We start from the raw sequence: 60,948 nt of genomic DNA, 5'->3' as shown, positions 1-60,948 counted from the left end.
TGAATAATAACATAATAGACTATACTTAGTTGTATCCTTTTTTTTTTATTTGTAATGTTAAATTCAGTTATTATTAATATTAAATTGGGTAGTTCAGGTGCACTAGTAAATAAATTATTATTATTTTAAAGATTTGAGTTTCAACATCAGTGAAAGTTAAACTCAATTTACTTTATTATTATATTTTTATTTAATTAACACCAAAATTCGGACATTCTAGGCTGTCGACCGTCCTTAGTTAAAATTGAATTCCAGAGCTAAAGATAATAGCATCTTGTTCTCCTCTAAATTTTTGGTATTTTGTTTGGTGAATTGTAGTCGTGGTCGTGGTCGACTTTTCTTCTCAAATAGAATCAGAATGTCTTACGCTTACCTCTTCAAGTACATAATAATCGGTGATACTGGTATATAGACTCAATATCTTCTTTCTCCTTTATTATCGATTATTGGTGATTTCGCCTTCCGATATGGCTTTGATAGTCTCTCATCTGATTTGATCTGATCTTTTAAGGAGTGGGGAAATCATGTCTTCTTCTTCAGTTCACCGACAAGCGATTTCAGCCGGTACACGATCTTACCATCGGTGTTGAATTTGGGGCCAGGATGATCACCATCGACAACAAACCCATTAAGCTACAAATCTGGGACACCGTAATTTTCTCCCTTTTTCTCTCTCTTTTCTTTTTTCTTTTACGATTTTTTTGCTTATCTGATTTCTTATATATATTAAACATGGACAGGCAGGTCAAGAATCCTTCAGATCCATTACCAGGTCCTACTATAGAGGAGCTGCTGGTGCCCTGCTTGTTTACGATATTACGAGGTAACTCTTATAATATTCATGTTATTATCGGTGTTTCTGGACATCTCCAATCAATCTTTTTAAGTCTAAATTGTTAATTGACTTGATTCTACACAGGAGGGAAACTTTTAATCACTTGGCTAGCTGGTTGGAGGATGCCAGGCAGCATGCTAATGCTAACATGACCATTATGCTCATCGGCAATAAGTCTGACCTTGCGCATAGGAGGGTTGTAACCACTGAGGAAGGCTAGCAATTCGCCAAGGAGCATGGTTTGATCTTCATGGAGGCCTCTGCCAAAACTGCTCAGAATGTTGAGGAGGTCTCCTCTACTCTCCATTATACTCCACAACTTTCTTTTGACTCCTATTCTATGCTTTACTATTACCAACTATTTTACCTCGTTCTCTGGTATTATGCAGGCATTTATAAAAACTGCTGCAACCATATACACAAAGATTCAGGATGGAGTTTTTGATGTGTCCAATGAGGTTACCTCTTAGCAACTTTTGCATCTTCTTGCATTAATTTCTTTTATGTTTCCATATGGTATATGATTATTCATGCCGACTGAGTATTCAAAAGAGCTTAATTGATCAGGTTATGAACTTCTAGAGTAGCTTGAAATACAGAAAGGGTGAAACATGTTGCCTCTTCATTATCATTAATATTTTCCCTGTTAATGAATTTTCTGGTAAAGCTCTACTAGCCAATATAATTCTTTTAAAAACAATCCAAAAATTGATTTTCTCTTCTATTTGTATAATTCTTCATCATGTTTGAAAGTAACTTTTCAAGTATAAGTTGTTACTAAGATTTTTGTTTGTCATACTTCTTTCTATATGTACCTTTTCAAGCACATAGTCAGCAGTGATACTGTTGTATATAGCCAATGTGCATATTGACTGTGGCCGAATTATAATTCCAAGTAAAAAATTACAAATCTGGTTTGATAGCTATAAGTTGAGGTGTGGGTAGGTCTGTTAAAGGAAGGTTGATGGGCTTCAAAGTATGCTGAATGAAGGGGTACAATCGGCTTATATTGGATTCAAGAAAAGTTACCTTACATTTAGCTGTCCTTGAATATTTGGCTAGCAATCCACAGTAACCTTATAAACAAGGCTTAATCTTACCTAGATCATGTCCCAGACTATTTCCATTCTTCAGCGGTGTTGTATCATCATCAGTATTATTCTTTCAGGAGGTTTTAAAGTTTGAATGCTTTGATGCGGACTATATAAAAAGTCACTATCTTTGAATATTGACAAAAGAAGAAAAAGAATTGTTTTGTTTCTCTTTCATTGACTCGGTGATGTGAATTCTGTGTTTGACATTCATTTTTTCTTATTGGTTTTAAGTCGTACGGCATAAAAGTTGGATATGGTGGAATTCCAGGGCCATTTGGAGGCCGAGATGGTTCTTCTTCTCAAGGTGGCAGCTGCTGTAATTGAAATTCCGAGTTCTCATTCTCGAAAATGGAATACAGCTTGTTCATGTAATTTCTTCATTTATTCTTTTAGTTCCTTGTTTAATTTGATAGTCCCTGAATACGGTGTAGAGTGTGATTCATATAATCCATTTAGATGTGTTCTCCATTTAAATTTGATCTCATTAGTGAGAACTATGACAAATGAGATGTGGACGAGGGAATCTGATAATAACGATGTAGCCTTCTAAAGCCAAGGGGGTTGAAATGCATGTTTTCCCGTGCATCATCCAAGATTCTTTTCTTATTGGAAAATGTAATCTTGGAACCCTATTCTATTTCTCATTATACGCTTCTAGTAATTGCGTACGAGGATATTTTTTCCTTAAAAAGACATAATTTGACTTGTTTTGTGGATTTTCACCGAGATGATTTCTTTAAAGGATGCATGTGAAGAACTAAGTCAATTGTGAGCTTGTCCTATGTCGGCTTTTAAAATTATAATTTTATGTATTTTTATATAGTTAATGTACATTAAATATATAAAAATGATTATAGATATGTGAATAAATTCTATATATACTAAACAATTATATTTATCAGAATAATGCTCATGAATAATATTTAATAATAAAACAATGAGATAAGAAAATGTGGAGCCATTATGAATATTATTACTAAGATAATAATCTATAGATACAGCAACCATATAAAAGCTAATTGAGTCAATTCTTATTCCATTAGCAATCTTAATTTCATACTACTTTTAGATCCTATTTCAAGTTCAACTAACCTATAAAATATTGCGCACTTCAACTTATTAGACCTTCTTTTTAAAACCATCTTTTTAAATTACATTGACATAGTTGATCTCAACACTTAATATTTTATTTGTAGCGATACATCTTGAAAATTATCTGATTGTAAATTGTAACTTACCATAAATTTAGCCATTTGAGTTATTATAAAATAAATACAAAATAATTACGATGCATGTGATGTATATATAGAGTGTTGGGCGCGGAGAATCTATACCCAATGGTCAAAACAAGCATTTGTGTTTTTTGTTGGAGTGTGTGACTCACAGGGTGCCAGCAACATGAGATGAGCAGTACAGCATTATCTCATACAGAAAGTAAAGTAAAAAGTAGTAACTGAATCCTCTCTCCTCCGTCTCTATCTGCTCTATTCTGTTCCCGTTGTTTGTTAGAAAGGAAGAAGAGGAAGATGAAGGTTAAGGTGAGGCATATAGTGTTGAGTTCGCTAGCGGCTTCTGTCATTGTTCCCATCTTTCTTTACACCGACACGGTCGGCACTTTCTTCGATTCCGGTTCTTGTAGGTTTATTTCTTCCACTCTTTAATCGTTCCATTTATATCCTATTATTTTTTTCTGTTTTTCTGCTTCCCTTCTTTTTAACTGTAGTTTCTGCCGCAAGGCTTGATTTTCTTGATGATGTTGCAGCATTTGTAAGTTTCTTTCTGAAATTATTTCTTCAGTATCATAATTTCGTGAACAACACCAGAATTTTTTAAATTTCCGTTGTATTTTTTTTTTGCACACTCTTTCCCGGGATACCAGGCATCTCCATGTTGTTCCCCTGGTAGTGTTGGAAAAATTAATAAATGACTGAATAAAATTGATGTGTTTTACGATAAATACGAATTTATCTTAAGGAAACTATTCATACATGTCTCAACAAAAATCATTTTTCGGTTTATCATATTCTACTCATCTGATTCCGTGTCTACATACGAGTAAACAAATCATGTTCCTCTATTTTAATTATTTATTTATTTTACTTCGTTCGATTATATAATAATATTTATTTATTATTATTATTTTATCTCGGATTAATAATTTTGTCTAACAATATTAAGATATTTGCAAGACAACAGCAAAACAAAGGATGTACGTAGGGGTGTTCGCGGTCGGTTTGGATCGGTTTTTGGCTAAATATTCATTCAATCCGAAAGTATAAATATTTGCGGTTTGGATCGGTTTGGATGTTTTTAAAAAAAATCCGATCCGATCCGATCCAATTAAGTGTGGTTTGATTCGGCTTAGATTTGTGCGGTTTTTGGATTCTAATTCCATAAATGCATATTTACTTCATAATGGCGAATCAAATGCAAATCGTAATGCTTGAAAGATATCTCAACACAAATACCCTTACAACAATTAAGAAAGGTTTTACACTTTTTACATAACTGGACTTGAGCCTTTCAGACTCAAACAAATCCATTTTTAACTGGAATTCCAGAAGCTAAACTCATTTGCATCAGTTCTGTTCCAGTGCAGATGTTAATGCAAATCCTGCCCTCACACATTTCTTCATTTACCCCCTTATCCTTACGCATTAACGTGCTGTTAAATATTTCTGTTTTTACAACTAGCTGCGTTAGCATTTGAGTTTACTTTTGTTATCATCTACTTGGGAAACCAAAACAAGAAAAGAGATGGTGCTTATGCAGATACACTAGGTGAGGTGGCCCCTTGGTTGGTACTCGATTGATCGAACAAGAATCGCACGACAACACAAGTTATGTTATACGCACTGCCCCTCTCGCATGCCTCTTGCATCAACCGCTTTGCCGCCTGCTCAGGATCCTGTATCGGCTTTATCATTGCAACAGCCTCCTGTGAAAAGAAAAAGCAGTAGTTAGGAAAAGGAAAAACTAGGGCCCAACCACGTTCGAACTAGTGACCTTTTGATCTGCAGTCAAATGCTCTACCACTAAGCTATAGACTGAGTTTGCATTGAGCTTGTAAATTTAATATTCTAATTAATCGGTTTGGTTCGGTTTGGATTGGTTCCGGATTTCTAAACCGAAACCGAACCGATCGGTTAGACCTTGTGAGGTCACTGTGAGGGTTCTTATCCCCAAGTTCATTCCTATGATAAAAACAGTGACTAAAATGTGGAAAATGTTAAGCAATGCTTTTAATAATCACTATGTGTTTCGGTGAGTCGAACAACATAAGTCACCTATGTAAGAGTGAAGTAGAGCCACTTCAAAGAGATTATTGGGGCATAGTTCTCTAAACTCTTGCAGAACCAGGAAATGTCCACGATTATATGGACATAACCATGAGAACCAAATTATTGTCAGTGAAATATTTGTGAGGTATTTGTGTGAGGTATGTCATTATTTACACCAACAGCAGGACGGTTCAAGGACATCATGTTTACTGGACAGCCAGTAAAGTAAACATATTTTCACAAAGAAATGTTCAAAGGGGAACGCCTACCTATCCTATGCAAATATTGAACGTAGAATCTATCATCATATCGAGTCAGTATTTGAAATCATTAATTTCATTCATGTGGGAGATTGTTGGAAAAATTAATAAATAATTGAATAAAATTAATATCTTTTAATAATAAGTTATGTCACTTGGTGAACAGACTTATTATTTGGTATAAAATTACATCAATTCAATTATACCTATTAATTTTTCAACAAATCTCTTCATCAAAATGTCATAATCTTTTGATTAGTTTCCTCTCCCCTATATATAGGTTAGTTGAGGCACAATCTTAGACACAACTTGACTCAACTTTGAGAGACAATTCATAAAGTTGAATTAGGAAATCACTTAGAAAATTCCTTTTAAATCTGTTCTTTCCGGTGATAGAGAAATGCAAGATTGTGTTCGATTAATCACTACAGTTGTGCTTATTTTTGTGATCGTTTGTTGTTGTATCCTAGGAGACTGACATGCCTCAACAAAAATCATTTTTCGATTTATCATATTTTACTCATCTGATTCTGTGTCTACATACGAGTAAACAAATCATGTTCATTTATTTTAATTAATTATTTATTTTATTTTGTTCGATTATATAATAATATTTATTTATTATTATTATTTTATCTCGGACAATTTTGTCTAACATGTATTATAATCATAGATTAGTTCCTTTGGTTTTCCGGGGCTGGCCTGGGTATATATGTTGATTTTGACGTTGATTTTGGTCAAAGGAAATTTCGACCTCCCTCAAAGAACCCTTGGGAATCCTGAATTCTGATCCCTCAACAAATTCCTTTCCCAACGGTAAATATTTAAAGAAGAAAATTATCCGCTTTTAGTTTAATTTTGTGCAATTGGGATGATGGTTTTATAATTCCCAAATGACAGAGACGACGGAGCATAAATCTACACGAGTGCTTTCTGTTGCGATTGAAGAACATCAACCCCGATTTAACAACTCCATTACACAGGCCAATGAATCTCAGCTCTTGGTAATTTCTTTCAATTTCGTTGCTATATCTACACCATGTTACTTAGCATCTCGCATTCTGCAGATTTTGATTTCTGAGGATTACTTTTTCTTTAGTCTTAGTGTCCTACTGTAATGCATTTCCATGGTTACTTTCTTCTCATATTGCAAGGATTTTGAATCTGTGTCTAAAATTTGATTGCTGCAATGGAAATGCCACTTCATTCTATTTTGTCTACTAATAATTGATTTGTGTCTCCGAATATTTGTTTCTATACAGCTAAACCTAGTTCCTGGTCTTAACACATTTACAGGTTTCAGTATGAACGGGAACTTTTAACTTTAATGTATATGTAGGTAAGAGTTAATTTCCCCTGTTTGCTCTATCAATAGGCTATAAACCTTGAGGAACAACAAACTCAGCTCTCCTAGCACGATGAATCAGAAAGAGCATTCGGCTAACGAATCTGACATAATGACTGAAGCAGCAGATGCTCAGGTGCGTCACCTCAAAGACCTGCTCATCCGTGCAAAAGTGTACATCTCCCTTCCAGCCATCAAAGCAACCCACGTGCTACAAGGGAGCTTCGAGGGCGGATTAAGGAAGTTTCATGTGCACTTGGTGATGCATCCAAGGATAGTGATCTGCCAAGAAAGTAACATATTTCTGAAATAAGGCTGTTGCTTGTATTTTATCATTACTATTTAAAATTTCTTTCAAGTCTTCAAAGGATTTTAAGTGTGGAACAAGGTTTCAAATCGCGGTCACGGTCGCGTTTTCGGTCATTTCGGGTTTCCTGTGACTGTGGCCATCGCGGGCGCTATTAGGTGCTATTGCGGGTGTAGCGGGCAACTCGGACGGCGGCGAAACCGTTATTTCGCGAACGAAATCACATTTTCGGACCGTGATTTGAAACCCTGGTGTGGAATGCGGCTTCCAAATTGCTCTAATCTGTTACCATGGATCTTATTTTTGCAGTGCCTTCGATAAGTTGAAAGCAATGGAGCAATCGCTAGAAAAATGTCAGCACATTCAAGATAAATGTGATGCTCTAGTAAAAAGACTTCGGGCTATGCTACACTCAACTGAAGAGCTACTCCGAGTGCACAGAAAAATGACCACGGTCTTGGCACAATTAACTGCAAAAACCCTTCCCAAGGGTCTTCATTGCCTGCCTTTGCGGCTAACTACCGAGTATTATACCTTGAATTCTTCACAACAGAAATTTTTAGATGAAGAGAAATTAGAAGACCCTCGACTGTATCATTACGCACTATTCTCTGATAATCTATTAGCAGCTGCTGTTGTTGTAAACTCAACTCTTTCCCATGCCAAGGTAAATGAACTCTCCTATTGAGGCTTAACTCGTACTTTCTTCAGCTGCCAGTGGAAAGGGAAATGGTTTTGCTTTTAATCTTAAGATTGCCATCATCATTTTGTTCTTGACATTCATCCTTCTTGGAAAGTGACTGTTTGAGCATGCAAGTGTTTGTGGGATCAAAACAAATTGATATGTACGTAATGACATTTTAACCACCTGATTTTGGTTGATATATTTATCTCATTATGCTTGCTTAATTCCTTGCAGCACCCTTCAAAACATGTTTTCCACATTGTTACGGATAGGCTTAATTATGCAGCAATGAGGATGTGGTTTCTACCTAATTCACTGGGGAAAGCCGCTATACAGGTTCAGAACATTGAAGAATTTTCATGGTTAAACTCAAGCTACAGTCCAGTCCTTAAGCAGCTAGGTTCTGCTTCAGTCTCCGATTATTACTTCAGGGCACAACGGGTTAATTCTTTATTCAAATCTGAAGTTCTGAAACCCAAAATACTTGTCCATCCTCAACCATCTTCGGTTTTATCAACTAGAGATATTCCCAAAACACAATAAAGTGTTGTTCCTAGACGATGATGTAGCAGTCCAGAAGGACCTTAGTGATCTGTGGTCCCTCAATTTGAGGGGCTATGTTAATGGTGCTGTTGAGACTTGTGGAGAAAGCTTCCATCGATTTGATCGGTATCTAAACTTCTCAAATCCTATAATCTCAAAGAACTTTGACCGACATGCTTGTGGTTGGGCATATGGAATGAATATTTTTGATTTAGCGGAGTGGAGGCGGCAGAACATAACAGGCCTATATCATAGGTGGCAGAAGCTGGTAAGTGATGTATAAATCCTAGCTAAACAGATTATAAGATAGACATTAAAGTTCCATAGAAATTGTATGCTTTTTAACATTTTCAAGGAAAATTTGTTTGTAGAACCATGACAGGCGATTGTGGAAGTTGGGTACCCTGCCTTCTGGTCCCGTAACATTTTGGAAACGCACTTATACCTTCCATAAATCTTGGCACGTGCTTGGGCTTGGCTACAATCCTAATGTCAACAAGAGGGAGATCGAACAAGCTGTTGTTATCCACTACAATGGCAATTTGAAACCATGGTTGGACATAGGCATGCCCAAGTATAAAAACTATTGGGCAAAGTATGTAGATTATGATCATATCTTTTTGCGAGATCTCAACATCAACCCGTAGAAAGCCTTCCTTGCAACGTGATTGTTTTTGAAGTTTTGTGGTGACCAGTGTTAGCTATACATCAGTTTGTAGGCTTTTCGAATTCATTCTTTCTTGTACACAGTCGATTGTAGTTTTGTTTTGTTTTCCTTTTGGTTTCTTGTCGCACTGATCGGTAATCAAGCCACCGTATTTGTGTGGGCGTTGCAAGCAGCACTGTATGACTATAATTAGCTACGTATGAATATGCTCTGTGGCTCTCAACTTTACATACTCACCCTCGTGGCTGAACGTCTTTCTCATTTGTATTTCTTCGGCTCGCTTACCAGCACACCATGCAAAAAGCCTTGTAACGGAATCTGCTTCTTCATCGTTTACGTGGGAGTGTGATATCATATGAGGATTAAAGAATTAGGTCGCCGTGGCAATGTCAAGAAGCAAAGAAACTGTTCGACGAAATGGCTCACTGTTTACAGGACGCTGCTTCTTATGCTTCCACGATCACTGTTTATTTGAAAAAAATAATCTTCCAAAAGCAGAGTCGCTGTATTACTCCTTGCCCTATAGAAACATTTTTTGCTGAATCTGCAATGATCCATGCTACGTGAAGGTCTGCGTCTAACTGAAGCTCGTCAGCTGTTCATGCGACGTGAAGGTCTGCATCTAACTGAAGCTCGTCAACTATTCGATGGCATGGTTGACAGAAATGGCTTCTCCTTGAAGAGAATGTTATGCTTTTTGTGCAAAGACCCAACTCTGTGAAAATGTGGTATCTTGGACAACTGTGGTTTTGAGTTATGCACGTAATGGTTTGATTCATGAAGCTCGCCACATATTTGACAGAATTCCCGAGAAAAACATCGTTGTTTGGACTGTTATGCTTAAGGCTTATGTTGACAATGACCGGATTGATGATGCGTTTAGATTCTTCTACCAAATGCCTCAAAGGTTCCTGTATTCTTGGAATATCATAATTTCAGCCTGTTTAAAGGTTAATAGTCTATGAAGCAATTCAGTTATCTGATTCTACGCCTAAAGAAAAAAAATGATATCTTGGACAAGTATGGTTTCACGTCTGGCAAGGAACGGGATGACAAAACAGGCTAGGGAATATTTTGATCAGATGCCAGTAAGCAAAGACATAGCAGCTTTGAATGCCATGATAACGGCATACATTGATGAAGGGGAAATGGCTAAAGCTAGTGAGCTATTTCATACAATGCCTACTAAGAACAGTGTCTTGTAATGCCATGATTGTTGGTCATTCAAAAAAAAAATGGGCTTAAAGGTGAAAGCTTTTAGTAACTTGATCCTCATGCTTCGTTCTGGATTCGTGCCTAATGAGATTGACATATTTTGATCAGATGCCAGTAAGCAAAGACATAGCAGCTTGAATGCCATGATAACGGCATACATTGATGAAGGGGAAATGGCTAAAGCTAGTGAGCTATTTCATACAATGCCTACTAAGAACAGTGTCTTGTAATGCCATGATTGTTGGTCATTCAAAAAAAAAATGGGCTTAAAGGTGAAAGCTTTTAGTAACTTGATCCTCATGCTTCGTTCTGGATTCGTGCCTAATGAGATTGACATCACTAGCATGTTGATCGCCTGCGATAGCGTTTCAGAGCTTGGGCAAATTTATGCTTTTGTTTTCCATTTAGCGTTTGAGTATGGCACTTCACTTACTAACACCCTTATTGCGGCATATTCAAGAACAGGGGATCTAGATTCGGCTAGGCTTGCTTTTTAATGTCTCAAGGCCAAGGACCTTGCATCGTGGAATGCCATGATATTAGCATATTCGCGCCATGCATATGGAAGTCACGCATTATATGTTTTTGCACGCATGCTAACCTCAGGTGCCAAACCCAGATGATATCACTTTTGGAGGAGTGTTATCAGCCTGCAGTCGGGCTGGTCTGTACAGAAAGGTCAAAGGCTATTTCATTCAACTCACACATATGGTTTACATTCCAGGGCTGTGGACATCCTAGGTCGAGCAAGACAACTGGACAAGACCATGTGTGTTGTCAAGCAAATGCCTCCATGCAGAAGAAACGGTGTGATTTTTGGAGCATTGCTTGCTGCATGCATATTGCATGGGTGATAAAATAGCATATCACATTGACAAACGGTTGATTGAGCTAGAGCCCACTGATTCTGGTGTCTACGTTCTCTTGGTTGATGTATTTGCCAGAGTAAAGAACATAACGAGGGAGAGGAAACTGAAGAAACTTGCTGATGTTAGTCAAGTAGAAGTAATCAGAGTCACGTATTCTTTGCAGGATACAATTCTCATCCTCAACTTGAAAGGATCTATGAAATGCTGTCTTATGTATTAACACCTCGCACAACCGAGGTGGGTTACATTCGACGAAATTCACCATCCAAATATACCTTAAATTAGCGTAGTTAATTTGTGAGAAACTGAAGGAAAATGGAGTTATTTCATATTGGTTTTGGTTCATGAAGCAATCTGGTTGGTATACATTGAAAGGCAATGAAGGTACAATAGAAAAATCTAAGAATATAGATAAGTCTTAAAATTCATCATCACTGTAGGCGTCGTATGATGATTGACGGTGTAAAACTAACGAAATATGATTGATTCATGGGATGGGGGAAAACAGAGGAACAAACCAAGTGAATATGGAGATCCTTACTTCCCCCGCTTAATTATCTGGCTTGATTCATGTGAGCATTGTCATGTTGCTGTTGCGAACACTATTCCAGCAAGCCAAACAACTATTGCAGATATCATAATTCAAAAGGTCAAAAATCTTAAATAACTCATTATTTAACTCGGCCTACGTGTCTAATGAAAAAAAACACTGTTTTGCTAGATTGTTAGAATTTGAGTGGAACTTTACTAGGAAAAAGAACACATAAATACTTGGACAACTGTTCAATCTAAATACTGCATTTATACATTTATCAAAGTAAAGCTTGGAAATCTGCATAATTTTGCTTCAAGTTTAAAATGACTTGAACACTTTGCACTGAAAACAATAGAAACAAGAGAGAAAATACAACAGTTTAATGTTACTGGGGCGACTCATGTGGAACGATTCCTCCGGTGATTAACTCGTCTCAAGATGCAAAGGCGTAGTCGTTTACTAAGGGCTTCTAGCTTTTCAAGCTTCTCGTGCTTGGGCTTTGGGGTTATTGAAGCTTTTTTCTTCTTATTCTTATTTTTCTTCTTTTCCTCTTTTGGTGGATCACACGATTTTTGAGCCATGCTTTTAAGCGGTGTTGCAAGCACGTTAAGAGTCGCCTAATGAGACAGGGCCCATTTTCAGTAAGAAAAAACCGTAAATAGGCAGGACCTACCCCATTCAAGTTAAAATAAAATATAAATCATGCAGCAAACAAAAGCTTGGAACTTATTCTCAAGATCTCTTATGTTAATATGTCCTGCATGCATTCTTCTTGATCGACTTAAAACAGTTTAAAATCTAACAGCCTGTTTTATGCATTATGCAGATGAAGGTAAGCCTTCATCATTCCATGGTGAAGATTACGATTGCCATAAGCAGGGTTAGAGGTAGAGACAGAGACATAGAGGAACCTCATTTCTATTATCAGCAGTTGTACAATCCGCTGAAGAGTCTTCATCACTGCCCCCTAGTGAAGAGCATCTTCCCCAACTTTCTCTGTTTGAGCTGGTATATGAACAACATTCGTCACTTTGGCCATTGGGCTTATCCTGTAAATCATAAGGCAAAATTCTCTAATGAAACAAAGTATGAACAGCAGAAAACAATAATTTCATAGATTAGTTCACACGCTTTGTTGCCGGTTCAGAAATCATATTCAGTAACATGCAATAGCCACACTGGAGGTGGAGTCATAAGTGCAGAGTGAATCTATCATTAAATATAAATCATGGCAGTTTCTCAGGGCTAATTGAAAGTACGTCAAGCAGGAACTGAATAAACTAAACTACCAAGTCTTACCCGTAAAAAGAATAAAACATGTGTATATGCAGACAGACACAGAGTTAATCACTAGAGAAGATGATCAGAGGAATTTCATGGATACCTGTAAATTTGATTGTTCGTCACTGTCAGGTCTATTGTTCCTAGCAACAATGGAATCCTGCAATTATAAGAAACAACAAATTATTAAAGTACATAAATAATTTGATTATTAGTCTTATAAGCAGACAAATACCAAACACAAAGTGGAATGGAATACTACCAATGTAGTTAGCGGTGCAACTTCTGAGATCAGTTCATTTACGGGCTTAGTCATCAAAACGCTAGGTGCAGCAGAAGATGAACTTGCAGCATTGGTTGGCTCAGTTTCAATGCCAGTGATTGTTTCATACAACAGAATCTAAAAAAAATTACATAAAATTCATGTTAAATATTTGGTAGGTATGTATCCCCATATTCCTGTTTCTACAAAAGCTTTTACACATGTATCACCAAATACCAGGGGGTCAGATCATCTTAACAAATAGATATATCACGGACGTGACACAAACACCAATCAAAAGGATACTCATCTTTTACTCTCAAACTACTTTCTTAAAAGCTGACATGAAAAGAAATTCACCTCATCCATGCCAGCACCAACTTTCATATCACCAAGGTCAAAGTATTTTTCAAGTTTACTTGAACAAGCAGAAGAGATCTGAGGAGGACGAAGCACGTTGAAGAAGAAAATGGAGACTGAATCATAATAAAACTGTGGCCTGGAGGAGTTATGATCACCGTCAAATTTTATAACGTTTTTATCCCCCTGCATAGAATATGCTTGATAAACACTTCCGGTATCAGCCAAAACAGGATATGTTTGGTTCATGGAATATAAGATTAAGGAATAAGATTACAATATTTGGTTAAGGGATGTAAGATTACCAAGGAGTGCATTTTACTAAATTGTCCTTGTTATAGAATTTGTTTTTTTTAATGAAATCAATTCTTTTAATATTTTGGCATATTTGAATTTATAAAAAAGTTGCCCATAATCTTAAATTTTGGCCTGCGCGTAACATTCCCAAACCAAACACCATAATCTTATATTGGAATCAAAGATTACGCCTTGGAATCTTAAATAACAAGAACCAAATGCCACAAGAAAATGTAAGAATTTTCAAATGGTAAAAGGGATGTAAGATTTACCAAGAAGAAAATATTGGAATCAAAGATTATGCCTTGGAATCTTAAATAACAAGAACCAAATGCCACAAGAAAATGTAAGAATTTTCAATTGGTAAATTACCACATATGAATTAAATACGAGGTCAGAGTGATTAGGTTGAATAAATTTGTCCTCACTGGCATGTCCAAATAATGCTGGAATGAATGTTTTGGGTGCTACCTGTTAATCAAAGTCTAGAATGTTAGTTAAAATAATTAGCAGTTGGAAAAGAAACAAACTCCGCATGAAATGAAAAAAAAATCTGTCAATATAAGTATATCAGATCTGGAAAGGTTTTAACGTTAGGAAGACGAAGTATGAAAAAAATTAATCAACTCGCTAACTTGTGTTCAACTTGTGAAAACCAACCAGATTATTAAAATGGACAAACCTTCAGACAATTTAGATCCATAATGTCAAACTTTGCCTTCTTCTGAATTACACGCCTCATGTACTGCACAGCCATCTTAACCTAATTGAAATAGAACGCAGGAAATACAATTTATTGCAATATTAAAAACATCTACACAAAGAAAATACAAACAGCAATGAACCCCATTGTGATTCACATATCATGACCAATAAAGTATTGATAATTACTGTTTAGTACCACCAAGACCAGCATCAATATACCCCGTTTTGGAAAAAGCAGCACATTGGCACTATTTATCACAACTCACATCTGGTATTGAGGTGCAGTGGCATTTTCTGACCATACCAACTGACTAAATTTGGACATTTCAACTGGACCACTCTTTCCACTTCCATTGGTGGCCATAATAGAGGAGGGGGATTAATATGAAATCATGCATCTCATGTTTAGCCCAATTATTTGCTTTTTTCAGAGCGTGCATTTCATCCTGTGCTTATTAGTTAATAAGCAACATGTGACATCTTCACAGGGTATATAATTGGTCTAACATGCCAGTTTGCTTTTAAAAGCTCACACTTAAGCTAACAGAGCTGCAAGAAAAGATTTGTACCGTGAATTTAGGAAGCCTGATTTTATACACATCAACAAGCTCCATCATAAGATCAAATAGGTTTGAGAAGGCACTGTCCAACACCATTCCTGCTATTGAAGGGTCTTCTGCTCCATAAAGAAGGCTGCATCAAATAACAAAGAGAGAAACCTAACACACTAGTAAGTATAGTTTTCCTAGGAAGAAACAAAATAAAAATCTGAGAAGCAACATCAAGAGAAAAAGCGTTCAAAACATCCAGAAACAAGGGCTTTCAAACACATCCTGTTTAAGAAAGCAAAGGGTGTCTGAAAATGCAATAAACTGAGAGGTGAAAGCATGAAGCACCTGGTGACAGCACCCATTGATCGTCCCCAGAGACCTATACGAGATATTTGTCTTTCACTTCTCAAATATGATACCACAATCTTGAGATCGTCTCTCTGTCAAAGAGTTTTAAAAATGGTAAAGAAAAATATAAAAAGACAAAAGAATACATCAATGGTCATCAAACTTGGATAACAGAGGCACTCAACTAGATCGAGCACATACCTCGTGCCACCCTAGGCTAACATAATCACCATCAGATAAGCCTGATCCCGAGAAATCAAGTGTGAATACAGTAATATTTGATGGGAGAAGAATTACAGCAGCTTCATTGGCATCCGCTCTACATCCACTGTGATATCATCCACAGGAGAAAAAAACAGAGTGTGAAAATTTACCTCTCTTTTTATGCTACGCAAATCTTTGGTAATGTTTCAAAACAATTCCTTGCTGAGGCGCAATACCATCTAAAAACTGTTTATAACTACAATGTAGATTTAAGCAGAATTTATGGAAAGAGTTCCATACCTGTTTCCATGGCAGTATATAACACAAGGGAGTGGAGTTTCTTCAGGAAATGATGAAGGCACGTAATGACTACAACGCAGCTTATGGCCCCTTGCATTTGTAAGCTGTATACATTTGAAATAGATAATCTAACATGTTCCAAGAAGCTAACATAAAGCGCAGAGGTGATAAATAGGAAAAAAAGAGATAAAAAGGGAGAAAGGTGGCTAATTAAAGTCCATACTTGCCTCCAAATCATGTCTTTTGTATTGCCTGCCAGCAAGAGTAAACTCCTTTTCCCAAAGATACTGATCTGGGTTATAATCAGCCCTGCATGTACACATGGCAAAAGTATAAAAGATATTAAACTTAAGGGAAGATCAACGTCCGGAGCAGCAGTGCAGCCATTACAGGTTACAAGTACTAAAAAATGCCAAATAATGAAAAAAGAGGAGTTGCAAATCAACAAATGAGATGAGGGCAGAAATAAGTGGCTAAGACAGCTCCTGCCTCCTGAACATGTATGCATCATTCTCATGCTATAGCTTTGTCTTTTCAAAACAGTCACGAAGCAAAATTGTAGTTTGGTTAGAAAAACTAATACTACTTTTCTTTGCACTGGAAAATTTAGGGTCACGAGCAGGGTCGATCCAGCTTTAAGAGATGAGAATGGAATTAGGGCGGAATATTGTAACAGAGAGATACCTTGGAGGTCGAATAACAAAATTGATGAATTGATCAATCATCTTGCTAGTAGTGAGCTTTTGAATGTGAATATACAGAAGAGTGTAATTACTCCAGCGCAATGTATCAACAGTTCCAAAATTCACTTTTTCAACATTTTTTGTTGGCTCCAATTCAACTATTTCTATCTACCTCTCTCTCGCTTTATGAAGGAGAGCACAGAAGAAGCTTCCTTCTTTTAGTGGAACAGATGGGGCAATAGAAACAGAGGCGTCTTTTAAAATCCGTACATCAAATTATAAATTTGAAGTACCACAGCGAGATATGGGCAGCAGAATGTTTCCTCAACATCGTCACGAAGCGTTCAACTTCCCGTGTCGAGAAAAAAATTTAAACATTGAGCTGAATGTGAGCTGTTTGGCAACTAAACAAATAATAACAATTAATACCAAAAAAGAACTGAAGAAACACAAAGCTCGTTCAAGAGCTTTCCTTTCCAGATCTACAGCGGCTACACTTTTGGACTGAACTTTTTACCTGCTTCTTTGGAAGAGTTATCAAGAAAAAAAAAGAAAAATGAAGTGGAAGAAATTTGATTCCAGATCCCAGAAAAAGGGAAACGAACTTTTCAAAAGAAGGTGGAAGAAAAAGTCAAACAGGAGGGAAATTTCTTCCGAAAAAGAGAGAAGAGGTCGAAGAGCTTACAGGTTTTGGTGTATTGTTGGCGGCCGATAACGGAGGGGGCGACCAGCAGGTGGTAAAGAACAAGCAAGCACAGCTCAGTGACAGACAGAGACAGAGACAGGCAGAGAGAGAGAGAGAGCTGTTTCACAAGTATTTGGGTAAACTACAGTCTTTTGTTTTGGGTTAACTATATAATTGATTACTTTGATTTATGTTATCTTTATTTTTCTTCACTAATTTAAAATTAATAATATATAATTATAGTTAACGTGGTTTAATTATCGTTACATTTTTATTGAAATATTGATATGTCATAACAAATATATAAAATTAAAAAAGGTAAATGATACAAATAATCACTAATATTTAAATAAATTTTTATTTTTCTATTGAAATTTTTAAAATAACACATTGATTGACACCATTTTGCGATATAAGTCTCCCTAAGCGGTTTCTTCATCCCTACTCCATACCACCCATTAATAGAAGAATCATAGGGAATTATTTGATTTTTAGTTACCAATTTATTATTTTTAAAATTTCAATATGGAAAAAAAATTCAAACATTAGTGATCATTTGTGTAGTTTACCGTTTTAAATTTTATATATTCATTGTGATCTATTAAAAAGACAGTTAATTATCGGTGACCACATCTTAATTAAATAAAAACGAGTGTGATCAAATATTATGTTTTTTTGAAATCAATAAGGAAAAGTGGATAAAACATAAACAAAAATATCAATCATCTAATTAATCCTATTTTTTATTATTTATTTTGAAAAAGTTACGTTATAGTCACCTTTGTTTTTAAAGCTCTTATTTTAGTCATTGGGCCATTAATTCTTGCTAAAATATTAATTTTATCCTTTAATTTTGATAAAATATTAATTTAACCCTTAAATTCAATTAAAGTATCTATTGTCAGTCGTTATTCATCATCGTTACCAGTCACAATCAATTATCATCATTAGTTGTTGTCTATGATCGTTGGATCCTAAAATTTTTAGTACATCCTAAAATTTTTAGTACACTTCCTTTTTACCTTATGAACCCGAATCTAATGTCAATTTCATTGAAAACAATTACTTTAAACTTCGAAAGCCGAGTCTAAAACTATTTAAATTCATTTAAAAATAAACTGCAATAATAAATATATCATTATACTCCTTTAAAAGTAAAAATAAGTTGGTCAAATTGATATTTTATCTAAATTTTATAAATTTAATTAATATTTTATCTAAATATTAAGAATAAATTAGTATTTTATTTAAAATTTAAGAGTCAAAATAAAATTTAATAAATTTTATAAACATATCACATCATCAAATAGAAAGAGTTAATTATGATGAGCAACAATCAACGATGAGATTTCATCAAATTAAAGAATCAAATTGATATTTCATTTAAAGTATACTAATTAAATTAATATTTTATTTAAAATTTAGAATTAACACGAGTCAAATTAAAATTTAACTATTTTATTAACGTATAATATCATCAAACAAACATAAATTAATAGTCAAATGACTAAAATATAGTGAACGCATAATGTAAATGAATAAAACTTAATTTTTTTCAAAATTGACAACCAAAGTAACATAGACGAAAAACAAAAGGGGTCTTCAAGATAATTTATCCTAAATATTTTAATATATGTAAATTTTTAAATTTAAAAGTTTTAATTGAATTGGTTTGATGACTAAAACTCTAACGTTAATCTACCCGAAATATATGACAAATATCATCTAATCGTTGAGGGTGGAGCCACAAAATATATATCTAATTGAAACAGTCAACAATCCTTACTTCTTATCTGTATAAAATAATAATAATAAAACATTATGAATCAATTTGATAAAATCTATCTGACTTGATTAAATATATACGAGTCAAACAAATCTTAAAACCACGTAGAAACTATAAATTATTAAACATTATCAAAAGACTATGAGTATTTAATACTTTGTAATCAATTTAACTTAATCAAAAAATAAATAAATAGTATTAGATAAAAAAGAACTTTTAAATCAAAGGATCAAATAAGAGTAAATTCCAAATAAGGTGCTATCTATTAAACTTAAATACCAAATTTAAATTATAAAATCTTAAATTTAAGAATTTGATATAAGTGAATTGTTTGATAAATATAGATTTTTAAAAGACAATACAATTAAAAAAATTAAAAAATAACCAACAACCAATTGGTCTAGTGGGATAAGACACTAGGTCCCTTAAGTAAGGTCAAGAGTTCGAATCCTAACGTTTGCGAATGGAGCAAACTGGGTTGGGAGGATCGTCCTTGCTTCTGCAGTACCCAATATAGATTAATCGATCAATAGATCAAATACCAATGATTAATTCAAAAAAATATGATAAAAATTCATCTCATATTATATCATTAAAGTAGGATAAGAGGGTGACAACGAGGCATCCTACTTGAAATATTCCTCAAAATCAAACAAATAGCAATTGTTACTATGCATCCACCAAATTGCCTCTTGCGAAGGCAAGGTGAAAGTAAACCCATAACACACGGCATATGGGACATAGCTGTTTCTACTTTTTGATTTCTTTCTACCTTTAGAGTTGAGTGGAGCCTAATTCTTATGAACAGTTTGCTGCCCAGATTGAAACTTCGCACTATTTTGGCTAACTTTAGGCTTGTAAATGAATTGAATGTTAAGCGAATTGTTCATGAAAAGTTGTGGCGGAAAGTTCGTTTTTGTTCGTTTATTTATTAAATGAACGAACATGAACAAATGGCTCGTTCGTTCATTTACGTTCGTGAACGTTCGATTACATATTCATTTATGTTCGGACAGAGGGCAAGTTGAATATGTTACAAAGATTATTAAAGTTGTTTGGATTTCAAGAAGATTATTTTGTTGAACAAATTAACTTTAAGACTTTATTATGTTCATATAGCTTATTTATGATTTATGTATGTTTTATCGTATTCGAACAAATTAACTCTAAAGTTGCAGGTTATATTAATGAATTTGTTATTCTTGTTGTTTAACTTTTTTTTTACATTCATTTTTTGTGTTCGAGTAAGTTTTTTTTTTTGTGTTTGTACTGTTCGTTTATGTTCGTTCGATCGTGTTCGTTTATGTTCGTTTATTATTTAAATGAACGAACATGAACAAGCTATATTCCTTAATGAACAAACATGAACAAAAAAAATTATTCATTTATGTTCGTATTCGTTTATTTATTAAATGAACGAACATGAACATACATATGTTCGTGTGCGTTCGATTCGTTTACAGGACTAGCTAACTTCCTATCCTATGTTTTCATGAAGTTTATCAGTTTTCCATATGGTCCAATTAAGGCAAAGAAAACCCAGGGTCATTTGGCTCGGAACAAACCGAACCTTAAAACAAGAAATGATCTAATGCGTAGAGTAATTGAATCCAACCCCTTCCGAGTAGAATTACCTTTATACACGGTCAAAACTCTTGTAACATTCCAGTAATTTGTTCACATAAGCGGTTTCATCACACTTTGGGTGTTCGTGAGTGGAACATAATGAAGCTACAAAAAAACCGTCTCCAAATAGCCACCCAAATATTCCACATACAACTGGAATTGCCATGTTTTGATCAAGGTAGATTTCAACAGCTGCTACCTGCAAAGTGAAAATAACAAAGATCTGTAGGGACTGGAACCTGGTTTACACCATATAGCAACTCTTTCTCTGGTTAATGTCTTCTTTCTATTTAGAGAGGGGAGGGGGGATTAGATTTGTTCAAAACTTTAGGAATGTCTATGCTCTACAGGTTACTACTGGGTGTCACTAAGCCTTGAAGCTTCCAACCACCATATCCTGCTACAGCAAATGCCTGAAAAGGTAAGACACTAGGTTCAGTAATGATTCACCCCTTCAAAAGTTATAACCCAAAACATCTACAATCTCAAATCTGAAAAAAAAATTATGGTGATTAAGCAGCACCGGTCAAGTTTTTGCATATTATCTCTGTACCTCTCCAAAAAGAGCATTAAGATTTAACCACAACTTTCAATACATTGAGTTTCTTTAATTAAAAAGAAATATCGGCAGGGGATCAGACATAATAAATACCATAAATCCGTTGTCATTGCTATAGAATTCAGCCACCAAATTCTCCTTTTACACGGCACCAATTCTATTAAGACATGCCATGTTAATACATCAGTTTTCATTTATGAATCTATCACAAGGGCATCAACATAGGTGCATAAAAAAACTCCAAAACAAAGGTGGTCTCAAATCTATGCACACCAGAAGCAAAAGCAACGGGCGTTGAACCTCATAAGCTTAATTATACTTGTTTAGAAGGATATCATTTAATCCAGTCCTAAACATGGTTGATCCACTTCTCCCATCTGTCTACTAATGGCTTATGATATTGTTCCCTAATTTCCAAGGTAGCATTGTTTATCCATCAAATAAATGTTTTCAAAAGTTTCACAATAGGTTTCACAGATGCTTATACAGTTATACTTCCAAGTGAATATACTTTGAAAGTGTATTGAATGTACACCCTGTAGGTCTCTACACGAACCCTTGAATAGTCTGATTTTATGTTGGTCACACATGCATACTCACGTTAGAATGTACATATCCTACATTCACAGAGTGCAAGCAACATAGGCCTTGATGTAAGGCTAACCAGACTTCTTCAATAATGGAGAAGATGGCAACCTTGTTATTTCCCGATCTAGGAGAGACACCAAATGCTAAACCTGAATTGAAAGTAATCTACACAAAAGAAGAATGATTGGTTAAGTAAATGAGTAATTAAGAAAGGAAATGGAAAGAATTGAAGTGGATAGAATAGTTATCAAAGAAGGGTTACGGAAGTGTTGTAGAATGATCCTTCAAGTGATGATGGATTCGGTCTCCAATGGTGGTGATGGACGAATGCCTTGTTGAGGATGAAGGATAATTCAAAGATGAAGAAATGGAAATTTAGAAGTTAGTGATAATATAGGCGTGATATGGTGATGGAATATGGTGATGATATAGGCGTGATAATGGTGATGGACTATGGTGATGATATAGGCATGATAATGGTGATGGAAATAGTAATGGAATGTTGATGGAGTTGGCGTGAAAGTGATGATGGAAGGTGGTAATGAATACATAGTATCTTATAAGACTAAGAAGGAACCAATGCTATAAAGGAGCAAAGACCCGTTTCTTATAAGTCGTTATAAGGGATGGTATAAGGACTTTGACCCTCTATCTATAGGAGATACAGAAGTATCAAGGTGAATGAATGACGCCACAAGCTTTAGAAAGGCTTGCTTAATCAATATAGTTCTAAAAAGAACTTGAAGAGAGAATAATCTCACAAAGGATTTTTTAATTATCAAAAAGGTTCTCTTTACAAATGAATGCCAAAGCCTATTTATAGATTTGTAAAGGCTTGGCCGAATAGATATATGCCTTTTCGGCAAAGTACATGTCTTAAAGCCTATTTATAGATTTGTAAAGGCTTGGCTGTTCATGAGGCACTCACATGGGTGGCATAGGGGCTTATGGTGTGGCTTCTTCTTGGCGTGAATTTGAGCAGCAACTTAGGCATGACTTGGCATCAAACTTGCATCTAGGTGACATGGCATCAATGGGGCAGCAACTATTTATGAAAGGTCACATTTGTGGAAGGCAACCTTTCATCATTTGAGCTACTTCCCATGTGTTTGAGCTGAAGATGAGCTGGCCATAGATGCAATACATGTCAATGAGTCTTAAGACAGTTCCTTATGAAAGGGCACTTCTCGGATTGGAAACTCTTCGCGAAAAGGTACGAATTCACAAAATTCGACCTAGACCATATTTGTAGTGCTCTATGTGGTGAAGATGATGGTGCAACTCTCCAGCTGAAAAGAAGTCTCTAGCTAGCTCAAAAGTCCAGCTCAAGTGAGCTATGAGCTCGGAGGTCAGCTGATAACTTTTCATCATTTGTTCTTCATGATCTCCCGAGTCATCTTATGGAAGTTTTCCTAGCTCATTGACTCCCATGCTAGCTTTAAATCAGCTCCCAACATGTGGCCGAACATGTACCTACAAAAGAAAGCTTTTATAAGCTAAGTAATATAAATATATAAATATGTGGTTCATAACAATAACTTCATACATTCATAATATCATCATCATAACTATAAATATAATGTATGTAAGCTATTGTCATACCTATGGTATAAAGAAAGATTAAGTTGAAGAAAATCCCCCTTTGATTATTGTGAAGGGTTGGAGATGCAAGTCCATTTTTGACGCTGAATCGGATCACATCATCCCCCATTCTTTAAAGCGATTTGTCCTCAAATCGAAGGGTGGTTTCTTTTCAACGTTCCTCCATTCCATAGTTGCTGTTTCGTCAGAAATTAGGATTCCTTCTTTAGGCTCTTGAATGAGATATGCCCATGTAATTTTGCTTTGAATGTTTAGGTCCCTTGATATCCCAAAAGTGGTGTCTCTTAATGCTCCAATAGGCATGATCATGGAATCCTCATAAGTCACGTCCATTGGTTCTTCTAAAGACACGTCCTTTGAATGAAAAATGGTGTTCTTTCGTTGCTCAATGGACATATCTTTTGTATTCCCAAAGGTCACTTCTCCTAAACATTCCTTTTGGCAAATGGTGTCTCTTGATACAACCTGCAAGTCAAAGAAACAATCTACATTTTCAAAGTTAGAATAATCATCTTTAACCTTGCATTTTGTCAATAGGCATTCTCGAATCAAGCACTTTGAGGAATAAGCACTTGTTCTTGGATCAATTTCATCCATGGTTGTTGCCTTTCCTTTCCTTATAGCCTCAACATTATGCTTCATTTTGGCTTGATCATTCTAGACTTGTTTAGGCGTTAAAGGAGTAAGGATAATCTTCTTCCCTTTATGGCTGAACGAGTATTGATTGGTAAAACAATCATGAATAGTCCTTTTGTCGTATTGCCATGGCCTCCCAAGAAGTAGATGGCTAACGTGCATAGGGACAACATCACACATAAACTCATCTTTGTATTTGCCAATGGAAAAAGGAATTATCACATGTTTGCTAACGTTGAGTTCTCCTCGTTCATTGAGCCACTGCAACTTATATGGATTCGGGTGCTTCATTATTTTCAAACCAAGTTTTTCCACCATTATTGTACTGGCCACATTAGTACAACTTCCACTATCTATAATAACAAAGCATACCTTCTCATTCATATGGCATCGGGTATGGAATATGTTTTCTCACTGTGCATTGTCTTCCGCAACTTGAAGATTCAAACTTCTTATAATTACCAAAGCTTCTCCTTGTTCAACGGGATCTGCAAGAGTGATTTCTTCATTGACTTCAATAGGTGCCTCTTGTTCTTCCTCTGATTCAGATTCTATTTCGCCATTTCCAAGTAAAAGCATAGTGTTCCGGTTAGGCATTGTGTAGATATGTGGCCCATCCCAAGACATTTAAAGCATCTAATGTCTCTTGAACATTCAGTAGTTTGCTTTCCTCGGTTGAAGTCTTTGTTTGCTTGCTGATTCTTTGAAGATTCGGCTTGTTCTTTGACAAGAGGAGGAGTTAGCTTTTTGATGTTGTTTAGACTCCATTTGGATGATGTAGGTGCAATATTGCGAGTTGTGTGTCTCCTCTTTAGTTGCCTTTCAATTTTCATTGCCATTTGCACCATCTCATCCATTTCGATGTAATGATACAATTCCAAGGTATTGGCAATTTCGGGATTAAGTCCGGCAAGGAATCTCGCCATAGTTGCTTCACGATCCTCCTCAATGTTGACTCGGATCATTGCCACTTCCATCTCTTTATAATAGTCCTCCTCACTCCTATGGCCTTGTTTCAGATTCCGTAACTTTTGAAACAAGTCACGATGATAGTGAACAGGAATGAATCATTTCCGCATAATACCTTTCATTTCAAGCCAAGTTAAGACCGGTCGTTCTCCATTCCTCCTTCGGTTCAAAGTAAGTTGATCCCACCATATTAAAGCATAGTCTATGAACTCCATGGTTGCCAATCTCACTTTCTTCATTTAGGAATAGTTGTGGCAACTAAAAACATGTTCCACTTTGATTTCCCATTCGAGATAAGCTTCAGGATCAGTTTCCCTTGAAATTGAGGAATTTTGATCTTGATATTACTCAGATTATCATCAACAATGGCACGTCTAGGGACTTGGAATGCTACTTGTTCTCCCTCGTCAAAATTTTCTTGAACTTCTTCTTCTGGAGGGGTTGTTGTCTTTTAGGAACTCTATTATTACGGCCTGGTGGTAGATCCTGGCCCTGATCTATCTTTTCATGAAGAGCATCAAACTCTTCACGAAACATTCTCATCATTTCGCCAATGAGTGCCTGTATTTGTAAGTTTGGTGTTCCTGCATTTTCTCTGGGGCTTTGAGACATGGTTAGTGCAAATAAAATGAATTGAAAACTATACCAGCACACTCACAAAACCTCATTTGATCACTCCAAAGAAAATTTCAGATTGCACTCCACTCACGTTTGTGTTTGCACTCGGGGATATGTTCCTTGGCTTTTTCTTGATCCCCCTTATGATCTCACCCTCTCGTTTGCCTTTTACCGCTCGATTCTCTCTTGTGGGTCCTTTTTACGAACTAACTCAAGATTAAGCAAGTTTCTTTAATTTGTGCGTCGGTTTAGAATGGTTAGGAATAGAAAATGGTTATGATAAGGGTAGTATAGAAAAAGGTTTAGAAAAAGATATTGTAATGAAATAAGAAAAGATGAAAGAATAAAGAAATGAAATGATAAAAAAAGAAGATAACTTACAACTCAAGTTGCAACACTTACTATCTTCCTTCACAAGAAACAACAAGGATACCACCGTCAAGTTTGTTGTTGGGGCAGATTGTAATATGCTTCTCTTTGAGTGTATTTGCAACTTTCTTTACTTTTTCTTTGCTTTTGATTTTCTTCTTTTCTTTTCTTTCTTTTGCACTCCAATTTTGTTGTAGGAGTCTTTTCTTTTTCTTTTCTTCTTTCTCGTTGCTTTTTTTTGTTGTAGCACTTTGAATGTCAATCCACCAAAGCTCTGATTACCGCTTGATGTAAGGCTAACCAGGCTTCTTCAATAATGGAGAAGATGGCAACCTTGTTATTTCCCGATCTAGGAGAGACACCAAATGCTACACCTTGAATTGAAAGTAATATGCACAAAAGAAGAATGATTGGTTAAGTAAATGAGTAATTAAGAAAGAAAATGGAAAGAATTGAAATGGATAGAATAGTTATCAAAGAAGGGCTGCGGAAGTGTTGTAGAATGATCCTTCAAGTGATGATGGATTCGGTCTCCAATGGTGGTGATGGACGAATGCCTTGTTGAGGATGAAGGATAATTCAAAGATGAAGAAATGGAAATTTAGAAGTTGGTGATAATATAGGCGTGATATGGTGATGGAATATGGTGATGATATAGGCGTGATAATGGTGATGGACTATGGTGATGATATAGGCGTGATAATGGTGATGGAAGATGGTGATGGAAATAGTAATGGAATATTGATAGAGTTGGCGTGAAAGTGATGATGGAAGGTGGTAATGAATAGATATTATCTTATAAGACTAAGAAGGAACCAATGCTATAAAGGAGCAAAGACCAGTTTCTTATAAGTCGTTATAAGGGATGGTATTAAGGACTTTGACCCTCTATCTATAGGAGATAGGAACCAGAAGTATCAAGATGATGGAATGACGCCACAAGCTTTAGAAAGGCTTGCTTAATCGATATAGTTCTAAAAAGAACTTGAAGAGAGAATAATCTCACAAAGGATTTTTTTAATTATCAAAAAGGTTCTCTTTACAAATGAATTCCAAAGCCTATTTATAGATTTGTAAAGGCTTGGCCGAATAGATATATGCCTTTTCGGCAAAGTACATGTCTTAAAACGAAAATAAATGATGCTTGGATGAGGGGAGATGTCTTTGGCCGAATGGTTCCCTTGTCTCTTTCATCTTGGCGCCAATTTGAAACAAGATGATGCTTTGGTCGAATGGTTAGAAGCCTCTTCATTTTGGCTCCCATTTCATCCACATGCATGGCACATGTGTGGGCTTTTCATGAGGCACTCACATGGGTGGCATAGGGGTTTATGGTGTGGCTTCTTCTTTGCGTGAATTTGAGCAGCAACTTAGGCATGACTTGGCATCAAACTTGCATCTAGGTGATATGGCATCAATGGGGAAACAACTATTTATGAAAGGTCACATTTGTGGAAGGCAACCTTTCATCATTTGAGCTACTTCCCATGTGTTTGAGCTGAAGATGAGCTGGCCATAGATGCAATACATGTCAATGAGTCTTAGGACAACTCCTTGTGAAAGGGCACTTCTCGGATTGGAAACTCTTCGCGAAAAGGTACGAATTCACAAAATTTGACCTAGACCATATTTATAGTGCTCTATGTAGTGAAGATGATGGTGCAACTCTCCAGCTGAAAAGAAGTCTCTAGCTAGCTCAAAAGTCCAGCTCAAGTGAGCTATGAGCTCGGAGGTCAGCTGACAACTTTTCATCTTTTGTTCTTCATGATCTCCCGAGTCATCTTATGGAAGTTTTCCTAGCTCATTGACTCCCATGCTAGCTTTAAATCAGCTCCCAACATGTGGCCGAACATGTACCTATAAAAGAAAGCTTTTATAAGCTAAGTAATATAAAATATAAATATATAAAATATATGGTTCATAACAATAACTTCATACATTCATAATATCATCATCATAACTATAAATATAATGTATGTAAGCTATTGCCATAACTATAGTATAAAGAAAGATTAAGTTGAAGAAAATCCCCCTTTGGTTATTGTGAAATGTTGGAGATGCAAGTCCATTTTTGACGCTGAATCGGATCACATCAGGCCTTATTTCATGCAATTAGGTAACAAGATCAGAAATGTCCAACTACATGTTTTTGTTGTTTAAAAAAGCATACGATAGAAAGCTTGCATGAGCCTCATCTATAACTTATCCTGTTCTCAAACAAGATTTCAATATACTATACCGTTAAATCTACAGATTCTATGAGAACACCTTGAAATATAAACTAGAATATGATTTATAGCTTATGAGAATAGTTCACAACTCCAACTTAGCACCACTCAGAAAGAACAGTTCTTGCAGATAAAAGTAAAACATATTGTAATGAAGTATCGGGGTGGTTGGATTTAGCATATGCTTAGCTTATAAAGATTATATTTTATACCTACTTCCATACAATATAAGGCAAAAATGGCACAGATACAACATGAAAATATTTTATGAAAGGAAATCGAACCTCTTCCCAAGATTTTCCAGGAGCTTCAAGCAAAGCATCATTGCAAGGCTTGAGCTCTATGGATGCACCGGCAAACATGGAGGCCGCCTCTTCCCATCCCCTATTATGCCCCATGCACCTGTATAACAAATTTAGTGTGAATTCGTGATAAATTACAAATAGAAATTTTCTCGGGAAACAAACACACAATCATACTAATCAGGTTTCAATTAGATAGTAGAAACCTAAAGCTTGAACCAGAATAACATATTGAAATAAAATAAAGACAGCAAAGGAATAATCAAAGTAGACAGCAAAGAGACACTGACATGATGGTAAGTATTTCATCACTTGAATACTGATAGATAGTTCGTTGGAGGTGTTCAGCAGTATGTCCATCCATGGTTGCAATGGAAAAAAAGCTAGGAATAAAATGGACCTCTGCTTCCAGAAAACCACGCACCTGCTCTTGCATGATTTTAAGTGTTTCTCAGGTCCGCACGGCATCGCTGGAGCAACATGAATTAACAGACTGAATTCTTTTTTTATCTTCAAAACATCGATATTAAGGTTTTCAAAATATGATACTAAGAGAAGAGAAGCTAGCTAACCTGAATAAAATAAGCTGAGGGATCCAACCCATTCTTTGGAGCTTTTGAGAAACCGCCACTGATTAGCTCACCCGAATTTATTGAGTGGACGATCGTGATCTGATGGGGTTGGGGTTTGCCAAATTGTGGCATTCACCAATTACGAAAATTAAGATAGCAAGATATGGTATAAATAAAAACAACAGGTCAGAATGTAAGCGGAAGAGATTCTTTGAAAAAAGAAGAAGCAAACCTCGTAAAGTCGGATGTTGCCAAGAACTCTTGGCATGAAGAATTAGAATGAGGCGACGATAGGTGGATTGGGCTTCCGACGCGGCTAGCTCAACCTCCGGCTCAATCATCAAACACCTCATCCTCCTCCCGCGCAAACAGATAGGGACTGGCCTTAAGCCAATGCTCAATGGCTTGGAGATTGAGAGGCAAGAGCCCACTGCTACTGTAGAACTATCATTCATTTATGATTTCAGTGAGTTTCTAGTATCTATAATCTGTTTCATATCGCTATTCCTAAATCTATTTTCTTGGAGAGAGGCTTGGTCGGGGTATTTTGTTTGGCTTGATTTTGGTCCAGTTATTCGTAAGGTAATTTAGAGATATCGAGTCGTGTCTAATCATATTTAGTTGAGGTTGAATTCAGTTACATAGCAAAAAATGAAGGGCACTATAACCATATTTAGTTGAGGTTGAATTCAGTTACATAGCGAAATATAAAGGGCACTGTATCATTGAAATCAATATTATTTCTATACTGATTGAGAAGTGGAGACCAAAGATACACACATTCCATCTTCTGTGCGGAGAGTGCACTATTACGCTGGAGGATGTTTCCATACATTCGAGACTTATGGTAGATGGAGTTGTTATTTCTGGTGTGGCAGATGCTAATTTGCATTCCTTGTGCGAGGAGTATCTTGGAAGTATCCCGTCTAATTTTAACGGTGGTCGAATATCGTTATCATGGTTAGCTACAAATTTTCAACATTTAAGTGAAGATTATTCCGAGAAACATGCTAAAATGTTTTTCCGAGCTTGCATATTACAACTTATAGGAGGGATCTTGATGTCCGATAAATCTCGTAACCAAATTCATTGTATGTGGTTGCGTCACCTCGATGATTTTCACGTTGCCGAAGGACTTAGTTGGGACTCTACAATTTTGGCATCTTTGTATAGAGATATGTGTCGAACAACTGATTATTGAAAAAAATACTATCGATGAATGTCTCATTCTTCTCTAATAGTGGGTGTGGTATCGCATGCCCTTTTTATATCCAGTCGTGAATAACTCGTTAGTCTTTCTGTTATTATTGAGGTAATTTCAATATTGAGTTCATATATAAATAAATTTTGAATATATAATGAATAATTTTTTAAAATTTAATAGATGATCATGTACAAGGAAAAATCATCGTGATATATCAGATCAATTAGAAGAAATTTGGCTACTCATTTATTAGAAGGCTGATACATATGTATGTATTTAAATTTTATTATTTACCTTTAATTATCTTTATATAATTAAAATATTATTTTGATAAGAATTATATATATTTGTTTTAGTTTGAATATGCTTCTTATTATACTCAAGAAATGAGGCTTTGTATCCCACCTCACTTTAGTGACTCATTAGATGTATGGACAGCAGTGGTCCCTGTGATATATTATGCTATTGTCGAGTGACATCCTATTGATGCCAATTTGGGTTCGTACAACACATTAATGAAGAACCTAAGAATCTCAACAATATGCATAATGTCGATAGACGAGGCAAAAAAGATGTCAACTGGCTGCTGAAGCATAGCGAGTGGATAATGATCTAGGAGGATCGAAGTGGACTCATTCCCCCTAATGAGCCGATTTATGTGGATCATTATTCGATTTTGGGTGACTATTATGAGTGGTTCAACAAGAACGGGAAGTCATTTATACTTTCCGAAGAAGCACGAGACGGGAGCATTCATCAACGTCGAGAAAAGTGTTCACCGTCTCAGCATCATCGTCCCCTGACTCATTGAAGGAAAACATACACTTTCGACTCATCCTCAGCTGTAACACCGAAACCATCACAACATCTACTATCTACACCGATTTACATTCTCAGCCCGCTACTATAAATGGGTACATCGTCTATTCTCATGGCAATGCAATTGTTTCAGATGGCACCGTAGTCGTTTTAGATGGCACTGTAGCCGGTTCAAATACCATCACAATTGGTTCAAATGCCACAATCGCAGGGTTTTATGACACCTCCTGACAGATATTATAGTAGCATGCTTATAGATCTAGCGTGGACTTCATACGTTGCTTATTTGGTGGGTGTTGATTCACCAGAGACACAAACACATCCAACTCAGTATAGATCGTAATCATCGATGTCAAAGTTTTCGTAGTTTTTACATTTTTCTATGAGCAGTGGGATGGTTAGTCATACACCTCCAGGGTTCTTATTCTATGGCGGTGCTACATCATCATCTTTCCTTTATCAACAAAATATAGTTGCTACTACTGTGATGATGTTGATGAGAGTGAAGAGGAAGAGCAAGTTATACGAAGAAACTCTCATCGAAATAGACAGTTGTCGCCCTATCGAACACATTCAAGACGCATACATTGATAGACTTGTTTAATTTGTAATGTTTTTATCTAATTTTCTTTGTTTATCAGCAAATGTATTGAATAATGGACTTCTTATTTATTTTGTTTTTTAAATGTTGTTATTATTTAATTGTTAAAATTTTAACGTTTGTATTTAATGTTTCTATTTAGCTATTTTAATTGTTTTTACTATTTAGTTTGTAATGTTTTTATTTAATTTTCACTTGAGTAGCCCATTACTTATCGATGCTCAAATGACATTAATTGAAAGTAAACAAAAATCAAATAACACAAACTGAGATTTCAAAAACTACAATTATATTGTGATGCTTAACGGTTACGTGATGATATTTTTTTCTATTGTGGCATAGGTTTTTATAATGCCCACATCTTTTGTTTTCTTTGGACGTCTCTCGAATATCAATATCATAATGAACTCGAGTGGATTTTGGACGACATGCCTCCCTCAGTAAGGGCAGATATGGTACAATCAAAAGCCAATTATGAACCTCATTTGAGTCTTTCTCATTACCTATCAGGGGAACTCAAATTCATATACCTTAAATACAGTTGTAAGTATACACAAAACGGTTATAATCTTGAAGGGTATAAGAGCAAGCTGCTATGACATGAGATCATGAATACTTCAGAGCTTGAAAAAGCTCACAGTCACACCACATGTCTTGTAGATTAACTTTGAACGAGTTAGCTTCAATCCCTTGAAGAGGGCGTGACATTTCTGTGACATGAAATAATTCATGTGTTCAAAAGAAGCTTGTTATAGACATTCTATTTGATGCAACGATCCTTTTTTGTAGATCTACAACTAATCTTGGATGATAAACATAGTCGTTTTGCATCCAAGTTTGAGTTTGTCCCCCAAGCTTAGCAAAAAGTGCTCCCAAACAAAAATACGTCATTTTAACCAAAATTGTTATTGGAAAATGGCGCCCCATTTTAAGGTCGAATTGATAGCCTCAGCCAAGTTGATTATCATATGTCCATATTATTTTTATTGTCCCCAAGTAGTGGGCCTCACGTGAGCTATTATTTTATTGTCATTAATAGACTCATCACGTCGAGGTGACATTCATTTAAAAATTAAGAAAGTAAAAATTATAGATTTAAAGAAAATGATAGACCTTGTCACCTCGAGGTTTAAAATTTCTAATCGTTTATAGTGGTTAAGGGTGAGGTTGTAATTAGGGGTTTAAGGTTTTGGTTTTTCACAAAATCCTGAATCAAAAAAATTGAAAATCAAATCATACGTTGTATAAAAATCTCAAAAATTGGCAACCCAAAATATATGTTGTGTAACACTCTAATCCAGTTTGACCCGAATATCAATGTATTACAATGTTACACGTGACTACCGAAGTAGTGACCCAAAATTTTTCTTTTAAAAAATGTTTGTAAATCACTGAAAAGTTAAATCATCCATAGCAATTTAAAATAAACGTGATAATAATATGGTTTAGAAATCGATGAGACTTCCCCAAAATATATCCAAAAGAAATATAGTAACAGTACAAATCAAAGACACAACCAATTATACAAAAAAGTCCATAAATAGTACATGCCCTCTAAAGAAGACTCGAGTATACTCTGATAGTCTCTGTTGATTTGGTCTGTTGCACTGGAAATTTTTTTGATGATAACTCCCTACGATCTACCCCTAGGAACTTGCGCACGAAAACACATTACGAACGCTAAGCTTACGAGCTAAGTGTCTCACTAATAACTGTGTTATGCTATATGTATCCATTTAAAGAGTTGACTATCGGTACAGGTTGATAACATGCAAAGACATAAGACAATGAAACCTAATATGCTAAGCTATGCCAGACATCATGGTGTGGCGGAATGATTTTGTCATCTTGGAGCTTACACCCCTCTAGCCCACCAGGTGGGAATCCACAATACTGTCATCGAAAACTTACACCCATCAACCACTCCGTTGAGTCTTGGGGTATCTGGCGCCCAGTCGACTGCTGAAGTGTCGTGAAACTGACTTGGATCCACTGACTGACGTATTCATTCTAGGAAAAACTCGGGTGTCCTGACTGTTTCCCGAGCGTCAAACAAGGCTTGTTTTATTTAACCCTAGTTGTTATTATTTTTGCTGTTCTAATATTAATTGTTGTCATCGCTTGAAGTCTTATTTATTGTTGTTCTGAGTATTTAGCGTACCTCGGTTCTGATCCCTTATCCCTTAAATTATTTATCAAAATCTATCGATACTAACCCTTCAGTAACGATACCAAACCATTGATATCGATACCCATCTATTGATATCGATACCCCCTGTCTGACGTGGTTGTTGGGTTAAGACAGTGTCGATACTCTGGGTTGAGTATCGATACTTAGGCGAGTATCGGTACCAATTTTAGGTTCGATATTTAAAAAATTCCCAGTATCGTTACCCCTATGGGGAATATTTATACTCTTGCCCTGGTATCGATATTCAATTAATGAGTATCGATACTCAATTAATGAGTATCAATACTATACTTATAAATCTGCCTAATTTATGCTTGACTTATGACCAATATCGATATTGTTCATGCAATATACAGTATTGATACCGTCGTTGTTGGATGCTTTGTTTTGAGCATGAAAATCATATATTTTTATTTCCAAACACCTCATTGAGGTCCCCAACTGATGAATAAGTGTTTTATTTGATTTTAAGGGTCAAAAAGAGATCCTTAACATAGTGAAAACACACAAGCGATACAAACTACAATGAACAAGCTTTAAGCTTATGCAACCTACCAAATTTCATATAAATGAGCTACACATGGTATAGGTGAGTTAGAGACAAGTTACATGTGTGCCTAAGTTGCAGAAGATGTCAAGGGCTTAACCCAAAGTGAATTTTTCTTTCCCTTAGCTTTGGAGCTTTCTCCAACCTCTTTTTCTAAACAAGACAAATGCAATGGTTACTTATAAAGGTATGAAAAAACTTATAAAGGTATAAATTTCTTAAAACTCGAATTGAAACCCAAAGGTTTCCTAAACCCTCCTTAAACCCATTTTCAAAAATTATGGCCAAACCTTGTATTTGGGAGCTTGAATTGAAGCTTAAGATAAGAGTAATTTGTTGCTTACCTTGGCTCGTTAAGAAGTGATGGGAGTAAACTAAAGTTCATTCTTTTAGCTTGGTTGCTCAAAAGAAAATGAAGAAGATGAATGAGAGAGTTTGGGAGAAGAATACAAGGAAAAGTTGAGAAAAAGAGAGGGAGACAACGTGAGATCACCACAATTAAGGGCTCTTAAGTTTTTCCTTTAAAATTTGGTCTAATTACCTTTTGATCCCTCCCTATACTTTTGGGATGCAACTAAAATACCCTTTTTACTCTTCATTGGGCTTGACACAAGCCCAAATCCATCTCAATTTGGATCAAAACTTCTTTTAAACTAAGGAATTAATTCAAGGCCCAACCCGGGATGGCCCAAAAGTCCTAACCCGAGATCTGAGGTGTTACATGTTGTGCTTGGATAACGTCCATGTTTCGTCGATCCAACGTAGGTCAGACGATGAATGAAATATTCATAAGCGGAGGATGACATATAAAGAGTTGCATAACGGATGCTGATATATCTGCAACAATCTGGTTTATTTTCGGTTATATTTTATATGTGGCTTCAAGTTGTATCTAATGTTGATTGAGGCTCTAATCAAACGTTAGAGGCCCGAGACACACATGTTCATTTCCCTGAGTAGTGAAGCGACGATTACTTTGGAATATGTCACTTACTAACTCAACGTTCCTGTGAATGAAGCCCATGTGGTGAGCCATAACATTTACGACCCTATTAAGTTATTATAAGAAGTTTTTGGAAAATGGCCACCATCCGACGTCATCGAGGGCTATAGGGTACATATAACATGGTTGGAATAAGAATTTCAATTAACGACCGAGTCTATCGAGGAGGAGGTTATTTTTGCGTCCCAAAAATTTCTTCTCCAAGTGATCAGATGGTATTATTACCAGACAAATTTGATAATTTGGTGCACATTAAGTGTCTGAAATATTTACAAGACTTCGGTGTGTGTCGTAATACCAGTTGGGGCTCGACTATTATAGCATTTATGTACTGGGAGCTTTGCAAGGCTGCAATTGTCCAGCCAGATTAAAAAGCCAATGTAGCAGGTTGTCTGATACTGTTACAATTGTGGGCTTGGTATCAATTCTCGTTTTTATGCTAATTACATCAGCCCCGATCGAGTTTCCGTTGGCTGCAAGGTAATTATTTAACCATTTTTTTAATTTCATAAATTTAATTATTTTTTATTTGTTTATAATATATTTTTTTTCAATATTTCAAATAGCGTCATAAAATATCCAAACGAAGTTAGCTGGTGCCACTACACGAGATATACGGATGAGGATCGACATTGCCGGTCAATATGTGGTATGACATATAGTTTTTTATTATTTGTTTGAATCTTTTTAACTTTATATATACTAACATTTATATTTAATATTTACAGTTAACTTGGCTTCCTTATGTTGACGATGGGATCAACCAGTTACTGCCAAAGTATTTTTTAGGGATCCTACTTATGATGTGTTGTGATGTTGTTATTACATTCGATTGTTGAGTGGCACGCCGCTGATAGAGTGATGCGACAATTTGCATCGCACCAGCTAATTCCTATGCAAATGGTTGATATAGATGCACTCCATACAATCGATACGCATGGGAAACATAACAAAAATTGGTAGGTGAGGCACGCTTACTATATCGACTTATGGAATCAATATGAATTATCACTCCCACGTGTCACGACATTACACCTTGGACTTAGATTTCGACTATTCTCCCTATCTCCAAAATTGCAAAGCAAATGTGAAACTATATATAACGACACCGAAAAAAGATGGGAGAATCGTAACATCATCAGGCCACATACGCCAAGTCTAAGAATAAAACATCATTGTCGTCTTCTTCCGCTTCAACATCTACAGCTGAAAAGTACTATTATGCATCTCAGACTAGTTTCAGTTTTTATCCTCTATTTTATACTTAGTCGAGACTCAACCGAATTGGTTTGGAGGTTAATGGGATGCACCGCATTACACTCAAGCGTCTTCGACAGAACATGCGGTTGCGGGTAGGATCATATACTTTATGGTTAACAAAGTAACAACCAATTCAAATTAGTTACGGCAATGATAGCGTCAAATACTATAAGTCCATCACCGTTTTTCGAAGGTATATCGCAAAACGTGTTAAGTACATTTCCTCGACGATCAAGGCCTACGACCACGTCGTACTCGACGAGCCTCGTGCCATTATCATTCGACCACTCCTCGACATCGTCAATAACTTAGAAAATATAGATAAATTTTTCTTTGTAGTTTTTCTGTAGACAATTTATTTTTTTGATTATTTATTTACTTTGTATTTTTTAAAATATAAATAAATTCATTTTTCTTTTAATTCTATTTTTTTTTAAAAAATTATCTGACAGAACTCTTCACCTCGAAGTGACGAGTTCCAAGTGACCATTGTTGATCGTTTCCTTGTCTGCCCGTTGACCAACGACTACAAAACAACTAGTTTTTTTTTAATTTGAATGAACTTCTCACCTCGAGGTGACGAGTTTCATCTATTTTTTTTAATTTATAAATTTTATTTTTATTTTATACTTTAAAAATTAGTTTTTAAATAAACTCATCACTTCGATGTAATGAGTTCCATGTGCACGGTAGCAATTACCATATTTTTCAAAATAAAAGCTGAGGCCCAAAACCCTAAATAATTGATCAACAAGGGGTATTGGGGGCAAAAAAAAACATTTGTGGAGTACAGAAAAGTCCGTTGGAAATACTCTGCTCCGGTTATGGGCTTCTTCAGCTCAATAGCTAGTAGCCGAGCCATCTGAAATAAGCAGGTTGGGTTACAACTTTGAGTGAGGATCTAAAAGATGCTGATGCAAAGCTCATCACTGTTTTCATCGAATCCTGCGTGTGTAAAAGCACAATACAACGCATCCTCCGTCGATTCCAATCCCATGGCTGCCACCGTTCCCGGCCCTAAATGGGCTCAGAAGACCATTACTCTTCCCATCGGCGAGGCTGCCATCTCGTTACGTCCCAGGTAACCAACATGCCTGCTCCTTTTTGCCTGCCAATAATTCCATTTCGTTTACCTTTAACCTTGCTTTTGGTAATCAGATATTGAAGGAAATTAGACCCGATTTGTCAGAATTTAAGTGTGGCCTTGCTCATCTATTCCGTGAGTGTGTCTATTTCTCTCCCTCTGCATAATGATTATTATTTTTATACTATATATTTACATATTTTCGATTTCACAATTCCAGTGCAACACACAAGTGCTTCTCTTACCATCAATGAGAATTATGACTCGGATGTTCGTGAGGACACCGAGACCTTCCTCAATAAAATAGTTCCAGAGGTATGGGGATAGCAGAATGCTTAGTTTTTTTTCTTCTTCTTTTAAATGGTGCTTGAAGCTTTGATCTTCGTTTTGCAGGAAAGGTCTGCGCCTTGGAAGCATACGCTTGAAGGTTTTTTTCAGTTCATATTTACAAATCTAGACTCCTTGCTCTTTCAGCTATACTCTAATGATATAACTTGAACCCTGCTCCTGCTTCTTCCCTTCCATGTCAGTTTCTTCATATTTAAGTTTCATTTTAATCTTTTCAGGCCCTGATGGCATGCCCGCCCACATCAAATCATCAATGTTTGGCTGCGCCCTAACGTAAGTACATTTCAGTTTGATAAAGATTCCATTTTTTGTTCTTTGAATTACTTCATATTCACCCAATCTTTATGTTATTATTCTACAGGGTTCCTATTACAGATGGAAAACTTAACATGGGAACTTGGCAGGTACATCATGTTCAGCAAAATGTTGACAATGATCATATCCAACTGTGAATATGATCTTTATAAGCATTGAGAACTTGGATGTTCTCACTTCTCATGCATTGCATCTCTTGCTCTGAATGCCCTTTGATTAATTTGCTCCGAGACTGCTAAAACTTGGGTTACATCTTGTTTGAATTTGCTTTCCAATTTCCCCTCTTAACAAAATTGTCCAATTTTTTGGTCTGTTATGCTTTAGGGATTTGGCTTTGTGAGCATCGTGATGCTCCAACAGCTCGTCGAGTGGTGGTGACCCTCAATGGCAACTGAGGTACTAAATATGGAGATGCTCTCTTCTCCTTGGGCTTTGTAATGGTATTGTATTTAAGATCACTAGCTTTAATTTGTTGATGGGATATACTAATACGAGCTTGAATGCTATAAACTGTATGTTGCTTTGTCGAAATAACATCGACAATAAGATGATATAGCATTGAGTTTGTAATGAGTTGTGATCGACACTTTCTACCTAAAATCTGTTTAATCATATCATTTTAGGTTGTACTTCCTATTCTCTGCTCAATAAATTTCTCTCTAACCTTAGGTTCTTTGCAATTGTAATGGTCCAACAATCTGTGAGTAAGCTCTTCTTTTTTCCTTCTATCCTTTTGCATTCGATGAATCCCCCCCCTCATTTTTTGGTTTAATTTTATACGTGTAGTCTACTTTTGTTGTCATCTTGAAATGCCAACTGAAAATCTCAACTATTTGTTTCAAGAGTGTGGGAGCTAATTCTCATGAACATCTTGGACTACTGTAGTGATGACATGCTAGAACAATACCAAGATTATATGCTAATAAACCCTAGAAATCTATCAACAACCATAATCCAATCAGCCAATGCTAGGTTATTCAACGAAGAAAAACAAGAAATAATAATGTAAAGAAATTATTTTTTGAAAAATTCAGTGTTATATTTTAAAATGATATAAAAATAAACCCATTTTTAGTAATTTATCTTTTTTGAATGAAATTTATAAAATCATTTTGTAGTTTTGATTTAATATTTACATTTTTCTTCATCTTGGTATTAAATGACACGAGTGTTAAAATCATTGCCTGAAATTTCTACCATATCAATTAAGATGCGTCCTATAAATTTTATGTTATGAAAAATACAACCTTATAATGTATCTCTATTAAAGAATATTATTTTATGGAATAAATTTTTAATTAAAAATGAAAATTATTCCCATAAATTAATGGTAACATATACATATTTTAAAAAATTGACATGTTGATTAAAAAAATGACATTATACGAGAAGGAAAGATGTTTGAATAAATTTTCGTTTTCTCCATTTAAGTTTTAAAAGTAATAAACTAGTTACCAACGTTATCGATTTGTAAAAAATATCACCAATGTTATTGATTTGTAAAAAATATCACTAACGTTATTGATTTGTAAAAAATGGTCATGTCGTCAACTCTGTTAAATTGATGATGCGAAAACGTTACTAAAAAGGTTAATATTTTGTTTTACCCATAAACTATTAAAACATCAGCATGTCCTTTAACAATGGTTTTATATCTAATTTATTCCAAAAGCTTTCTAATTTTCAACTTTTTAAAATACTCACTATCTCAATTATATTCTAACAACTTTCCTTACAAAACCAAAACTACACTTAAACAAATTCTTGCTTGCTAGTTTGATTCATTTGTTACTGTCATTGGCCTAGGCATTAATTTTACTCGAAAGCTATAGGCATTTTGCATCTTTGATCCTTACTCCCTGCACTGCAGTTGTATCTTAGTTTGCTTAATGCTTAGCATACCTTTAATGGAGGATATGTAATTGTTATGGTCGGAGAAGAAGAAGAACGGCAAGGAGAGGATAATTTGGGAATGGACGAGAGAGGGGAGAAATTGGGAATGGATGCGCAAGGGTCAGGGATTGGAAAATGTAAATTGGGAATTGAAGCACGTGAAGGGCATATGATTAACTTACCGGATGAGTTGGAGCAGGCTGAATGGATCCAGGAAGAGTTGGAGCAGTCCGAGTCAAAAGGCCAATACCTGCATAAGAAAGGAAGGGATAAGTAGAGTTGTTATAATATGTTATAAAGGACAACCACCTGGCATTATTAGAATTACCGTACAACCATTGTAACTAAATAAGACCTGACTTGAGGCATTTTCTTCCTCATGCAATGAATGAATGACTATTTTCTTCTCTAAATTCTCTCATTCTCTTCTCGTATCTTTCTTTGTTTCTCTCATTCCATAACAAATTGGTATCAGGAGCCTTAATTCCTGGAAAATTGCAGACTGTATATGCAAAAGAAGAACCACACCATGGTAGAATCTACTGATCTCTCTGCCATCAAAAAGCAGATTGAGGACTTAAAGAAAATAGTGCAGCAAGCAAATGAGGAAACCAACCCTCCCAAGTGGTGGGAGGCACAAGATAAACGTATCAGTTCATTGGAGTCTAGGATGACAACGACTCAAAGCTATATGGAGCATATATTGGGGATGTTGACAGGGAGGACGGAGGAGCAAGTCCAAAACAACCCTGGAATTGAGCAGATGTTACATATGGCAATAGAAGATACAAAGGATAGGTATCAAGTGTTCGATAAATTGCCAAAACCAAAGGTAGATATACCAGTGCAGCAAAGCTACTTGTGGTACAGTTCAAGCAGTGGTGATTCTGATTCCCAGGTCACCAGACTCTACAAAGACAAAGAGCAACCTGTAGCAGGAAATTACTATCCAATTAACCTTGGTAAGAAATTTGAACTATCCATGTTGGTTGATCGTGCCACAGGAGGATCAAGTATTAAAGATGGAGAAATAGAACTCATGCTTCACAGGCGAATGATTGCTGATAATTCCAAAGGAGTAGGCGAAGTCCTTGACAAAAGTGTCTCTGCGGGAACCACAAGCGAGGTACTTGATTTTCAATATGATGAAACAATGAGTATAGGTTATTTCAATGCCATTGAGACTATAAAGAACTATGTAGAAGATGATGACCCTTACAAGTTTAGATTGTTGCTAATGAGAATTAATGCACTAGTAGAGGTCAAGAAGATAATTGGAAAGGGAAGTGGTTTTGTTGCTGTGGAGATTCCATTTACTTTTATTGCCAAATGTATTTTGGAAATTTCGTGGGAAGAAGCCCGCCAACTTGGCCATGACATATTAATCCTTGGGCATACTATGGTTATGAACACTTTGCAGGGTGAATGGGTCCCTGTTGTTGTTGATGACTGGATTCCATGTGAATCACCATGCGAACCAACATTTACGACCAGTAAGAAGGCTAATGAATTATGGGTTTCTATATTGGAGAAGGTATATGCAAAATTGCATGGTTCTTATGAGGCACTAGAAGGTGGGCTTGTTCAGGATGCACTTGTTGATCTTACAGGAGGTGTTGGTGAGGAGATCGACATGAGAAGTTCCCAGGCCCAGTTGGATCTTTCTAGCGGTAGATTATGGTCTCAGTTGTTGCGATTTAAACAAGAAGGATTTCTTTTTGGTGATGGAAGTCCATCAAGCTCTGATGTGAAGGTTTTTTCCAGTAGCATTGTACAAGGACATGGGTACTCGTTACTGCAGGTAAGAGAGGTGGATGGACACAAGCTTATTCAAATTCGAAACCCTTGGGCTAATGAAGTTGAATGGAATGGTCCCTGGTCTGATTCATCTTCGAAATGGACGGATAGGATGAGGTACAAGTTGAAGCATGTTCCTCAGTCAAAAGATGGTATATTATGGATGTCATGGCAAGACTTCCAAATTCACTTCAAGTCAATATATGTATGTCGGGTCTATCCTCCTGAGATGCAATATTCTGTCCATGGACAATGGCGTGGTTACAGTGCCGGTGACTGTCAAGATTATAATTCGTGGCACCAAAATTCCCAGTTCCAATTAAGGGAAACTGATCCAGATGCTTCTTATCCGATTCATGTGTTCATCACCTTAACTCAGGGTGTTAGCATTCTGGAATTTTTGAATGAAAAGATAAGTAAGCTACTCTCTGGTGATGACACTAAGGCAGTCCAGAAAATTATTATCTATATCGGGAATATGTGTGTGAAAGAAACTTCTGCTTTTAATATGAAAATTGCGCTTGATTTGATTTTTAGCCTTTGTTGTTCAAAGGTTGAGGATATTTTAATTGCAGCTGGAGAAGCTCTATCATTTCTCTGGGGTGGTGTTCTTGTAACTTCTGATGTGATTCTCAAGACCAACTTTATTTCACTTTCCATACCTTCAAATTTTCTTTTGGGTGACACATCAATGAAGAAAAACCTGGTTGATGCACTTGTTACCACTTTGACTGGTTTTGGAAAGAGGGAAAGAGCGATCAAGTTGGTTGAATACTCGGAGGTATTTCAAGAGGTCACTATTGGTGAAAGCCTTAGTGGGAGGAAACTTAGCACTTACAAGGAGCTTTGTAATCTTGCAAATGAGATGGGACATCAAGATTTAATTTATAAATTTTTGGATCTGGATAATTATCAAGCCTCACTAAATTCCAAGAGAGGTGCTGCTTTTGGATTTTCTAAGATAGCCAAGCAAGCTGGTGATGCTCTTCAACCACTTTTTAAGAGTATTGATTCCAAGGCTTCGACGTTCTCGTGAGGAATTGTGCCTTTCCCTTGCAGATATTATCCAAGGTCAAAAATTTGATCAGGTTGGGAAGTATTTGAAGAAAATAAGGGTGGTTGCTTTTCGTGCTATGGATGACATCAAAAAAAACTGTGCGAAATGCTGGTGACAAACTATGTCGTGCTGTAGCCTCACTAACAATAAGGCTATGTGATGTGTCCCTTACAGAAGCATCAGATGCAAGCCAATCGATGGATATTGTTCTTTCTATTTTGCTTGCAGTAGGCATATTGAGTAAATTTGACAGTATCAGAAATGCACTATGGGAGTTGTTAGCTTCAATTATAAGAAGGAAAAACCATGGGCAGTCTATGGTTCACTTTATTCTCAAACCCAAGGAAAACATGAATCAAAGGTTAAAGGCATGGGGTGTGAAGGCACAAAGCAAAATGGAAATTTATAGAAATTTGAAGGTCGTCGGGTGAGTTTACTTGAAATTTCAGTCTTACCATCAAACCTCACTTGCTCTTCGAAAGGGATTAAAGCTGGCAGCAAGGTTCTATGGTTCTGTAAGGATCGACAAACGTAGGGAGCAGGAGAACAATCAGATACTGTGGATGAAATTAGAACTGGAAAACATTACGGTGGTAAATTATATTGTACTTCCAGCATAATTCTCAGATTTTGATCATTGGGGACAATGATCATCTCGTGGGGCGGGTATTGTTATGGTCGGAGAAGAAGAAGAACGACAAGGAGAGGAGGATTTGGGAATGGACGAGCGAGAGGAGAAATTGGGAATGGATGTGCAAGGGTTAGGGATTGGAAAATGTAAATTGAGAATTGAAGCACGTGAAGGGCATATGATTAACTTACCAGATGAGTTGGAGCAGGCTGAATGGATCCAGGAAGAGTTGGAGCAGTCCGAGTCAAAAGGCCAATACCTGCAGAAGAAAGGAAGGGATAAGTAGAGTTGTTAGAATCTGTTATAAAGGACAACCACCTGGCATTATTAGAATTACTGTACAACCATTGTAACTAAATAAGACCTGACTTGAGGCATTTTCTTCCTCATGCAATGAATGAATGACTATTTTCTTCTCTAAATTCTCTCATTCTCTTCTCGTATCTTTCTCTGTTTCTCTCATTCCATAACAGTAATCAACTAGTTTACAATAAGTGTGATCTGCACGTTGTTTGGTGTATTATTTTTTTTATTAAAATTGATTAAATACAAGGCTTTAAATACTCGTGTATTTGTCTTAAATGAAAAAACTCCATTATCTATGCAGTTTGATTTTTGTTTTGTAAGGAGGGTGGTTCGAACACAATTGTGGTGGTGAAAAAAACTGTAAATTAGAAAGCTTTTGTGATAAATTAGATATAAAATCATTGTTTAAGGACTTATTTGATGTTTTAGCAATAGTTTAAGGGTAAAAATAAATATTAACCTTTTTATTAACGTTTTCACATCACCAATTTAATAGAGACAACGATGGAGTGACATTTTATTACAAATCAATAATATTAGTAGCCAATTTGATACTTTTGAAACTTTAATAGAAACAATAAAAATTTACTTAAACATTAGTGACTATTGGTGTAGTTTATCCTTAAATTAAATATTTTTTTGGTTACATAAAATTTAAGGTTGATTATGTCCGAATCAAGACATACTTTAAGCTCAATTATGATTTATATAAAAATTTACAAATTACCTATTAAAAATGACTGATAAAATTCAAAATCAACTTTATAATCCTAAGTTCATAAATCCCAACTACTTCCATCTGTAAAACTTATTACTACCATAGTTCGCGGAGAATGGAGAGGGCTGTAAATAAATATCATAGTAGAGCCCGATAGAGTAAAGAAAGAAAGGAAGCTATGGCGGGAAAATCACCGGAAAAATAAGGTGCTTCCTCGGAGGGGATCCCGTCTCGAACTCAAACCAGTTGAAGCCTTCACCCCAATGCTCCACCAAAATCGCCTCCCAAACGCCTCCCATCTCTGATATACCCTCCACTCCCACCAACCGTCCTCCTCCCGCTGATACTGACGTCATTCACGTCCCCAGCTACTCCCGTAAGTGGTATTTATTTTTAGCCTTGATTCTCCTCTCTTTCCCCCCTCCCATTTTTATTTCTCACAGTTTTTTGTTCAAATGTTCGTCCATAATTTTAGTGTTAAAATAAACAGGGTGGTTCTCGTGGGACAAGATAGACTATTGCGAGTCTCATTTCCTTCCAGAGTTCTCCGACAGACACTCTCCTTCCAAAGGCCTCAATCTTTATATGTATTACAGGAACTCAATTATAACGTTATTCAGGGAAAACCCTTCCTGTAAGATTACCTTCACTGACGCCAGGAGGAATCTCGTGGGCGATGTTGGATCCATTCGAAGGGTTTTCGATTTCCTTGACCTCTGGGGTCTCATCAATCACACTGCCTTTTCGGCTCTCTCCAAGCCCTCCAAATATACCGCTCCTAATAACAAATCCTCGGATTCCCCTTCTACGACTGCCCCCACCCGCAAGCCTTTCTCTACTTCTAGGCGACTATGTGGGGCCTGCAAGTATCTTTGTACCATCGTCAATTATCATATCCTTGTTACCCTCTTCTTCTAATGTTCCCTTTAAGTCTAATTTATAATCATCATCTTAGTTTTAATCAAGGACACAACAAATGCTAACTATCGAGATACCCTGACCTGCTGAGATTTTTAATTCCCCTTTATCCTGCAGTATGACGTGCAAGGTGCTATGTTCGGGGCAACTTTAGGGTTGGTCTAAGCAATGTTGATTTCAGGCGGGTAGAGATCGGCGATGAAGCCAAGACAGATTGGTCAGAAAAAGAGACCTTGCTGCTTCTGGAAGCCATTAAACATTATGGTGATGACTGGAAGAAGGATGAACAGCATGTTGGTGGTAGAACCGAGAAGAATTGTGTGGCTCATTTTGTTAAATTTCCTTTTGGGGAGGAATATCTTGGTCACCCATTCTCTGAAAATGTTGAATCTGAACTTGAAACTAATAAAATGATGAGTGTAACACCCTCAACTCGAACTCGTACCTCAACTCGTACCCGACTCGATACGAGTTCGAGGTGTTACATTGACTGTTCAAAAACATTTACTTAGACAAAATTTAATAAAATTCAGTTTGACATTTCCAAATAAACCAAATAATTTCTATTGTATAAAAATATGATTTTACAAAATTTATCAGAGCTTATTCAATACAAATCTTTTATCTTACATGTCAACTACATTTTATATAATAAAATACATATAATTTAAAACTTTTCTGATATGATCTTTAGGAAGGAGAATGTTGACATGTCTTGTTTCCCTTAGCTTCTCTTCTCGATTCCATAACTTACGTGTGAAACACTTACATGTTAAGTCGATGACTTAGTGAGGCATAAATAACTGATTAAAACATATCATTACTAATTCCTATTATGCACACTTTATGCTATCATCATAAACTATAGAATGCATTATGCATCAGAACATAACTACATAACTACATACATATCCATATCATTTAACACGTATATCACTACACCAAGGAAAAAATATGTCATCAAGTAATTTCTATAACATATTTCATATTACCAAACATATATATCATATAGTGTATTTGTTATTATCTCTTTATTAGCCCATATACATATATGAGATCTAAAGATATGCGAGTACATAGAGGTTGTGCACATATGCTGTCACCACAGCTCGTATAATTCATACTAGGGGCACGTAGAATTTGTCCCGAAGGACCACTATGTCCCGAAGGACCACATATCACATATGTTCCAAATGACCACTATGTCCCGAAGGACAACTTTATCACTTATCTCATTTCACATATTCACATAAACACGTAATTCACTTTCACATATCACATAACTTGGATCACATATACTTATAGTCACGTAGATCACTTTTGCATAGCTTGTATCAACTTTTCATGTCATTTCACCTTTCTTGTCACATTGTTTATATCTTATTCTTATGTTTTCCCATATTCATATATTCACATACCTTAAAATCATATAGCTTATATCATTCATATAGTCACATAATTCAATATCACATGGTTTATATCATATTCACATATGATCATATAAATCATTTTTACTATTTCAAATGACTTATCACACTAACAGACACTTATACAAATCATGTAATATACATAGTAACATGTTATCACATATACTCATGCACACATATAAATCATAACAAACACATACTTCTATCTATGAATTCATGCATTTTACTATTGGAAATAGACTTATCACAAGTCTTATTTCCTATTAAACATCATATACTAAATAATGTACACTTACATGGCCTCACTAGTCAACACCAATTTCTTATTTCTTCTTGATGGCTATTACTTGACACTTTATCTGGACATTGTTTTCGATTGAGATCTTTGTAGCTAGAGCAACGGGGGGAAGAAGGAAGAAGAAAGAAAATGTTCTGGATAATTCTCCCCTTTTTTCACGTGCATATCTCTTATTAAAAGGGATAAAAATATATTTTAAACTAAAATTACCATAATGCCCTTCACTATTTCCATAATTATTATTTAATCCCATACTAATATATTCATACTTAAGTTCTTGAACTTTTAGTTTATTTCGAAATTGAGGACAAGGTTTCCAAAATTTATATTTTAGTCACTAGCTCTGATTTTAGGATGTTACAAATCTCCCCTCTTTTTAAGAAAATTCGTCCTCGAATTTTCATAATTTTCATTGCGCGCATTGATAAGAACATATCTTCTTATGTTTTCATGTTGCCTCATTTACTTAATATTTCCTTCCTTTAGTTCTTCAACTACCTTTTTCCCTTATACATTCATCTACTGTCACTTATCATATAAACAGTAACCAATAACCTCAATCCATTTCTTTCTTTTCTCTCATTCGATTCTGCATTTTCCTTTGACCTTTCTAAAATCCATATAATGTCACTCATCACGTAGACAATAACATCCATTTTCATCACTCAACATCATAAATTCATCTCTAATTACCTTATAACAATAACCAAACTCTTACTCCATCATCATTTAACCAAGAACACAACCTTAAATCTTCTTCAAATGTGATTAAGCATATAATTTACGGAATCAAACAATCTTTTCACATCACCTTGCACATTTTTCTTACTTTTATATCGAACTTATCGTCTACACTTCCATATAACCTTTATTATATCTGATCCTTTAAACTCAATCCTTTACATTTTTTTATCCATTTATCATTTCATAATTAAGATCTACTTATAACATAACTAACCCATATCTTTCACCCGTGTTCCCATATTCTTTTCATTTCCCTTATACTTATCTCTGATTACTCATCTTTATTGCATCTTCATAACTCTTATAATCCATATGAATTGCCCAAAATTTTGATCTTATACAAAATCCTTATTCTATTTACAATCTACATATTATGCTACTATCTTTAGCTTCCTTAAGATACACAAATCCTTATATTCTTAGCTATACCACATTCATAAGATCCAATATACAACTGTATCCAAATTCACACCACACTTGATTAATTTACTCTGATATTATCTTCTAATCCTTTAACTCAATTACACTTATTATCACATAACTTCATTAATCAACACTAGTTCTCCAATTTGAAACGTAAACATTCATTGAACCATTCATATACATTCTTTCATTCGAACTTAGCTCAACCTAATTTACTTAACTCATCAAACTCACATTCTTACTTATCAAATTCACATCATTTCTCATAAACATATGCTCTTATAACTTCTTGTTATATCATTCTAATCACATACTTTCACCTAGTTCATAGTCACGTGGCTTATCTTATATACATATATTCACTTACACATAAATCATTTTCATACCAATAATACTCTTTTAGTCTGGCACAAACTATTCACAACCCACTTACGTACTTCCTTTTCATTAAAATCATCCTTATAACAACTCATTCAACTTATCCAACTGCACGCTTATCCATACACGTTACGATTCCCCTGTTCCAAATTCATAAACTTTGGCTTCATATATCAGATAAACTTATCATTGAATACTTATTCTCGAACTTTTCTACAAATTCTCACCACATCATTTGATCTTTGAACGTACTTATGGTGACACTGGTTCACCATATTCTATCTTATCCGCAAAATAACAAAACTACTTCCTATTACTTTTTCGATCCAAACACTAGAAACCCTCTAACGTTATTCTAACATGATTTCCACTTTCTAAAATCCACTTTTAATCTTACGAGGCACTTCCTGAGGTGTCCACTCTTCATCCTGTCTGGCCAGGGCAAGTGAATTACTATTACCATCAGGTTTACCTCTCAGTTTTTCAGAAATTCTCACAATCGAATTTCTACTATATTAAACTAATTTTATTCTATTAGCAAGACATCATACTCCTTACACTATCATATCGGAAATTTTCCACTCTGGGTTGGCATGTACACATTTTAAAACTCTTTTATCTTCCGTTTAAGCCTAGAATCAGCTAAACCTTAGCTCTGATACCATTAAATGTAATACCCCAACTCATACCCGACCCGGATACGAGTTTGAGGTGTGACATTGACTGTTCAAAATGTTTACTTTGACAAAATCTAATAAAATTCAATTATGCATTTCCAAATAAACCAAATAATTTCTATTGTATAAAACATATGGTTTTACAAAATTTATCAGAGCGTATCCAATACAAATCTTTTATCTTACATGCCAACTACATTTCATATAACAAAATACATATAATTCAAAACTTTTCTGATCTGATCTTTAGGAAGGAGAATGTTGACCTGTTTTACTCCCCTTAGCTTCTCTTCTCAATTCTAGAACTTATGTGTGAAATACTCACACGCTAAGTCGATGACTTAGTGAGACATAAATAAACTGATTAAAACATACCATTACTAATTCCTACTATGCACACTTTATGTTATCATCATAAACTATAGAATGTATTATGCATCAGAACATAACTACATAACTACATGCATATCCATATCATTTAACACGTATATCACTACACTAAAGAACAAACATATCATCAGGTAATTTCTATAACATGTTTCATATTACCAAATATACATATATCTCTTTATTAGCCCATGTACACATGTGAAAACTAAAGATATGCGAGTACATAGAGGTTGTGCACATATGTTGTCACTACAGCTCGTATAATTCCCATTAGGGGCGCGTAGAATTTGTCCCGAATGACCACATATCATATATGTTCCGAAGGACCACTATGTCCCGAAGGACCGCGTAGAACCCTCGACTCTTGGCATGCCAACTATACCCCTAGCTCTCATGACACATAACATGGGCATTATCATTTATCTCATTTCACATATTCACATAAACACGTTGTTCACTTTCACATATCACGTAGCTAATGTCATATAACTTGGATCACATAAACTTATAGTCACGTAGATCACTTTTGCATAGCTTGTATCAACTTTTCAAGTCATTTCGCATTTCTTGTCATATTGCTTCTATCTTATTCTTATGTTTTCCCATATTCATTTATTCACATACCTTAAAATCATATAGATTATACCATTCATGCATAGTCACATAATTCAATATCACATGGTTTATATCATATTCACATATAAATCATTTGTACTATTTCACATGACTTATCACACTAACAGACACTTATACAAATAATGTAACATACATAGTAACATGTTATCACATATACTCATGCACACATATAAATCATAACAAACACATACTTCTATCTATGAATTCATGCATTTTACTATTGGAAATAGACTTATCACAAGTCTTATTTCCCATTAAACATCATATAATAAACAATGTGCACTCACCTGGCCTCACTAGTCAACACCAATTCCTTATCTCTTCTTGATGGCTATTACTTGACACCTTGTCTGGACGTTGTTCTCGATTGAGATATTTGTAGCTAGAGCAACGAGGGGAAGAATGAAGAAGGAAGAAAATGTTCTGGATAATTCTTCCCCCTTTTTCACGTGCATATCTCTTATTAAAAGGGATAAAAATATCTTTTTTAACTAAAATTACCATAATGCCCTTCACTCTTTCCATAATTATTATTTAATCCCATACTAATATATTCATACTTAAGTCCTTGAACTTTTAGCTCATTTCTAAATTGAGCACAAGGTTTCCAAAATTTACATTTTAGTCACTAGCTCTGATTTTGGGATGTTACAATGCGCCTCACACCTCTTGCCGATGCAAGCAATCCAATCATGGCTCAGGTATGGCTTTTTTCTTGTTTAACTTGGAACATAGAGTAACATAGACTAGGAATTTGCTACGCTAATATTTGAACTCAAAAGAGCCAAATTTTTGTGTTGCCATCATCTTCATCACGACTTCTTTGGCTGCTTAACTTGCCTTTTAAATTGGTGATTGATAACAAAATCTCAAATGTCTTTGGACATGATATACATTGCATGACAGTGTGTTTACAATGTGCTCTGAGAAAAATGGATTTGGATAATTTAGATGCTGCTGTTCAACTATTTGTTTCTGTAGGCAGTAAATATCTTGCGATTACATTTGAGGGGAAAGGGTTGCTTGGTACTATTAGTTACATGGAAGATCCAATAGATTATAAGCATTGATTTAATACTCAAAAATATATCTTACTTTTGTTCCAAAACATCAATTATCTGATATTATTGTGGTTTTCACCTGCCACTTTTCTTTAAGGCTGCCTTCTTTTCATCTTTGGCTGGTTTGGAGATTGCAGGAAGTATCTGCTGAAGCAGCTGTCTCTTGAAAGAAACACAAGACATGGTCTGAAATCTGAATGCCTCACTGGTTTTACATTAACTTCCAAGTATTGCACAGCATTTACTAATTGAGTTGCATTGTTTCCTGATTGGATCTGATACTTGTGATTTCGTGAGGTATATTCTTCTTTAACTTGATATTGCAGTTGATTAGTTATTAATCTGCAGCCCATTCCTATTATTGCAACAAATAATGTAACACCTTATTAAGTTTCCTTACTTGTGATAGGCAGCAAAAAGCTTTACATGGTAGTCAGGCCATTTTCATATCTGATATGCACAGAAGTGTTGGCTCCAAATTGGTTAACCTTTGAAAATCTCCCAGCCGAACCACCCAAAACCCAGAGAATCATCTAGCATTATCTCCGCATAGTTACTTAAAAAGAAGGGATGTATTAGACTTGTTGGGATTTTTCTTGCTGAGACTGGCATATGAATGAGTTTTTATTTCTGTGGCACAGGATCAAAAATTTCGACTAATGGTGACACCAACCAAAATGCAGATGTAAATTCACAACTTGACAAGAAAAAACAGGATATAGAAAGAGCAATTACTGAGATTACAGAAGTACAGATGAAAGAGATCCAAGACAAGATTCTTCGCCTTGAGGAGATGGATGTGCTGATGGAGAAAGAGAGGAAATAATTGGAAAGCATGAAGAATCTACTTTTCATAGACCATCTCAATCTTTCATTTCGTAGAAATTCAAATTACGCCTGAAAAACTGAAGAACTAGTGGTTTAAAAAGTTAATAACAGCTTTTTAGTTAATTGTTTTAATCTCCTATATTTCGTTGTGCCAATTGAGAACATTTCTTGAGTTGCAAGTAAATATGTAGGCAAAAGTGATAATGGTTGTCATATAACCAGAACTGGGAAACCGGCTCCAACTTTCTTCAACATATGTTAGTTATTGTTGTGTGTATGTATGTTATTATTGTATAATGTTAATAATGAAAGGTTCTATGCTTGAAAAAAAATAAAAACTATAGAATTAGATAAAAGGGTTGATGTTTTCCTTGAAGTATGAGATTGGAGTACTCTACATATATTTTGCATAAAAGGGTATAAATGTTTATTGTTAAATTTTTGAAAATCTTTAAAAATAAATTAACTCGTATCATATATATATATATATATATATATATATATATATATATATGATGTGGTATTGCCACTACAATGTCCTTTTGTTTGGCTAGTATTGGTTTTATTTTTGCATAATAACTGTAAGCGTAACATTAATAATCAAATAGAAAATTACCATGGATGACATAAGGAGGTAAAAGCTAAGGGAGTTCACCAAACCTAGGGAAACACGTGTACGTCGCGATCGGGTCTGATAGAATTTTATTTTATTTTTTAATGATATTTAGATTTTAAGTCAGGTTCGATTCAAATTTCAAAAACATTTATCCTGTTCTATTAAGAGATAATTACGAAAATAATTTTTTCTTGTATATCTTATTAATTACGTATTTAAAAAAATTATCTTAAATCGGATCAAATTTAAATTAATTTTTAAATTTAATTTTGAATCGAATGAAATATTTTTAAATTACAATATAAAATCATTATTATAATATTAAATATAGTTTAAATCAATCAAAATCCTCGTCTATCTCACCCGGTTGCCATCCGTACTCAAATCCACACAAAATCATGAATCATGAGAGCAATCTAAACAAAATTTGGGCAGGTGGTGGGGCACTTCGTTTGCTTCTCGTTTACAGTGAATAAAACGACACAACTCGAAAGACCACATGCAATTCAGGTTAAAAAGGAGAGGATAAGCATCACTGTTTCTGTAAACAAAATAATGAAGAGATATCACACCTGTTGTTGCATTATCATTTATCAGCGATGCTCACATCACTGAATCTTTAAGTGCAACACACAATAATCGTACCATATTCTTGTAATTTTGATTTTACTATATAATCTGTCCAACCGTTTTAGAATTTTTTATTTTTTATACAAAATTCGGGTACTATAAAGATAAGAGCAACATTATCAATCTACTTTATTTCATTTACAAATATCAGAATCAATGGTGGAGCTACAACATGATGAGGATAGTTAGATGCCTATCCTAAAATATAAATTTTCTTCGATTAATTACTTATTTTACTGATGGTACTCTCATTGAATTTTTTTCGTGCCTACACTGAAATCTAAATTTTCTTCAATTAGTTATTTATGTTCCGAACGATGCCTGCTCGAAAATTTTATTTGTACTCATCCCATTCAAAATTTTTATGTTGTTAATATATGTTTGTCCATTATAAAAAATATTTCTGGATCATCAACTAATCCGAATTTAATACTGTAGAGGTGAGAGCAACCCTTCCTCTTTAATTTGCTCTATTCATAAACACTATTATTCAAACTCTTATATTGTTTAAAAATTCTAGTGTCTCGTCTCACTAGATCGATTGATGGTTAGTATTTGAATTCTTATTTTAAAGATTAAGAATCGAACTTCAATAACAACTAATTATTTTTCCCGTTATACTTTTGGTTCCTATGAACTTATTGAAAGCTGAGTTAAAGTGTGTTTTTGTGTGTGTGTGGCGTGTGAGGGGGGGGGGGGAAGGAGTCTAAAAACCGCGTATACGTGAACGACAATGCACCTGTAGTGTAAGGATTCGTGGGTCCTACGAGTATAAATTGAACCGTGCTCAGCTCGGATTTGTTTGTTTAGCGACGGTGGGTTAAGAGGAGAGACGTTACGAATAAAGGTGCTCAATGATCGGCCCCCGACAGAAGTGAGTAATATAAAAATAATTGGCAAAAAGTGACCCTATAAGGCTACGTATTATGGACCCAGCTTCTTAGCTGCAGCCTACAGGTTAAAGTTAATTGATAAATAATCACAGAATTTACTTAAAATATTTACTCGTATAAATTACACGTGCAGGAGAGGAGATCCTAGCCGCTGTTATCTTTTTACTTGGGTGATTCAATAAGATCTGGAATACGCGTAGTTGCTGCTTACTACAGAGAGCGATAGTCTTTTTTAATTTACCAAATCATCCTACACGTGAACAACGCCCACATTTCTTTCAAGGGAACCATTAATTCTAAATTAGCATCAAGTAAGTGAGCTGCTAATTTCTCACTTAACCTACGCAAGTTATGTTAATCATCGTTTTGAAATTTGGAGTGTCTATTAAGCTGGAAAAAAATAGGTGATTTTACATAAATATAACCTTTTAACTCAATAATAACCAGGTACTCTCTCACCTAATATTATCGATCTAGCACCTTTTATAATACAGTAACAATAAAGCGCAGATCGTAAGTAGCGTCTTCGCGAGGTTCTATCCGAGTTGTTACCACGTAAGGAAAGACACGGATGGCTAAACTCTAACACGTACAGAAGGTGCAAATCAACCGTCCTTCTCCCACATTGATTACCACCCGTCTCCTCCTCTCCACTCTTCCTATAAATAACACGCTCAACACAACCATAAAATCACACTCAAATCTCAAATTCTATCATTCTTCTTATTCAATATTTCTATTAAGAATATAAAATATGTTTACTATATTATATTATTTAATAATTTATTATTTTATTAAATTTTATTGTACTAATTTTTATTACTTTTTACAGTTATAAAATGGAAGGAGCGTTGCTACATGTAGATGAAAATCATATCTCGAGACATTTTGCCGATACGGTAAGAATTTTAAATTGTGTTATTTTAATTTTTGTGATTGTTTTATTTATTTATTTTTTAGTATTAGTTTATATTTTAATTTGTATACTATTTATTACATTAGGAGAGAGATCGTATATTATATTCATTTATTCGTAACGTTAAGTTAGAGATACCTACTCATGTCTGATTGTATTTAGCCGAGGTTGGATTCAATCACGTAGCAAAATATAAAGGTAACTTTAACCTTGAACTCAACCTTATTTCTGCATTGGTTGAGATGTGGAGACCAAAGACACACATTCTATCTTTCGTGTAGAGAATGCACTATTGCGCTAGAAGATGTTTCTATACATTTGAGGCTTCCAATATATGAGGATGTGATTTATGGGTTGGCGGATGGTGACTGGCATTCATTGTGTGATGATTATCTTAGAGGTGTCCCTCCTAATTTTAATGGTGGTCGAATACCGTTAAATTGATTGGACACAACTTTTAAACATTTGAGTCATGTCACCTCCGAGGAACAAGTTAAAATGTATGCATGGGTTTGCATGTTACAGCTTATAGGAGGGATCTCGATGCCCGACAAATCGCACAACCAAGTTTATTATATGTGGTTGCGTCACCCCGCAAATTTTCACGTTGCTAGCGCACTCAGTTGAGGCTTTACAGTTTTGACATTTCTATATAAGCAAAGTGTATCGAGCAACTGGTTATAAAAAAATACTATCGGTGGATGTTTATTTCTTCTCCAGACTTAAGTATGGTATTGCATACCCTTTTTATGTTCGGTCGTGAAAAAATCGTTGGTCTTCCCCCTATTGTTGATGTAATTTCAATATTGAATTCGAATGTAAAATTTATTGTTGAGTTTATAATGAAATTTTTTCATTGAATAGGTGGTTAAGTGCAAGAAAATATAATCGGGATTTACCGAATAAATTGAAAGAAATTCAACTACTCATTGATCAGAAGGTTGGTACAAAGGTATATATTTAAATTTTATTATTTACTTTTGATTATATTATATAATTAGATTATTAATTTGATAAGAATTATATATATTTATTTTAATTTCAATGGGCTCATTATTCTACTGAATAAATGAGGATTTGCATCTTTCGTTACTTGAGAGGTCCATCATATGGCTGGATGGTGGTGGTCCTTATGTTATGTTATGCTATTAATGAGTGACATTCTACTGATCATGTACTCCGCTAATTTGGTTTTGTACAATCTATTTTGAATGCACCTAAGTACATACCATTAATAGACGAGGCAAAAAAAAAGTCGACTAACTGCTGAAATACATCGATTGGGTAATGATATGGGAGGATCGATGTGGCACATTCCTCGTACGGAACCCACTTATGTGGATTATTATTCAGTTGCAGATGAATATTATGAGTGATTCAACACGAACGGAAAACATTTCCTACTTTCTGATAAAACAAAAGGCGAAAGCATTCACCGACGCCAAAAATGTCGTCCACCATCACATAATCATCATCATCCGACTCGTGGACGGAGAGCAGAAGCTTCATACTCATCATCAATTGCAACATCGGAACCATCATAGCAACCATCGTTTACACCGGTGTACATTTCGCAGTCGTTTCAGATGACACCGTAGTCTTATTAAATAACACTGCATCCATTTCATATACCGCCGCAGCTAGGTCAAACGCCACCGCTTCCATATCAGGTGCCACCATAGCTTGGTCAGATGGCACCCCTGCAGGGTGTATACCGTATTTGTGAGAATTTCATCTACATCATCATCATTGGAGTTCATATTGAACCGTGATGATTATGACTGAATGAATAATCCAATCTCAACACCATCAGTACTTGGCTCATGAAGAGGTTTTTCTGGTGGAGATGAGGGTTCCTCCACGATGCCGACATTTAGGTCGAACAAGCTGGTAGTTAAATGCTTTCCAATTTAACTTTAAGCCATATCGACATTGAGGTCGAAGAAGCTCGCAGTTTAATGTTTTCCCCTGGAACTTGAAGACATCGTGTCAAATGAGTATTGCACATATTGTTGCATTGAGGGCATCTCCATATTCAAGTCAAAGAATTTGGAAGATGAATGTCTTCCCCTTGAACTGGAAGAAAATTTGCCATACGAATTATTTGTGTAGCCACCTCGGTATAGATCGTAACAAGTTGCTGATGAATGTATCCCCATTAAACTTGATGGGATGACACTATGATGTGAATTTCCTATTAACGAGTTAAAATCATTACACATTACTTGAATTGAGTTGCCAACTTGATCAACTTGTTAAGTTAGCCAATGATGGAGTATAATGGCATACCACGAACCGCAGACACTTCAACAAATATCGCACACATCTGTGTATCGGCGTCTGAATATTGATTCTGAGAATCAACCATCATAGCAACATCGTCATCGTTTGAGAGTTCGAATGTAGTATAAGTTAACAAAAATACTACGATTGAAAATCTGTACTGAAACGAGGACAATCTTCTAGTACTTTCAACATGAACTTTATTTGAAATTTTAGTGATCAGCTCATCAAGAGTTATGTTTCTCTTGAAGGATATTCTGACAGAATAATTACCTACGAAGACGCCGTCGGTTTCATATTCCTGAATTTTTTCATCATAGTAAACAATAGTTGAAATACATATCATTTCGAGAGTTAAAAAGATTGAGAGTCTTATATCTAAAAAAAACAATAGTTGAAATACGTCTAATTAAATAAATATTATATAAATTAAAATATTAACTAATCAAAAAATCAAAACAATTCATAATAATTTAAATAACATAATTTCATATTGTTACCGTATCGGCAAAATGTCTCGAGGTATGATCTCACTTTCTAATTTTACAACCGCAAAAAATAATACAAAATAATTAGTAAATAAAATTTGTTCAAATAATTAAATATAAAATAAATATAATATAATAAAAAATAGTTTTACCTTATAAAAATAATAACAAAACCTACTTAGCTTGATAGAATAAATTGATAGAAGTGAGAATAAAAAAATAATTTTGGTGTGGTGATAATTGCATTAAGAGGAGTTGTTATTTATAAGGGAGGGGGAGCGTTTAAAAGCTGAGTTTTCAGACTCGGGTAATAATGGAGTACCAATAATTAAACGTGCATAATGAAATGCACAGATCATGATAAGTGCTTTCCGTACGTGTTATATGTTAAGCGAAGGCGCGAATGACGATCCGCTCCTTAATTTACGTTGCGCCATCTCAGACAGAACCACACGAAGGCACGACTGATGATCTGCCCTTTGTTTTCACATTGTAAAAAAAACGTGCTAGATCGATAATATTAGAGAAAATGATATCTGACATTTAATTATTGATTTTATGCGAATATTTCGGTAAAAACACAAAAAAAAATATGAAGAGATTAAAAAAGGAAAACTACTTCTCGGGTGTGTATTCTGAACCTGGCAGTCTCTGTGTTGTACAGTGTAAAATTTTTACATTGTGTGAATAATAAATAAATAATTAGGCGGGATGATGATGATGATCTCACTGTTATCAATCAGAGAACCTGAGACCATCTCTCTCTCTTCCAATATGCTCACATACGCACGCATAAATCTCGGTCCTTGAGCAACCAACTTTGCATTTGCATTTATGATTTTACTGCCCTACTCTCCTATGTACACCCCTTAGAATTTTGTGTAGGGTTGTTTTTCCGAGAAACTACTTTTGGATTTCTTTTTTTTCCCAGTTTTGGAAAGTTTTTCAGGTGCATATTTGAGGCCCTCGTTGCCCATTCCTTTGCCTTCCATTCAAAACCACGACCCATTAGTTTGTTGTTGCGAACTACAAAGCCTTTTGTTCTCTCCTCTTATTTTTCTCATTGCAAGACAAAAGAACTGGGTTGGAAGATGCTGACAGTTGAGGAACTTCTGCGTGAACTCGCTGGGGAAGAAGTAAACGAGCAGGGTTTGCCTCCGGGGTTTAGGTTTCACCCCACTGATGAAGAACTTGTGACCTTTTATTTGGCTTCGAAGGTATTTAACAGAACCTTCTGCGGAGTGGAGATTGCTGAGGTTGACCTAAACAGATGTGAACCATGGGAGCTTCCAGGTATTTATATATAAATATTAACCAAAGTCAAATATGAATATGTTGATTGTTCATATATGAAATTATCCAAGAATGTTCTCAGCATGGATATACATGCTTGAATAGATTCCTTAGAATCTTAGAAAACTTTCTGTTGCTTTCCTCTCAGCCAAGCCTAAGGAGATACTCCTCTTTTCCTCTTTTTGGGATAAGCTTTAAATGCTGGTTTCTTTGCTAAAGGGGCCTATTTAAGCTGCAGTTTATGAATTAGAGTGACTTGTGATCTTCAAATACCTCGATAATCTTACTGTATCTCGATTATGTTGTTAAAAAGATGTGGGCAATGGCCGTAGGTTTCATGGGTGGAATTTGCATTGTATATTCATTTATATGTATGTAATAAGTATGTTGCCGGGAAATCCTGCATAATAACAGAATAACCCTAGCTAGAGAGTTCAGGTGTAGTAAACATTTCCACCAAAATGTGGGAAACATGTTGGGTTTATTGCAATCTTCCTTGCGGACAATTTAAATTATAAAATTTAAAGACACGGTCGTTGTCTCATTGTCAAGCAGTATATCATTAATATCCTGACTGTATTAATAAATGTTGTACAACTTGTTGGAGAAGTATATATGTATTAATGTATATGTATGTTAATAAATATAATGTCTATCTTCAGTTGGTGGTAAAGTGAATAAGGTGTTTGTAACCAAAAAATAAAAAAGTGAATAAGGTGTGGCGATTATTATTTGAGATGAATGATGAACAGATATGGCAAAAATGGGGGAGAGGGAGTGGTACTTCTTCAGCCTGAGGGACAGGAAATATCCGAGCGGGCTGAGAACCAACAGAGCCACGGGAGTCGGGTACTGGAAAGCCACGGGAAAAGATAGGGAAGTGTACAGTGCTTCAAGCGGAGATCTTGTGGGCATGAAGAAGACCCTTGTTTTCTACAAGGGCAGAGCACCCCGTGGGGAGAAGACCAAATGGGTCATGCATGAATACCGCTTGGACGGCGACTTCGCCTGCCGCACCACCTGCAAGGTAATCGGGTTCCTCCGCCACACGTGGGAATATCATCTCATCTCGATCGAAGCTCTCTTTGTCGCTTACTGGGTTTGACTT

At 35.5% G+C, this 60,948-nt stretch overlaps 1 protein-coding gene, 1 long non-coding RNA gene and 7 pseudogenes across 2 annotated transcripts; 7 read left to right on the top strand and 2 right to left on the bottom strand.

The window, feature by feature from the left end:
- Positions 1 to 268: 268 nt before the first annotated feature.
- On the top strand, positions 269 to 2,397 carry LOC120194668 (annotated as a pseudogene).
- A 28-nt stretch (positions 2,398 to 2,425) lies between these two features.
- On the top strand, positions 2,426 to 9,253 carry LOC120194739 (annotated as a pseudogene).
- A 1,207-nt stretch (positions 9,254 to 10,460) lies between these two features.
- LOC120194738 lies at positions 10,461 to 11,768 on the top strand (annotated as a pseudogene).
- Positions 11,769 to 11,874: 106 nt separating this feature from the next.
- LOC120194666 lies at positions 11,875 to 17,433 on the bottom strand. Its single transcript, XM_039196919.1, has 14 exons — positions 17,313 to 17,433; positions 16,629 to 17,031; positions 16,172 to 16,253; positions 15,945 to 16,048; positions 15,642 to 15,768; positions 15,438 to 15,532; positions 15,111 to 15,234; positions 14,519 to 14,599; positions 14,209 to 14,307; positions 13,540 to 13,725; positions 13,180 to 13,317; positions 13,021 to 13,077; positions 12,548 to 12,685; positions 11,875 to 12,253 (listed from the first exon to the last, which is right to left on the bottom strand). Exons 2-14 carry the CDS (start codon positions 16,667 to 16,669, stop codon positions 12,035 to 12,037), a joined length of 1,491 nt encoding a protein of 496 aa, XP_039052850.1. The 5' UTR covers positions 16,670 to 17,031; positions 17,313 to 17,433; the 3' UTR covers positions 11,875 to 12,034.
- Positions 17,434 to 21,020: 3,587 nt separating this feature from the next.
- Positions 21,021 to 29,675, bottom strand: LOC120194667 (annotated as a pseudogene).
- LOC120194671 lies at positions 26,584 to 39,145 on the top strand. Its single transcript, XR_005522996.1, has 3 exons — positions 26,584 to 26,594; positions 28,944 to 28,945; positions 38,994 to 39,145. It is a non-coding gene; the product is annotated as an uncharacterized LOC120194671 (long non-coding RNA).
- Positions 37,578 to 39,006, top strand: LOC120194669 (annotated as a pseudogene).
- Positions 39,146 to 45,036: 5,891 nt separating the features above from the next.
- LOC120194737 lies at positions 45,037 to 52,818 on the top strand (annotated as a pseudogene).
- A 6,604-nt stretch (positions 52,819 to 59,422) lies between these two features.
- The window catches only part of LOC120194651, a 2,482-nt pseudogene continuing 956 nt past the window's right edge, over positions 59,423 to 60,948 (top strand).

The sequence above is a fragment of the Hibiscus syriacus genome, unplaced genomic scaffold, assembly GCF_006381635.1.
Source record: "Hibiscus syriacus cultivar Baekdansim isolate YM2019G1 unplaced genomic scaffold, ASM638163v2 tig00117000_pilon, whole genome shotgun sequence".
NCBI lineage: Eukaryota > Viridiplantae > Streptophyta > Magnoliopsida > Malvales > Malvaceae > Hibiscus > Hibiscus syriacus.
This window is presented reverse-complemented; position numbering and strand designations above follow the sequence as displayed.

Coding starts and splice junctions, on each gene's coding strand:
- LOC120194666 (XM_039196919.1), bottom strand. CDS start 16,669: ATGATTGATCAATTCATCAATTTTGTTATTCGACCTCCAAG. Junction 15,235..15,437: donor TCAATGGGTGCTGTCACCAG/GTGCTTCATGCT, acceptor TATTTGATGCAG/CCTTCTTTATGGAGCAGAAG. Junction 13,726..14,208: donor TCGTATTTAATTCATATGTG/GTAATTTACCAA, acceptor TATTCTATGCAG/GGGGATAAAAACGTTATAAA.